This window comes from Amblyraja radiata, chromosome 11 (genome assembly GCF_010909765.2).
Source record: "Amblyraja radiata isolate CabotCenter1 chromosome 11, sAmbRad1.1.pri, whole genome shotgun sequence".
Classification (NCBI taxonomy): domain Eukaryota; kingdom Metazoa; phylum Chordata; class Chondrichthyes; order Rajiformes; family Rajidae; genus Amblyraja; species Amblyraja radiata.
This window is the reverse complement of record NC_045966.1, coordinates 31,922,591-31,994,679: the sequence shown is the minus strand read 5'-3', so window position 1 is coordinate 31,994,679 and position 72,089 is coordinate 31,922,591. Positions and strand designations below refer to the sequence as shown.

The following is a 72,089-nucleotide window of genomic DNA, read 5'->3' as shown; positions in this document are numbered from 1 at the left end:
CTTCTCATTACCGCCAGAGTTGCTGCCTGACCCACTGAGTTCCTCCAGCACTTTGTGCTTTGTACATACACATGTTCATACACACTAATTTTCTACCAGTTAAAAGTCATCCTCAGTGTGTTGTGCCACCTGTACAATGTAATTGTGGCTATGGGTTATATACCACTCTCACAGATCCTGCGTTTCTGTGAACTCAATGGAAATATATTTCAGTGGTGGCACATTGGGTGGGCGGCGTGACTGATGTCGCAGCGGCCTCTGCAGTCTGTCTGTGTATTTTTTATTTTTTTGTCCTGTTGAGGGTTTAGTTTGTAATGGGTTTTTAAATGTGTATGTGTGGGGGGTGGGGGGGTGGGGGAAACTTTTAAATCTCTTCCCTGCATGGAGACCCGACCTTTTCCCTGTCGGGTCTCCGTTGCCGTTGGGGCCTAGCGCCGTGGAGCGGCCTCGGACCGGAGCGACCTGGGGGCTCAAGTCACGGAGCCTGTGGAGCTGTGGAGCTGTGGACCTACCTCCGTGGAGCTGTGGAGCTGTGGAGCTGTGGAGCTGTGGAGCTGTGGAGCCTGTGGAGCTGTGGACCTACGGACCTACCTCCGTGGAGCTAGCCAGCTTCGGAGCGTGGAGAGCTGCGGGGGCGAGCTGCTGCGACCCGACTCCGGTGGGTGGTGACACCGGGAGCTCGCTGGTCCACGGTGGGAGACCGCTTTGCGGGGCACCGGCAACGGCGACTTCTCCCGCCCGAATTGCGGGGTTGAGAGTGACCTGGAGGGGGGCCTTACAACGCCCAGCGCGGCTGTAAATTGCCGCGGACTTGCTAGCGCCTGCCGGGGGCTTTGACCTCGACTTCGGGAGAGGAATGGAGAGCAGGGGAGAGACAAGTCTTTGCCTTCCCTCATAGTGAGGAGGAGACTCACTGTGATGGATGTTTATGTGAATTAAATTGTGTTGGTGTGTGTCTTGGTTCTTTTTTTGTATGGCTGCAGAAACCAAATTTTGTTTGAACCTCATGTGAGGTTCAAATGACAAATAAAAGGTATTGTATTGTATTGTACACATTAATGCTACCATTTCACATGTTTAGTGTATGCAGCTGAGGAAAATGTCTGCAGAGATCTCAATGCTTTACACATAGATCAACAGCAATAGGCCAGCCTCAGCAGAATTTTAACTAATTTTCATTGGACTACTAACAATGTTATAAGTTCTTATAAATGCATAACAATGGCTAATAATTTGTGGTTTAAGATGCATATTTCAAAATACCATTGAAGCTGAAAATATGAAATTAAGGCAATGTTAAAATTACTCAGAAAATTTGGTATATTACTCAAAAAATCTGGTCTAGGAATATTATCAGATCTCCATGGATGCTATCAGATCTGCTGAGTATTTCCATATTTTAAAATCATCGTCAATTGTGTGAATATGGGTAAATGCTATTATTCATTGAATAGTTCCTATGGAAATCAATTTGTTGCTATTTCATTTCTGGAAACAGTAAAAACAAAATTACAAAATCCACAATCTGACTTGTAACATCTAGGATTTGTCTCAAATTTTATCTCTTTATCACATTTTTCTTCTAAGCAGCAGCCAAAAATATGGAAGTACTTCAAACTGGATTTTCCTTTTAGGCATTTGAGTTATGTGCAAAACTATGCTGAAAAGGATATAGAGTAGGTCGGATGGGTTTGGAGGATTATGGGCCAAATGCAGGCAAGTGGGACTAGCCCAATATGGGCCAAATGGCCTGTTTTTATGCTGTACAGCTCTATGACCCTATGAAAGAAAAACTGCATTGCATCCAATCAAATTAATGAACATTTAAAAAATATATATATATTAAATATAATTTTAAACATTTATTTGCAGGAACAAAATACAAGGGAATGTTTTGTTCCTGCTTCTCCATGAACTTTCTTTAATTATTACTTTCCCCCAGTTTTCAAGTCAACCATTTTCAAGCATGAAACGAGCTTTATTTCCAAAATAAATTCTTAAGTATTTTCACTAATAATAAAAGATCCAAAACTAATAATCTATTAGAATATTTACCATTTTATTGAAACAGGTTTGAACCCATATTATTTTTAAGTTTTATGTCTCTAATGCTGATAGCACACTGGAAATACAAGATAATATTGTACTGTACAGAAATATGTATTGTACAGAAATGTCAGCATAATACTCTTTCAGATGATTGAAGAAACCTATATGTTTCATGCAAATGTGCGAATCCAACTCTACGGTTTCTAAAATGATCACAGTGAGTTGTCAGCAATATGTTCCAACAGTTTCTAGGAAATCTTTGTACTTTAAATATCAACAAAAGATTCTAAATGGTGAGCTTTAGAGATTTCTATCCAATGAATATACTTAGCATTAACCTTAAATTAACATGAACGTAGAATTGTAGCTTTATAGGTTACCATCTACATTATCATGCTGTGAAGTTTATTTCTCAATTGCTTATTGAACAACTGATACAAGACGCTGGCTAAAGCTGTCTCTAGTTCAAGTTGACCTTCACCTTTTCATTTTGTAATAGATTGCTCTACCCTGTTTACTGGTTGTTTTTTTCAAAGCAGAGCACAATACCAATATCTTATATTCAGCTATAATGACCATCATCGCAATACCCCATACCCACCGGCCCACTCTCTTCCCTGTGCGACAACCCACCCCCACCCTGCTGCACACCATTTCCCCCCATTATCACCACTCTCCCAGTCATCCAGCTCCTTTCCTTTCCTTCATACATCCATCACCCAACCCCGAGTCTCTCATTTCACGTGCATACGTTATTGGAGCAGAATTAAAGTATTCGGCCCATCAAGTCTACCCCGCCATTCTATCATGGCTGATCTACCTCTCAACCCCATCCTCCTGCCTGTTCCCCATATCTCCTGACACTCGTACTAATCAAGAATCTATCAATCTCCCCCTTAAAAATTTCCATTGACTTGACCTCCACAGCATTCAGTCACAATTTCCCTTTTATCTACCCATCTTTCCCCCTTGCACCCATATCCTTCCCTCTAGCTTTAAATTTCACTCCTCTTCTCACCTAATCTGACACCCTTTGTCTCCTTTTCCCCCTAGCCTTACTCCATGTACTCCACTCATATATGCTGATCAAAATCTCACCTGAATCCACCTATCATTTGCTGTTTTGTCCTGCCCCCACTTTTCTTTTCCAGCTTTCTTCCCCTACTACTACTAGCCTGAAGCCATAATCTGCCAAAGATCTGTCATTTTCCCCACAGATGTTGCCTGGCCCGCTGAGTTCCTCCAGCACCTAGTATTTTGCTCGAGATTCAACTTCTGTTCACTGTGTCCCCACCATTCACAATCTGCTGTAATATGACTGCAACTAAAAACTAGAACTTTAAATTTTATATTGACCTTACTACAATTAGTTAGAAAAGATGTAGGGTGCATTGTTTTTTATAGCTTTGCTCTTTGACACAGTTGCTATCATTTTAAACGCACTAATGTTGTTACCAAGTGTGTTACCACGAAGGTACCACGAAGGTGCAGGACCAAATAATTTGTTTCTGGTAATAATCTAGCTTCACTGTGACTTATTGATTGTCATAGCAACAACATGCCTACATTTTAATATTTCTATAAAGATGAAATTAACTCAGATTAACAGTAATCTGTAAAATTTGTGAGCATTCTGGTTCCAGAACTGCTTCATTGCACAGATGGCAAAAGTCACACATGCAAAAATGTAAGATGGATAGTGTCAGATTTGATTGAGGGAACAAATTCCATCCTAATGCCTTGGATGAAAACTAACCACAGTTGTGTCAAATATAACTGAGAAGTCTATACATCATCTGCTACAGGGACATCTGATCCACACTTTCATTGAATAGTTCAGAAAATAATCCTACATTTTCTAAAGATTGTTATTTTGAGATAAATAAAATTCCCATTTGTCCCCAGATTTGTATCTTTTACCTGAAACACTGATAGGTGTGTCTTCTGTTGACTGTAATCATCACTTGCTTCTTCCTGAATGCATGTAGGTTATTGTGAGTCCATTGTGATTGCTTGAGTGAAAGATACAATGTGAAAACAGGCCCTTTGGATCTCCGAGTCCACGCAGACCAGTGATCACCAGTTTATACTAGCTCTATGTTATCCCGCTTTCTCATCGACTCCCTGCGCACACTGGGGACTATTTACATAGGCCAATTAATCTACTACCCCACATGGCTTTGGGATGTGGGAGGAAACTGGAACATTCAAAATAAAAACCCATGAGGTCACAAGGAGAATGTGCAAACACCGCACAGACAGAGCACAAGATCAGGATCAAACCCGGGTTCCTGGCGCTGTGACATAGCAGCTCTACCAGCTACACCACTGTGCAGGCCTGTAGACCTTTGTAGACCTGTTTGATATTACAATCAGCAACAGAGACGTAACTTTGCATGAAGTGCGCTCTTAACTGTTTTTAGGAATACAAAAAAAAAAAGGCCATGAGATTAACTCCATATTGATATTTACAAACCTTTCAACCTCATTATAGACTGGGAAGAATCAACTGCAACTTTTTCCACAAATCAAGCTGCCCGAGAAATCTGTCTCCATTTTATGTTTGCTCCATAATGGTATGCAAGCCACGATACTAACCAGCAGGTCAACAACAGAACAATCTCAGTAAAGACTGATATCAGAGAAGACTGCATTATTGTCACAACCCTTTCTTTCAATCTTCTATGTTACAATGTAATAAGCTTCCGGCAGGAGTGGATCAATCTTCATGAATAAGGACAGGTTAGATACCAGGAAAGATGTTCCCGATGTTGGGGGAGTCCAGAATCAGGGGTCACAGTTTAAGAATAAGGGGTAGGCCATTTAGGACTGAGATGAGGAAACACTTTTTCACCCAGAGAGTTGTGAATCTGTGGAATTCTCTGCAGAAGGCAGTGGAGGCTAATTCACAGGATGTATTCAAGAGAGAGATATAGCTCTTAGGGCTAATGGAATCGAGGGATATGGGGAGAAAGCAGGGACAGGGTGCTGATTTTGGATGATCTGCCATGATCATATTGAATACCGGTAGTGGCTCGAAGGGCTGAATGGCCTACTCCTGCACCTATTTTCCATGTTTCTATGTTTCTAAGGAGAATCAGTTCAACATACCATAACTGCATGAACAAGGTCACCTGAATGTCAATAGTCAAGCTGTGGTACATAGAATATGTTTGTGTAGGCACATGCTCAGATACCAATCTCCCAGCTATTGTCCACATATTCGTTAACATGTATGGAGGATGATTCATGCACTCAACACCTGCAAGACAAAGGTCCTCTGCAACCTATCCTCATTGATATCAATGCCCTCAATAGAGCTCTTTTACAATAAAAGTTTAAACTGAGACCCTAAAAAATGTGGGCTATTCCCCACATTTCAAGAGCCACCTCTTGAAAAAAGCAGAGATAGATGATGAAATTCACATGGTCCTCAATGCATCAGCACAGCCTTTTGTCAACATACAGCTGGAGTACAACGGATTCTGAACATTACTGCTGGCAGCATAAATTAAGGATTCCCTCGATTAACGTTGTATTATGGTTATTGAAAGTAGGCATGCAGGTGCAGCAGTGAAGAAAGCGAATGGTATGTTAGCATTCATAGCAAAAGGATTTGAGTATAGGAGCAGGGAGGTTCTACTGCAGTTGTACAGGGTATTGGTGAGACCACACCTGGAGTATTGTGTACAGTTTTGGTCTCCAAATATGAGGAAAGACATTCTTACCATAGAGGGAGTACAGAGAAGGTTCACCAGACTGATTCCTGGGATGTCAGGACTTTCATATGAAGAAAGACTGGATAAACTCGGCTTGTACTCGCTAGAATTTAGAAGATTGAGGGGTGAGCTTATAGAAACTTACAAAATTCTTAAGGGGTTGGATAGGCTAGATGCAGGAAGATTATTCCCGATGTTGGGGAAGTCCAGAACAAGGGGTCACAGTTTAAGGATAAAGGGGAAATCCTTTAGGACCGAGATGAGAAAAACATTTTTCACACAGAGAGTAGTAAATCTCTGGAACTCTCTGCCACAGAAGGTAGTTGAGGCCAGTTCATTGGCTATATTTAAGAGGGAGTTAGATGTGGCCCTTGTGGCTAAAGGGACCAGGGGGTATGGAGAGAAGGCAGGTACAGGATACTGAGTTGGATGATCAGCCATGATCATATTGAATGGCGGTGCAGGCTCGAAGGGCCAAATGGCCTACTCCTGCACCTATTTTCTATGTTTCTATTATACATTACAAAAACCCCTTCTCAAGTGAACGCAGCAGATTACGTAATTAGCCCATAATAACTCACAAAAGAGTCTGTGATCCATCTTGACAGCAAAGCAGCATTTTCTACATTGCAACTTTCACCAAAGACATGTAATTTAACTTTATATTTTAATAAGATAATATTTTCCTTGCAGTTCTGCAATGTGGTCATAGATTTTATATTTTAATCCAATAAGTAGAAGAATCATAAACTAATGGGCATCAGTTTAAGGTGAAAGGGAAAATCTTTTAGACAAAACTGAGGAGGATCTTTTTCACGCAGAGCATGGTGGACATATGGGACAAGATGCCGGAGGAAGTGGTTGAGCAGCACACTAACATCATTTAAAAGCCATTTGGACAGGGACATAAATATGTACGGTTATGAGGGGTAGGTGGCAATCTAGTTTAGATAGGGCATCTTGATCTGCATAGGTTCAGAGGACATGTTTCTATGTAGTAAGACCCATGACTCTAAATTACACTGATTATGATTCAATTAATAATTAATTATGAAAAAGTAATCATTAAAAGATTCCTTCCAGCCATTTGACAAAATCTATTTTTATCAGTTTCTGGCTGATGGCAGCCAATGTGTAAAATGATTTTCCTTTTCATTTTCATTTGGTACATAATTGGAATCTAATATCTAGCACAGCTGGATGAAAGAAAAGGGTTTGGGGGTGGTGAAGCCATGGCTATTTTTGCCAGAGGATAGAATCCACACTGAATCTAATAAGGCCTATGGAGAAAACTTATGTAAACTGCATTAAATGTAATCCCAGCACATTTCATGAAAGCTAGGAAGAGTGCCAATGCGTGGTTAACCAAAGAACAGGATTTTCTTTTCACGGCTCTTCATAATTTTTCTGTTTTCATGAAAATCTGTGAAATTAAAACCCCAGAAATATTTGTCTCGGGACATTCAGTGCTGTGAAATCGAAAAAAACATCTAAATCTAAATCCAAACAAAATTGTGACAATTTAAAATCCTACATATGTGAAACTTCATACAGTACTGTACGTTGTGTGCTAAACAACTGACATGAATCATTATTAAAGCATAGTTGTCAGATAACCAATATTATTAGCATGAGGTGCCAGAAGAAATTAATCAACAATCATGATTAACAAAATCCATATGGACTTTTTTTCGTTTAGGCCGAATGTTCTGCTCAGTTTTCCACTGAGCATGTGATTGCGAAATTGGATTTTTCAGAAAGTTGGGAATGTAATTAATTATATTTTTGGAAAGTTCTTTTTGAGCTTAAAGTAAAAATAGAGAACATTTCGCAGCAAATGTTGTTTAGGTGGTTTGATGTTAAATATAAATACCATGACAATGTTATAATATTATTAATCTTGATTATGAATAAACAAATATCATGCAATGATCTGTAACATTACCATTTCTACAAATTTTCATAGAAAAATGCAGGTACTCAACACCATCCATGTAATATATATGTATTTAAATAACCAAAACATTTGATAAAATGCTATACAAGCAAAAATATTATATGAACATTAAATTGGTGGGGGAAGTGGTTAAAGCAGATGATGAGAGGTGGAGGAATGCAGTTGTTCACTGGCCTTGCTATACCTGCAATCTAGCACATCTGTGGTGAGATTATCTGAAATGACCAATTGTTCCAGATGGACTCTGCTTGTCAAAAGCATTGTGATCCTTCAACACTTGGACACTGTTGCATCATCTCTCATGTCCCATGATCACTACTAAAATATGCCAAGAGACATCACCACCTCCTCAGTCAACAATAGGCCATTGAGAGCTTTTTGGCCATCTCTGCTTTGTTCTGTACCTTTGATTTCCCTCTAACCTGACTCTCGGTCTGAACGGTCTAAACCCAAAAAGTCACCTATTCCCTTTCTCCAGAGTTGCTGCCTGGCCCGCTGAGTTACTGCAGTATTTTCTGTCTATCCACACATTTGAATACGTTTGAGTAGAGCCCTACCATAAACCACAGTACTTTTTTATAACTTCTGATATGCGCTTTAAAGAACATACTCATCAAATCAACCACCAAGAAGCTAGCAAGTAATTAAGGATTCTTTAAACAGCACAGATCAGGGATTCCTTCCTGCTGATAAATGCCATACCCCCCATAAAAACTGAAGACATGGGTAGTGGAGCATTGTACAAGGATTATTGTCGCACTGCTAATACCCCATATTGTCATTTCCATAAGTGGTGTATAAAGTACCACATTGTCCAAAATTCTAAATAAGCAAATTATACAGCATTCAAGTTCTATTATATAACCATCTAAATGCTGCTCCACCATCTATCCACCAAATGAGTCCTTGAAGGACGAACACATTGGAAGCAACATGGAAATAATGGCTCTGTAGTGATTTGTTTGTACCAGATGTTTCAATGCAGCATAAATTCCAAGCATGACAAAATTATCACAGCAGGACCATTTTGTTGAGGGCACAATTTTAGAAAAATTGCGACAGAAAGAAGGCAAAGAAAACTAAAGACTTCTTGGAATGTAGAATGTTTTTTTAGGCCACAAACCATTGTTGAAACAGATCCGATGAGCTCTTCTGGAAATGTATAAATTGCTTGAAAAGGAAGACAGGAGACTGTGATTAGGCAATTTTATTTACATGAAGGAAGGGACCAGGTACAGATTTTCTGTGCCTGGTTGCCCAGTTGTTGGTGTATAAGGAGTAAAGAAGGGGGCTGAGGATGCATCCTTGCGGAGCGCCAGTGTTGTGAATTCTCGTAGAGGATGATTTAGCCACAATCCTCACTGATTGTGGTCTGGTGTTCAGGAAATTGAAGATCCAGTTGCAGAGATGAGTGCTGACTCCAAGTTCCACAAGTCAGGGTTGCTTGGTAGACTGGATTTAATGCATTCCATAAAAACCCTCTCAAAGTATTTAATGATGGTGGATGTTAAGGCCACTGGGTGGTAGTCAGCAAGGTATGAGATTTTGATTTTCTTCAGAACCAGGATGATAGTGGTCTTTTTGAAGCAGTTGGGTTCATCAGAACCAGGAGGGTGCCTCAGAACGGCGTAGGGAGAGATTAAAGATGTCCGCGAATACTCCTGGTAGTTGGCCCATGCAGTTTCTAAGGACGCGGACAGGGTATCCATCCGGCCAGTTGCTTTGTGTGGGTTCGCCTTCAGGAAGGCCGATTTAACTTCTGCAACAATGAACCTGGGAAGACACACACGAGATTAAATTCATTATCCATCAAATAGAAAGCATTAAGTTCATCAGGTAGGGTCGCACTATCACCAGTGATGTTGCCTGACTTCCTTGCCGCATTCTGTGGGTGTCTGAATGATTATACAGGGGCTCAAGTTTGTCCTGGTATTTCATGCAAATGCATGTGCAACTTTGAACAGGAGGGTAGGGGATAGATAAAGAGTGAAGTAGCATTTATATAAATACCCTTCATGTACCTAAGTCCTTCATTGCCAACTTTGGAAGTGCACTCCCTGCTGATCATTTTTTTGCAGCTTATAGAAAGGATGCAATTTTATAAGACTTTGGTGAGGCAGCATTTTTAGTATTCCATCGAATTCTGGTTGCCCCATTACAGGAAGAATGTGGAGGATTTGGAAGGTGTTCAGAGGATTACTAAAGTGATGCCTAAATTAAGAGATATTGACTAAGGGGGAGGTTGGACAGAGCTGGATTTTTTCTCTGCAACTCCAGAGGTTGAGACAGGACCTGATAGATATATATAAAATGATGAGAGGTATATATAGGGTCAAGTCAGAACATTTTACACAAAATCAAATACCATAGGGCATAGGTTTAAGATGAGAGGGGCAAAGTTAAAAGGAGATTTTACACAGAGAGTGGTGAGTGCCAGGAACGTGCTACTGGATGCTGTGGTTGACGCAGATACAATAGTCATATTTAAGAGGCTTTTGGATAGTCACATGGATATGCAGGAAATTGAGAGATATGAATTATGTGCAGGCCGATAAGATTTTGCCTTGGCATTAGATGCGGTCTTGGCATCATGACACTCCGGGCCAAAGGACCTGTCCCTGTGCTGTATGATGTTCTATTTTCTACGATTGCTTGATTGCAGAGTGGGTGGTCATTGTCATCAGGCTTGTTCACGAAAGTACATGGGATGCAGCAGCGGTTCACAGAAGGACAGGAAACACGATAACAACCAAATGTAAAGGCGAGGGAAGATATGGGGATGAGTATATGTAAAATGGATTGGAAAAACTAATGGTTATGTGGTGTCAACAAGAGAGGGGGGCAATCAAATACAGATCAGAAAAGGGAAAATAAAAATAAGTGAGATTGGAAAGGCAGGTTGAATTGTGCAATACTGTTGGGAATTGTTGGGTCTTTAAATCCTCCTTGTAATGGATGGATTTCAGCCAAGTCCCTCCAAAACCTCATCCAACGGTTCACAGTAGGCAGTATTTGATGGTCATGTTCATGTATTGGTGTTTATTTGTTCATGTATTGGTATTTAATCATATCTATATAATTTAAAGTCTCATCTTGACCACTTCCTGTCTGTATATTGATTTTAGAAAAAACGCTACCCTGTATCGCTGTGATTTTTGGCCATCTTACTCACAATCATCCTCCACAGAGCCAGTCCTGAGGATTTTTCCCATCAATGAAAAATAATAAAGTTATGACAAAAATCCCTTGAGATCAGCTGATTGGCCCTCTTGCCTGTCAATCACCACGATGAAGGTAACGCCCCTTCTGGGGGGTGGGGGGGGGGTGGCAGGACTGTAAAACCCCTGATGCCTGGATGTGAGTCAGTCATTATGCAAGATCGCGAGGGGGAGGCCACGACTGTTATTCTAAGCTGTGAATCAACTGAACTGTGAATCTGCAATGTACTTGCAATATATGATTTGTTAGCCCTTAATGGCAATGCCATGAGTTGTTTGGCCTGCTGCCCTGCCTGTGCTTGAAAGTGTAATGCTTAATTGGAAATGAAATGAAATGAAATGAAATGACAATGCCATGAGTTGTTTAACCTGCTGCCCTGCCTATGCTTGAAACTTCGATGCTTTAGTAGGCCCGACTGTGTTTGGAAGGAATAAATGCTTTATTAGGTCTGACTGTGTTTGGAAGGAATAAATCTATATTACTAAAAGTCTGATCTTGACCACTTCCTGTTGTTCTGTATATTGATTTTAGAAAAAAAACGCTGCCACTTACGGCTGTGATTTTTTGCCATCTTACTCATAGTCCCCCTCCGCTGCACAGGACACGAGGATTTTTCCCATCGATGAAAAATAAAAGAGTTACTAGTGTTTAAAAAACATTGAGATTCTCTCTCCTGAAAGCCACACCCCTTCCTGAGGGACTATTAAACCCAGAAGTGTTGAGTGCCTCAAACAGTCTCTGCAAGATGGGGGAGGGAAAGGGTCACGTCTCTCAGTCTGAGCTGTGAATAACACTGAACACTGTGAGTGTGGTTTTACTGACCTTGAGTGCCCTTTATCTGGTTTGAAAATGAAAATGTGGTTAGTTTGAAAAAGCCCAGCAAGTGGTTGGTGGTGGTTGGTTTGCAATAAAGCCCAGCAAATGGTTGGTGGTGGTTAGTTTGCAATGGCAAATGATTAAAAGTCTAAACTTGACAACTTCCTGTTTGCATTGTATATAGATTTTAGATAAAACGCTCCCACTTACGGCTGTGATTTTTGGCCAATCTTACTCAGTCCCCCTCCGCTCATCAGGTGCAGAGGATTCTTCCCATTAATGAAAAATAAAAGAGTTACTAGTGTTTAAAAAATGTCAATCATGCCATGAAGGACAAGCCCCTTCTGGTTGGAGGGGGAGGGATTATAAAACTCAGAAGTGTGGGTGTGGCTCAGTCTCTGCAAGATGGGGTAATGTTTACTGAACTGTGAGTGTGGTGTTTATGTGGTGTTTTTCATGGTTTTATGGTGGTTTGAAATGGTATGAAATTGCATTTGAATGTAGTGTCCTTGCATCCTGCTTGAAATTGTATGGAACTGCACAGGTTTAGTGGCCTTGCACCCTGCTTGAAGTGGCATGAAACTGCACTTGAGTTTGTTGACCTTGCACCCTGCTTGAAGTGTTATGAAACTGCACTTGAATTTGTTGGCCTTGCACCCTGCTTGAAGTGGTATGAAACTGCACTTGAATTCGGTGGCCTTGTACCCTGCTTGAAGTGGTCGGAAACTCCACTTGAATTTGGTGGCCTTGCACCCTGCTTGAAGTGGTAGGAAACTATACTTGAATTTGGTGGCCTTGCACCCTGCTTGAAATGGTAGGAAACTGCATTTGAATTTGGTGGCCTTGCACCCTGCTTGAAATGGAATTTCAAGGTATAGCCATGAGTCAACTGCCAGCCCACCAGCCGTGAGTGAGCTGCCAGCACATCGGCTTGAGTGACTGAGCTGCCACCCCAAGAATCCATTTGGCCCACAATGTCCATACTAGCCCTCTGGAAACCAGTCTATTCAGCCCACAATACCCATACTAGCGCTCCAGAAAGCCCCCCCCCCCCCTCACTGGCCACCAATATTGGAATTGGTGGAGAGGTGGAATATTGCGTTGGGGGACCAGCCCTCCCGTGTGAACACTTAGTCTAGTGCTTTATTAGGTCTGACTGTGTTTGGAAGGAATAAATGCTTTATTAGGTCCGACTGTGTTTGGTCCAAAAGGCCCGCTCATTTCGTGACTTCCGCTTAGTGGACAGGTCATGCTGATTGCGTAATTTCCGGTGAGTGCAAAGGTCATGCTGATCGTGTAATTTCCAGTAAGTGCAGAAGTCATGCTGATTGCAGAAGTGCCGCTGACTGCAGAAGCCCCAAAGTGGAGAGGCCACGCTCAGCCGTGTGAGTAGATCCAAGAAAGTTTACTGTCATATATACGATGTGTGAGTCAATGTGTGTGAATGTGAGTGTGAGTGTAAGTAAGTAAGTAAGTAAGTTTATTGGCCAAGTATTCACATACAAGGATGCTCCACCCACAAGTAACAACATGACATACAGTGACATACGAATGATTCAGAAAACACTAAACATTAATAATAATAAAACATTAATGATAAAACACCATTGATCAAGCATGTGAACCAACAAAATACCAGATCAAATGGAGGCTACAGATGTTTGGTTGTTGAGTAGAGCAACTACTTGTGGATAAAAACTGATTTTATGTCTGGCTGTGGCAGCTTTGACAGTCCGGAGTCTCCTTCCAGAGGGAAGTGATTCAAAGAGTTTGTGGCCAGGGTGAGAGGGGTCAGAGATGATCTTGCCCGCTCGCTTCCTGGTCCTTGCAATGTACAGTTCATCAATGGAGGATAGGTTGCAGCCAATAATCTTCTCTGCTGATCGGACAATTCGCTGCAGCCTCCAGGTGTCGTGCTTGGTGGCTGAGCCAAACCAGACCATGATGGAGAAGGTGAGAACAGACTCTACGATGGCCATGTAGAATTGGATCATCATTGCCTGTGGCAGATTGTGCTTCCTCAGCTGCCGCAGGAAGTACATTCTCTGTTGTGCCTTTTTGACCGTGGAGTCGATGGCACTTAAGGTCCTTGGAGATGATGGTTCCCAGAAACTTAAAAGACTCCACAGATGTGACTGTGGTGTTGTTGATGGTGAGTGGGGTGAGGGGAGGGGGAGCTCTCCTAAAGTCCACAACCAATTCCACTGTCTTAAGAGCATTTAGCTCTAGGTTGATGCTACAGTACCAGGACGCCAGCTGTGACACTTCCTGTCTGTAGGCAGATCCCTCCCCATCCTGGATCAGTCCAATCAGGGTTGTGTCATCCGCAAACTTGAGAAGCTTGACAGAGGTGTCTGTGGAGGTGCAGTCATTGGTGTAGCGAGAGTAGAGGGGAGGAGAGAGTGCGCAGCCTTGTGGTGCTCCTATGCTGAGTGTTTGCGGGTCCAAGATGTGCTTCTCCAGCCTCACATGCTGCTTCCTGTCTGTCAGGAAGTTGGTGATCCACTGACAAAGGGGTTCAGGCACAGTCAACTCTGAAAGTTTGGAGTGTAGTAGCTCTGGCACAATGGTGTTGAATGCAGTGCTAAAATCAAGAAACAGGATCCTTGCCTAGGTCCCTTGGCGGTCTAGGTGCTGTAGGATGAAGTGCAGGCCCAGGTTGACTGCATCATCCACAGATCTGATCTATTGGCTCGATATGCAAACTGCAGAGGGTCCAGCAGGGAGTTTGTGATATTTTTCAGCTTGACCAGCACAAGCCTTTCAAGTGTCTTCATGACTACAGAGGTCAGTACGACAGGCAATCCTTGCCTTTTTGGGTACAGGGCCAATAGTGGAGACTTTGAAGCAGACAGGGACAGTACATGTTTGCAGGGACTGGTTAAAAATGTCTGCATAGACTGGTGCCAGCTGTTTTGCACAGAGCTTAAGAGTAGAGGGGGAAACATTGTCATGTCCTGGAGATTTCCAGCTCTTTTGTCCTCTGAAAAGCCTCTCCACCTCCTCTATTTTTATTGTTGATATTGGATGTTATGTTGTGCAGCACAGAGGGTGTGGATGATTGGGTGTGAAGTGGTGATTGGAAGGGGGTGGGTGTAGAAAGGCACAGTCTTTGCAGACTGAGGTCAGGCTGTGAGTGGGTGTGAAGTGTTGGTTCCCCGCTCCTGTAGGCCTCCTCTTTAGACCGTCGGAGCTGTCTGAGTTCTACAGTGAACCAGGGCTTGTTGTTGTTGAACCATGTCCGGGTCTTAGTTGGAATCCAACTGTCCTCGCAAAAGCTGACATATGATGATACAGTATACTCATCGAGGCTTGTGGTTGCTTCCCTGAACACATTCCGATCTGTGCAGTCAAAGCGGGATTGTAGGTTCTCAATGCCCTCGCTTGTCCACCTTTTCGTTATTCTGACCACAGGCTTAGCAGCTTTTAGTTTCTGCCTGTAGGTCGGAATAAGATGAACTATGCAATGATCAGAGAGACCCAGACCCGCCCGGAGTGCCGCTGATTGCAGAAGTCCCAAAGTGGAGAGGCCACGCTCAGCCGTGTGAGTAGATTCAAGAAAGTTTACTGTCATATATCTGATGTGTGAGTCAATGTGTGTGAATGTGAGTGTGAGTCTGTGTGTGAGTGAGTCTGTGTGTGTGTGTGCCTGAACTTTTTCTTTGATTCACATCTCCTCGAAAACCTGACGGGGTAATGGTGAATTTTTTACATATTCCGGTACAGATTTACCTCATGATTTCAAATATCCCCTCATCTCAAAAATTGATTCATTATTTCCCGAGTTTTTACTAAAATTGTTCACCAATCTGACATCTTTTGAAAATCAAACATGCTTAAGTGAGCTGGATGATGTCACAAAGCTTTTTCTCCTCGCGGCAAGCTGCGCAGGGTTTTCAATGCGCAGCCACAAGCTGCGAGTTACGTGGCCCAACCGCCAGCCTAGCTCATGCTCGGTGCCTGGTGGGGAGGCTTCTGCTCTACGACCTGGGTAGGTGCTGCCTCTACACCCTCCCCCTCCCTCTCTACCCCCTCCCCAGGGTAGAGAAAGAGAGAGAGAGAGTGGGGGGGAGGGGGATGGAGGGAGGGGAGGTGAGGGGGTGGAGAGGGGATGGAGAGGGGGGGAGGAGAGAGAGGGGGGGGATGGAGAGGGGGGAGGAGAGGGTAGAGGGGAGGGGAGCGGAGGGGAGGGGAGAGGGGGGCCTTCCTCTCTACCCTCCCTCTCTGCCCCCTCCCTCTCTAGGGAGTGGTGAATATTGGGACCTATGGGTGAGTGGTGGAGTATTGCGTTCGGGAAACAGCCCCTCCCCTGTGACACCGCCCCCAACCCCCCCCCCCCCGCCCCTCAATCTCTACCCCCTTCCCTCTCCCTCTCCACCCCCTCTCTAGCCGCGCCTGAGGGTTGGGGGTTAAACGTGAGTGGATAGGGCAGGGGATGGGGTAAAAGGAGCAAATGAATAATATTAATATAATACCGGGGGGGGGGGGATTTGTGTGTGTGTGGAGGGGGGAGGGGGATGGTTAGTGTGTGTGTGGTCCCGAAGGTCGCCCCCCCCAACCGCGCATTGAGGAGACGGGACCCGATGGGTCCCCCTTGGTCTAGTTTAATGATAAAATTAGAAAACTTTGATATCCTTCTTTTGTTTTACAAAAACAATGGAGCAATACAACAATGACATGAAAGTACCCTTCAGCTGGTGATATGACACTAAGAGAGACCATGATAATTGTGTAACTTATCAACAATCCAAAATCCCAGCCAACTATCAAGTTTTGTGATTCCCAAACTTGATAAACATGTGCATTACTTGGGAGGCAATTCATGGATAGACATCCTAATTTTATAAATAATCTTCTACAGTACCACATTAAAAGAGTGAATTTAATCTTTGTGGAAAATTATGTAATCAATCATTAACACTTTCACAGTGTTCTCTAAATATTTACATCGTTGTGAGCATGCTTGGAAGGCAATGTTACCATTGAAGGAACAATTGTGATTTACTATTAAAAAAAATTGTTTACAGTAGCAGAAATAATATGACAGTGAGTCGACCCATATAAATTTTGATGACATAAATGCAATGACTCAGACCTCTGAGCATGCCCTGTGGGTTTTATGGCCTGGGTTTTATGGCCTGGATTTTAACTTGTGTGAGCCAGTGGGTTTGGGAGTGGGACCAAGGTTAAATACCTTGACGCCATCTCCAAGCTGACGACATGTGCATTTAACCTAAACGTGTCAGATTGAGGTTGAGAGCAACACTTTGGAGACAAGCAGGTGCTTTGAAAGCAATGCTCGCCGAAGTTTCGACCTTAACCTCCGTGTGTGCAGGATTCCTGAACTTCCTCGTGCTGAGCTAGCTCCCCAAGAACACGTAAATATTTGGAGCATTTTCAAAAACGCTCAATAAATATGGTAATTGCCTCAAGGGAAAGCTCGCTTCAATGAATATTGGTTCGAAAACTTGTTTAGAAAACTTTGAAAAAATAAGAGCTTTTATTTACAAAGTTTAAGTTTAAATTCCATTTTCTCAGGTGACAACGTGAACCGCGTTTGAAAGCTCTCAGCGGCCGCATTAAAGTTGGAGTCTGTGTTCTGATACTTTGAGATATTGTAAGGCCAATTAAGAACATTAAGAAGCGTGCACGAAAACGTCAGCTTTGATAATACTGAAAGCAATTAGAATTAATGGGGTTTGGGCTATTCTGGACAAAGGTGTTGAGGGCCATCCAAGCTCGGGTAATCCTCAGGAATACCTTATTTCAAATGTTCCTCGCGATTGTTGTAGATGCAACCCACTTCATTAATGACCTTCTATCATAAGGTCAGAACTAACAATGGGCACTGATGATTGTACAACCTTATATTACATCAGAAAATGAAGCAGTCCAGGCCTTCATACAGCCAAAGTTAAATAATATTCAGATATAGGCTGATGTGCCCACCAGAAACAAGAAATTACCACCTCAATGAAAGAGAGATTAGTCATCAGCTTTGACATTCAAAGGGATTACCATTGCCAAGACCACACCACCAACATTTTAGAAAGATGAGAGAAGGGGGGGGGGGGGGGGGGGGGGGGGGGGGGGGGGGGGGGGGATGAAGAATTGTTCACCATTGACCAGAAACTCAAAAAAACACCACATATAGACTGGCTGCAAGGACAGGGTAGAGGTTGGGTATCCTGCAGCAAATAACCAATCTGGTGACTATTTACTTGTTTGGTTGAGTGCCGCTCCAACAATGCTCACAGGAAGCTCACCACCAGAAGTACAAAGCAGCCTTATTGATTGATATTCAACTCACACCTTAAACAATCATTCCCCTCCACCACCAGTGCACTATGCTTGCGATGTGCATTATCTACAAAATGTACTGCAGTTACTTGTCTAGGCTGCTCCAAAATGCATGGTCTCTTCAGACAAAGGAAACAGGCACCAGGAAACATCACAGCCTATAATACAAGTCACACACCACCACACTGACATGGAAATTATTGGATGAAATTCCTGATACTCCCTCCCATAAAGCACTGCAGGAGTAATTTTACAGGAAGAACCAATTCAATGTTCAGGAAGGACGCGAGCATAAGAGGAGTGACATTGCCAGGCAGTGGGGTGGTGGGGTGGGGGGGGGGCACTAGGATCCAGGGTCGGCCTGCAGATTGATTAGCGTCTGCGACCAGTTTGAGTCGGCCACGGGAGCCAGAGTGAACCACAGGAAGAGCGAGGCCATGCTCTTTGGCAACTGGCCCGACCGATCTTCCATCCCCTTCACCATCAAGCCTGACTACTTGAGGGTGCTGGGGATCTGGTTCGGGGGGCTGGAGGTGTGTGACAAGAATTAGCCAAGGTGGGGAAGAAACTGGAGCTGTGGAAGCTCCCTCTCTATAACGGGGAAAAATGTGGTCATCAGGTGTGAGGTCCTCTCGGGGCTGCTGTACTTGGTGCATGTGGCCTGTCACTCCCTCCTATGCCACAGGGATCACCCGGGCCTTCTTCCAGTTCATCTGAGGGTCGAGGATGGACCGGGTGCGACGGGCCACTATACACAAGACGGCAGACAATGGAGGTAAAAGCGTGCCCAACCTCGCCCTCACCCTAATGGTCACCTTCATGTGTGGCTGCATCAGGCGGAGCATAGAGCCAAGGTACATGGGCGCCAAGTGTCACTACCTGCCGAGGTTCTACCTGTCCCCGGTGTTGCGACGGATGGGCCTGCCGCAGATGCCACACAACGTGCCAGTCAGCTGGACATTGCCACCCTATCAGTCATTTGTGGAAAGATTCTTCTGGACTAACACCTTTGACCACAAGTCCATCGGGCAGTGGTCAGCACGGAACGTCCTGCAGGCACTGCAGGGAAATTACTCCATGGATCCTGTGGCGTGGTTCCCAGAGCAGACTGAACAGCTTGTCTGGTGAAATGCCTCATCGCCAGTATTCACCAACAAACACCAAGACCTGGCTTGACTGGCAGTGAGGAGAGCCCTCCCAGTCAGATCCTTCCTGCACCATCGGAAACTCACTACGCTGCCTTCGGGGCAGCTGCTGTGGAGAGGAGATGGTTACCCACCTCTTTGCAGAGTGTGGATTTGTAAAGAAAGTCTGGAGAGGTTTGCAAGGGACTCTGTCACGATTTATTCCGAACAGCTCCGTCACAGAGGACTCTGTGATTTACGGACTGTTCCCAGGAACACATTCAGAGACTGACATCGAGTGCTGCTGGAAGGTCATCAACTCGGTGAAAGACGCTCTTTGGTCTGCCCGAGCTTTGTTGACCTCCCAGCAAAGCGATATGTCCGTTGGGGAATGTTGCCGACTGGCTCGCTGCAGACTGCATGAGTACATGCTGAGGGACGCACTGAAGCTTGGTGCAGCCAAAGCCAAGGCTCGGTGGGGGAGCACCGCAGTCTACGGTCCTTCCACTGCTGGACATGGGGGGCAGGGTGTGGTGAAGACGCCCCTCAAAATAAGGGAAGGGATTCCATGCCAGTGGGCCACATGAGTGGCAAATTTGTGAAATTTGAGCAATGTATATAAACAGTATTGAATGTTTGTATAGCCTCTGAAAATGTCGGATTAATTTTTTGCATGGTTCATGTATTATATATATATATATATATATTACTGAATAAAGTCTATTTTGAATTTTTTTTTTTATGTTTCAAGAAGACATCTCACTACTAACTTATCAAGAACAGTTACGAATTGATAATGATCAGCACTGCGCCCATCCTATAAATTTTTTTTTTTAAATGTGTTTCTTACCTCCCCCCACTTCTCCACATTCTAGTGCAAACCGTTCTTACAAACAGTAAGACTTGGCACAGTCGCTCATTGCTCAGCATTCAGCATAAACTAAAAGAAACACTTTCAGCACCCTAAGTAAATGAGCAAATCCAGGAAGTGGTGCCCACACATAATGTTCACATGTGTCAAAATAGCAAAGACAAAGCTCTCCAACATTACATAAAGCACACATGTAATTACCAATCTTTACTCGCTTCCTAGAATGCCTTGTAGGTTCAGCCCCTGTGGCTTCAACAGCGAGGCATAGGCAGGCTGTTTGAATCCCTTCATTAACTGTTAAGTGCTTTGTTAATGTATTCCACATTTTAGAATTGCTAGACAAACTTTTGCAAATGCAACTGGTGGATTCAGCAACCAGAACACGGGGCAGTACGTGGAATACTAACAGATTGGAATGGAAGTACAGTGCTTGCACGCATATCATTGATGTCTGTGATAGCTATTTGATCATTAGATGACTATTTGTTCCTTAGATTTAAAAAAAATTTAAACCTCTAAGATCCATTCTGAACTTTCTGCAGATGAAACAGCTCTTCAGTTCGAAATCTGCCTACTGAGCCATTGCCAGGTTAGATCCCATTCATGTACATCAGCCCCACAGAAATTAATGGAGGAAATCAGATAGCAGCAAAATGGGTAAGCAGAGACTTCAGTGTAATGAAGTTGGTTAAAATAAATTCCATTACATACGTTGGGATTGAGCCCGGTATGAAAATAATAATACATTTTCAGACTCAGATGGGCTGCAAAGATTTGTATTTGTGGAGGGCCCTCTCAGTCTTTCTCTTGTGTCCTGTACTCTCATCTGGAAGGTGGAAAAGAGCTGATTTATTAGTGATCCTGCTGAACAGAGAGTATTGGTTAATGCAGGATATTACATATGATGAGTTCAAATGTCAATAGACATTGTGGATATGAGGATTTAAAATCAAATTTGAATGGGAGTACCTGTAAACAGAATCAGAGAATGGTTAAAGCATGGAACAAGACTATTTAGCCCCCATCAAGTCCATCACTTCTCTATAGAAATCCAATTAAACTCACTCCCCCAACCCTTCCTCAAAAGCACTGCAAATTATTTCCTCTCAGATAAGTACCCACCTCTCTTTGAGTGCTATAATTGAGTCTGCCACTATCCCTGCCCAATTACTGATTCTAACCAATCATGGTGTAATCAAAAGATAGGCACAAAAAGCTGGAGTAATTCAGTGGGACAGGCAGCCTCTCTGGAGAGAAGGAATGGGTGATGTTTTGGATCGAGACCCTTCTTCTGACTAGTTAGAGATAAGTGAAACAAGAGATATAGACATTGTTGTGGAGAGAAAAAGAACAATGAATTAAAGATATGCAAAAAAAGTAATGATGATAAAGGAAATAGGCCAATGTATGCTGTTGTTGGGTGAAAATTAGAAGTTAGTGTGACTTGGGTGGCGGAGGGAAAAAGAGAGAGGGAATGCCGAGCATCCTGAAGTGAGAGAAATCAATATTCATACCACTGGGCTATAAGCTGCCCAAGCAAAATATGATATGCTGTGGTCTCATCAATCCAATGGTGGCCTTAATCCATTTGCATTTCATTTTCTCCTAGCTGGTTGCTCTGTGCCCAACACCAAAATCCATCATGTCCAATTCCCAATGTTGAAGTTAAACTGTGTGTGAGGCTTTCATTAACACACTAGACCATGAAACCCAGAATACTATGTCGAGTGCATGAATTTCGGACAAACACCATATTGACAGATTTGATTCTCATGTTCTCCTGCTTCCCTGCCACCTCACACCCACCTCCAACTGATTGGTCAATGGTTCTTTATTCTCACACATGGATAGCACAATGAGCTTATTTTGCACATGCACAAATGTACAGTCACCATATTTTAGCGCCATTTACAAAATAAATAAAACAGTCCAAAGTACAGTCCACATGCTGTAAATATGGAGCACCCCTAATCCACGTAAAGCCCAGGCAGCAGCAGGCCCATGACCCAGCCATGACCCTCTCTTCTTGCCAACCTGCCCTGTATCCCAGGGGGCCCGCCTCCTGCAGCCCATGTTGAAGGCACTGGAGGCAGTACTTCCGTCCCCCTTCTCACATCTGGCTCCCCTCCTCTACTCCCCTCCAAGTATTTGGAATGCTATATGTGTAAGAAGGAACTGTAAATGCTGGTTTATACCAAAGATAGACACAAAAAGCTGGAGTGGGACAGGCAGCATCTCTGGAGAGAAGGAATGGGTGATGTTTTGGGTCGAGTCCCTTCGTCATGCTATAGTTCAATCCTGTTTTTTTCAATAGATATTACAAGAACTTGTTAGCTCATTTGTACATTGACATTCACATCCTTTTGGAAAGTTTGGATTTTGTTTTGGAAGGTAAACAATATCATTAATTTTGTTTTTATCTTTCACAGCTACTCATTAAAATTCCTATTTCATAGAAACATAGAAACAGAAAATAGGTGCAGGAATAGGCCATTCGGCCCTTCGAGCCACCACCACCATTCAATATGATCATGGCTGATCTTCCAAAATCAATATCACGTTCCTGCTTTCTCCCCATATCCTTTGATTCCGTTAGCCCAAAGAGCTAAATCTAACTCTCTCTTGAATAGATCACATGAAAACCAACAGCCATAAAGTGCTGCTTTGGCCAACATTTACCATTCAGCTAGTGTCATTGAAATAGGTGACAGGGTTATTCGTGAATTTACAGATCTGCGGGTTTTCTTGGTCTGCTATTTTTCACATGCAACCTTTTATTGCATTTGCACCTAGCCAAGAAAACTTGCAAGTCCAAAATATTATCTAAAATCCATGCTTTTACATACCATTTTATAATTCCCCTTGGGGGAAAATAAGTTGCCACAAAATCTTAGTTCTGTATTTATATTAGTTGTCTGTGGATTATTTTGACAAATTTCCTTCCATTCTGTGCAACTGACACTGGCAGAAAATCAAGCACCGTTAATAATAGCAAACTGTAACACCAACTCCGAGATTTGGATAGCAATTGAGGATTTATAGAGATAACGTTATGCCAACAGGATCTCTGGAGGGATATGTTCACAGAGGTAGCTTCTAATGAAACGGCTATGCCGGAGGAACAATGCAGAAAGAAAAACAGTTAAGCGCCGAGTTTCCGGGCACTTTTAGTTATGCAAATCACTGCCTTATCCTTAGGTCTCGTGATTTCATCAAAAAACACCATGAAGCTCTTAAATCAAAACGGCTATAATATAAATAACCTATATCTTTAACACGTCGAGTCCCCATTCGTATCATTAGAGGTATGCCAAGGATGTTATTTTAAAGCAGTAGTTGCTGTTAGTTTTTATTGTAAGTGCGTGCATCTTTCTATACTGGGTTTCCTAGGTTTCAGCAACTAAGTTACAGAGAAAGGTTGAACAAGTTAGATCTTTATTCTTTGGAGCGCAGAAGGTTAAGGGGGGACTTGATAGAGTTCTTTAAAATGATGAGAGGGATAGACAGAGTTGTCGTGGATAAGCTTTTCCCACTGAGAGTAGGGAAGATTCAAACAAGAGGACATGACTTGAGAATTAAGGGACAGAAGTTTAGGGGTAACATGAGGGGGAACTTCTTTACTCAGAGAGTGGTAGCTGTGTGGAATGAGCTTCCAGTGGAGGTGGTGGAGGCAGGTTCGATTTTATCATTTAAAAATAAATTGGATAGTTATATGGACAGGAAAGGAATGGAGAGTTATGGTCTGAGTGCAGGTAGATGGGACTAGGGGAGAATAAGTGTTCGGCACGGACTAGAAGGGCCGAGATGGCTTGTTTCCATGCTGTAATTGTTATATGGTTATTATATGGTTATACATTACATGCATTTCTTTGTTCGATGTGAAATTATAAAGCAAAATGTTTGTTTTATTGTACCCGGCCTGAATGAGGCCAAAGATTGAGGGGGGATCTTATAGAAACTTACAAAATTCTTAAGGGGTTGGACAGGCTAGATGCAGGAAGATTGTTCCCGATGTTGGGGAAGTCCAGAACAAGGGGTCACAGTTTAAGGATAAGGGGGAAATCTTTTAGGACCGAGATGAGGAAAACATTTTTCAAACAGAGAGTGGTGAATATGTGGAATTCTCTGCCACAGAAGGTAGTTGAGGCCAGTTCATTGGCTATATTTAAGAGGGAGTTAGATGTGGCCCTTGTGGCTAAAGGGATCAGGGGGTATGGAGAGAAGGCAGGTACAGGATACTGAGTTGGATGATCAGCCATGATCATATTGAATGGCGGTGCAGGCTCGAAGGGCCGAATGGCCTACTCCTGCACCTATTCTTTATGTTTCTAAATAGTCAATTTCCTTTCCATCGCCCTGCAATCGGACAGTAGTCATTGACCTGATTCGGGGAAGTGCAAAAACAAATTACAAAGCTATGAAAGCTTGTACTTTTTTAAGGGGAATTAACAAAAGACTTTCGAGCAAAAATCAAAAGTCTGAAGATAACGTTGGTAAATTGTTGCCAACAAAAGTAAATGTGGATTAAAAGTGATCAGGCGAGTGAGTTTGGCGGTGAAGGATCCTGAAGGCAAAGACGCAGGTGGGAGGCCGGCTCAATGTTTGCCTCGTGTGTAGGAAGGAACTGCAGACGCTGGTTTAAACCGAAGATAGACACAACATGCTGTAGTAACTCAGCGGGACAGGCAGCATTATCTCTTCGCCATTCCCCCGGCTTGAGAGAGTGAACCGTGCACAGGCCGCTCTCACTGGCTGTAGCACTGCGTCTGGAAGCTTGGCGTCACAAACACCCCATTATGATGTCCCGTTGCCCCGGAGCCGGGCGTGCTGCACCGCGCTGCCATTGGCCGCTGCCGAGGGTGTGTCCTCGGCTGTGGAATGGGGCTGGAGCGCAGACACACTCCAGTGAAGGAAGCGCCGCCGAGATTGGGCATCTCCACTCGTTCTGCTGGGACACTTGTCGCGTCTTTAAATAACTCCACAACCTCTCGTTAAAAAAAGCGCCCGCACAGCATCTTTGCAGATGCTGTGCGGACCTGAACTCTGCGCCTTGTTATAAACTTCCATTCATAGTGAAACCACTCTCTTTTTGTTGCTAGACTTCATAGGTCTATACATATAAATACGAGTTATAACCTTCAATGATTTTGCATCACAACCACAACTCCAAGAAATATGTTTTAATATTTCACATGATGGTTCGACTTATCCAGTATCTGAGTCGATGTAACTGGTTTGCCATTGGGCACATTGGCATGCCGCATAAATTAAAATAAATACAGAAAAGCAAGTTAGGAAATATTTAGTAAAACAAAACAAAATGCTAGAATATCAGTCTGAAAAAGGGTCCCGACTCGAAATGTCACCTACCCAGTTCTCTACAGACGCTGCCTGACCCGCTGAGTTACTCTAGCACTTGGTGCGTTTTTGTTGTACACCAGCATCTGCAATTCCTAGTGTCTTTTGGAGTAACTAAATACAGAAAAGTTGGGAAATATTTAATAAAACAGAACAAAATGTCTGAAGAAAACTCCCGACCAGAAACATCGACAGATGGCACAATAGGCTAAGTGTTCGGCTGGCAACCGGAAGGTAGCTGGTTCGAATCCCGCTTGGAGTGTATACTGTCGTTGTGTCCTTGGGCAAGACACTTCACCCACCTTTGCCTGTGTGTGTCCTTGGGCAAGACACTTCACCCACCTTTGCCTGTCTGTATGGAAGTAATTGTGTGAAGCACTTTGGGGTCAATGCAAGTTGACTAAAAATGTGCTATATAAATCAAGACATTATAAAGACATTATTATTAATTCTTGTTCACCAGAGATGCTGCCTGGCCCGCTGAATTAGCCCAAAACGTTGTGTTCTTTTTTGTTGTTGTAATCGAGTATCTCCAGTTCCTTGTGTCTCAATATTTACTAAGAGATATTTTCACTTGTTGATACATGGCCCTTGAAGTGAAAGTTTGATATTGATAATGATCGTTTTAATTCGCTCGATCGATAACATTTCTATGCCCATTTTAAATATTGTTTAGTTTAGGAAGTTAATTTGCTAGGTTGATCTCCGTCGGCCACAGATAGATCATGTAATGAACTTTACCTGCTATCAATGGCCTGTTTGAGTACTTATACATTTAATTGATTTACTAATGCCCATTTTAAGTAGTGGTAACAAAATATTGCAATACATCTGCTGATATATCTGCTCATTGTTTTTAAAGTTTTTGCATGAAGTTTTACAATTTATATCCAAAACCCGAAAAATATGTTGAAAACTATTTGCTGTACTTGTTCGTTGATTTAAATTTCACATCTTATAGAGTTTAAATTCACTTCACAGGAAGATCACTATCAAATACTCTTGAATCGTCAAACATGTGCCATAAAAAGCATCAACATCTGCATGTCACGTGGTGATTGCTGGCAGACAAAACATAATAACGTGATGGTCAGAAGCTACTGTTGATCAAAGGCCAAACTTTGCAGATCCCTGAAGAATGTTGTATACGGTCCAATCGTGTATCTGTCTAGATGCAACATTAAACTGAACATTTAATGAACAGCTACATGGTCCATGAATCGCAGCAAGTACACGTTGCGACTCTGTCCGCCCTGGTGTTAATCAAAGCATGTACTAAAAACATATATTTTTATATGTTCAAGAGGGCATGTGCCCAGACTAAAATGTATACAAATATTTCCTTCATCCCAGTCACATGGCTAACTGTGCAGATCTCTGAAGAATCCTTTCTGTCTGTTCTCTGAATGAAGCAGCTGTTGATGGATGAATGATGTAACCCTTGCCAGGAATTGCTCGTGTCTCTCGCGTCTCTATGGTTTCAGCCTGGCGGCATTTACTACAAAGTCCAGAACAAATGGGCTGGGACAGGATGTTGCCTTTTAGCACAGGCTTCGTTGCATAAAAGCCTGTCGTATTTTTCGCTACGTTGGGGTTTTTTTTTTCATCCGGACTAGCCCTGAGCTTATTGCAATAATGCTGAAATAGCTATATGCATGGCTTTGGGGGAATGCGATATAATACAATATGTATCAATAAAGGACCGTGTTCGCCATAAATTCAATCCCACTCTATATAAAATCGTCTCATTTTTTGCAGCATGGCACCTACAAGTGATTATTTACATGACTTGGTGAAGTGAGGGAGAGCGAGACACAATTGCCCGGGACGTGTATTTTAGGGAATGCGGATGAACTTGGCTGCATACTCGCGCTCCGTCACTCCGCCGGCATAGGCGCTGCTTCCAACTCCATAATCATTTCATCATCTGGCGCCACCGAACCCTGGGTTGAATCCCCGGGCAAGTTTACCCACCCTACGGTTGGATAGAACAGGCACTAAACGGGATACCGGGAAGATTTGCTGCTGGTGACACTTAAAAACAACTACATTATTGGAACGATAGGCAACTTTCGAAAAAAGTTTCAGAGAAATTCCTGAATTCTATTCTTCGGACTCTTGAGAAATAATAAGAGAACGGGACTGATTCGATAATCTTTAGCGCGGGCACAATGGACGACGGGTCTGCTTGCACTTCTGTGATTCCATTATTAAACTGGGACCGTGAAGCCATTGGAGCCGCTTTAATTGGCACAGTTTCCTGACGAGCCGTCAAACTCACATTGACTGGTACTCGGGTGTATAATGCCCGTGGGTTTCGAGCAGATGTAATTCTTCCTGTGGCTGGAAGCGAATTAGAATGATGCTTCGCCATCCTAGCACGTCCCCCTGCTGTACGGAGTGCGGAAAGTTGACTCGATCAGGTTCCGGCCAGAGGTCCCAGCGTGGAATAGCGTCGCTCTCGCCTCACGCCTCCCATCCTGATTTGTCAAAGTTGGGAATGCTTTCTGGCCGTCTGATTGGTTCGAACCAATGACAACACCTGCTTCTTGCCTTCATTCAAGTGACAGAAACGCCAGGGGCTAGGGTTCTGGTATATTTAATCACCCTCCTCTCTCCTTCTCTCTCGATTCCTATTCAGATACCGTCCGTAGCTCAGGCGACGAGCCGCTCTTGCGATCAGTCAGAAGCGCCTCTCTGCGCTCTGGCCCCAGATAGCGCAGCTATGTACAGGGTCATGCTCGAGAGTGTTCTGACAATCCTGCTGATTTTTACACGGCCCGAGCTTGTTCTTGGAACGGACGAGGCCGATTTACCGGAAAACCACCACGAACGGGATAAACTAACCAACCAGCAAAAAGCACGTCTCTCGTTGCAGAATACAGGTATGTGGTCCGAGACAGCTCCTGCTATTAGTGTGCGCTTTTCATGCACTCGTGCTTGGGATCATTAATCCATTTAATGAGGGGGTTATGTTATCCATCTTCACTAATGGAAGTCAATCGCGAGATTCTTGAATTTGGTCCGCATTAATGTGGTTAAATCCGGAGCCGATCCGGAATATTGTGGTTAAATCCGGAGCCTTCACTCTCTATGTTCTCCTGGTATCAGTATATGAAGCAAATTGTAAACGGGTCACATTCGACTGCATGCAGCGTGTAAATGGCAAAAGATCAAGAAAACGCTGTGCGAACAAGTACTTTCCGGATGTCGGTGACAGAAATGAAGTAGTTAACCCAACAGTTTGAGAAACCGGGGATAAATTATTTATACCCTCACCCATTCGAAGGTAGTGAAACACGGCCGCGGAGCGCAGCATGTTACAAATGCAAAGGACCATTGTCCAGTGGTCGGATTGTATTGTTTCACACTGGGAGGCTCCGTGTCGACAACCACGCACACCTCGTTAGCATATTAACCACTTAAGCCCCGAGGAGAGAAAGGTTGGGTGGTTGGTTGGTTGCACATTTACGTGCGGGGAACGGAGGGAAAGGCAGAATCCAGGATTTGTTTTAATAATTTGTCTGAAATTGACTAGATATTTGCAAGAAACACAAGCGCCTCCAAACCCGAGGCTTCAAAGGATTTAACAGGCGGTCGCTTCGTGTGAGTAACAATGGGAGCCAGGGAGCAGGGAAGCACAGGTGCGCGTTGCCGGCCGGCCAGCAGTGACTCCGGAGCTCCCACCACGTGGAGCAAGCGGCGGCGCAGTTGAATTGTTTCGATGGGATGTTGCTGAGATCCCAGGGCGGTTGCCCTTGATCAGTCAAACCCAGTGACTTGGTCAACTTTACGCTCGCTGCAAGGCGGGCGTAACATTCAGAAGCCTCGGGGAACAAATTGTTTGTCAGGGAAACAAAAGTCACATCTGACACTTTGTTATGCACCGATTTGTAGATTTGACACAGACGGAATTAAAACGGGGTTGAACTTGAATTTATATGGCGCCTTTCACGGATACCGTCCGGTATTCCAAACTTCCTGACACCATTAAAATAACTGAAGTATTGTTCAGAAATGGGCTGAAATGCTGGCCAACCAGCCTTTTAATCGGTAACCCTTTTCGCGTCTATTTCCAGCTGAAATCCAGCACTGTCTGGTGAACACTGGCGACGTTGGCTGTGGAGTTTTTGAATGTTTTGAAAACAACTCCTGCGAAATCCATGGACCACATGACATATGTTTGGCATTCCTGCACAACGCTGGGAAATTTGATGCGCAGGTAATAATTCCGGAGAAAGAGGATTCATTGAAGGATAACATATAATTTTATTGGCACCATGTATTAATGAACATTGAAACAAGTAATCTTCCTATAATCAATCAAAGTTACCCTTCAATGGCCTTCAAAAATAAAAAATAAACTAATGTGCTATTGTATTTGTGTATATTAAAGAGTCAGGAATTTATTCTACAAAACTATTACATGTTATTCTCTAAATCTGTGCAGGGAAAATCTTTCATTAAAGATACTCTGAAGTGCATGGCTCATGGACTAAGAGTAAAATTTAGCTGCATCAGCCGCAAGTGCTCTACTATCCAGGAGATGGTGTCTCAGCTGCAGCAAGAATGCTACCTTAAGCATGACCTCTGTTCCACTGCCAAGGAGAACATTAATGTGGTCGTGGAAATGATTCACATTCGACATTTGCTTTCAAAAGGGTAAGCAGTAAACGAGATTGTTTATGATTTGCTCCCCCTGCAACATGCAGGTTACTGAGCTTGGCTTGCATCACGTTTTACAACATTGTGTAAATATTTCTGACAAAACGCTGTTCTATTTATTTTACTCAAGGCCTGCATAGATAAGGTACAGGGCACTTGATGTGCTTGAAAAGGTCATGGAAAACAGATTCAGCTCATGGCCGGTCAGAGAGGTCATGTTATTTTCTTCTGTCAGGCCTTTGATAGTAGATCCAACTGTATTCTTTTTTTTAGACACATATTAAATAGTAAAAGAAAAGTGAGCTCGTTTGGCAGTTACATTTGCTACTAAAATAAAATCACCTACTATGGTTATGGTTAACACAAGGCATTAACTGGAAGAAATGATATTAGAATTGCTAGGTGTCATTAATAATACATATAAATTATCTTAATTCATGCTGATCCTAAAAATCCATAGTTTTTTAGTCTATTTTATTTAATTATATTTCACAATTGTGATATCAAACTTCTGACACAATTGTTTGCAACAACAAATAAATAAATTAAATTTGATTATTTTACAACTACTATATATGCAAGATCGTAGAAGGAAACCTGAATTTGAAACATTCAATCATTCACTCCCATTTTACCAAGATCATGGTTGAGCTTTCACCTCAGTGCCACTTTCCTTACTAATTCCTTATCCCGTGATCTCCTTAAAATCTAAAATTGTATTGATCTCTGTTATTAACATACTCAGTGACTGACCACTTTCAACCCTTTAAGATAGTGAATGCCAAGAGATTAACCCCCATCTGGGTGAGGAAATGCCTTCTCATTTCTGATCTGAATGGTCAACCCTGTAACCTCTCATTCTTTATTTCACCTTACATTTGCAATGTTTACCTCATGATTTTCAAAATTAAGGTCACCAGGCTATTGCTGTGTGTAAAACTGAAACTGACAAATTAGAATGATACAGATATGACCTGTGTTACACCAAGTTAGGTCCAGAAATATTGTATTATAACTAAAATCCCCACAGTACTCTTTGGCATAGAATTCCAAAAATTCACTACCCACCTTAAGCAAAGGAATTTCTTATCTCTTTCATGAACGGCCAACTCCTTATTTTGAGACTGACCCTTGGTTCCAGACAGCCCGGCCAGTAGAAACATCAACCCCACATCTATATTATAAAGCCCTGTAATAATCCATAATCCTAAATACAGGAAACCAGCAGTATTGAAAGGGGGTAAAAAAGAGTTACATAAAACAAGAGGGTAGTAATTAGGTAATTGCTGGGTAGAGACATACAGGATAGACATGATTAAATCTGGCACCATGTGACTTGCATGTATTGGACATTTCATCTGAATAAGACTGAGGAGCTATGTATTGAAAATTCAGGAGTGGTTATCGTTTGGCAATAATATAAAATTGGCAATAACAAGTTGGCTGCTTAATTTCCAGTACGCCTAAATTCCATGTCTTTGAATTTAATGGTAAGCAAAATATATTGTGATGTATAACAGTCTGTGCTTGAAACCAATCATTTCATATCATTATCCACAATTGAAAATTGCCCCTCTTAAATTTTAATGGCCTAAAGATTATAGCTTGACAAATACAAGAAGAACCAAATATAGGACCTTGGGAAAGAATACATTAGATTTGAAAATTGTTCAATAAGGATGAATTTCAGACAAAGAATTTAGGATGAAAAAACAATTAGTAGAAGCTCCAGCAATAGATATTCATGCGCTGCATGTGTGTCTTTTGAAGAGCTGCTGTTGAGAAAAGGAACGTAGCATGAAAGCCTCACTCACAATTCATGGATGTTGGTTTGGAAACAAAATAATTGTTGGATTTCTAACTGAGGTTAAAGGAGATAGTGAGATCAAAGAAGTTGGCTTGAAAATAAATAATGATAGCATCAATAAAATTAAGTGCAATAACTTGGGGTTTAGATTTCTGGGAGCTAAATATGGGTAACAGTTAATTATGAATTGAGAGAAAATAGCTGGTCCAAGGAAATAAAAATAGACAATGCTGGAAATACTCAGCTGAGTTTTTAAGAGAACCTCTCTGATAAACAGTCATTAACCTGATACATTAACTCTGCTTCTCTCTATACAAATGCTGTCTGGTTGGCTGAGTATTTCCAGCATTTTATGTTTGTTGTTTTGATGTATATTATCTGAGGGTCTTTCTTTTCGACAAGAATATTTTTTAAGAATATGATTTCGATTGATTCATTGAAGACATTGAAGGGATGGAAAAATGGTGGTGCACTCAACTTTTGTGTGTACTGAAGATGTGTGATCAAGTGGAGGCTATTGAAACTGGAGTGAAGTAATTGGTGAAAGGGAAAAAAAAGGCTGAATGGAGGAATGGTTTTGACAACAAATTAGAAGTATGGTACCATATGCTTAATTTATTCAACAAAACTAATCAAAAATGCTAATTTATAAAGAATGTCCCTTGAGCAGGCTACAGGTATTGGATTATAATTACTGGAGTGATATTAATGGGTCGACACTCATGAGCTTGTTAGAGCTCATTATTCAGCCAATTCATTCAAAAACACAGTTATTTCTTGACCCAGATTAGATAACTAAATTCTGCTTGTTCATATCCAAGGGTTGGAAAATGGTGGATTTACCAACTATAATGTAGTTATAGAGGCTGGATCCTAAATGTTGTTCAATCTGTTTCATTTGCCATTCTTAAAAGTAAAAACTATAAATAATAAACAAATGTTGTCACCTTAACTTCTGTATTTCCCAAATATATATATGTGTGTGTGTGTTTGAAAATTAAGCATATAAAGTGCTCATATGCCATTATATATTTTTTTATGATAGGTCATACCTGGAGTTTATAAAAGCTCTGTTTCATTGTCATGAAGACATTATGGAAGCTGTCAAGAAAAGTGTGAGATCTCGATTTGGTCAGAGTCTTGCATTCTTAAGGCAAATTTTGCAAGAGGATTCCTGCTCTTCCATCAAACAGACTGATCAAGTCACTCCAACAACTGCAGTTCCGGACAAAAAAAAGGGAGAAAACCGCAAGGGCCACAAGGGTAGTGCAGATATAAACTATCTTGAGCATGACAGGGAGAATGCTAGGAGCCCAAAAGGAGAAAAGGAAAAAAGTGGAAAAATTCACCCGAATGCCCATTCACGTAACCGAGGTGCCGGCCAGACATCACGGCGAATAACTGAGGAACATGCTCACGCTGGTGATCCCATTGAGTTATCAGACATCAGAAGGTGAACGCTCCTTAGAGATGAGGACTTTCCATGCACCCATTTCCTTATTACGGACATTCCAATGCACATATCCTAAAATGGTACGTGTTACATACAAGATATTCTGGGAACTGTAGTTCAACTCGGCAATCAGTTTCTTTACTTACACTTACAATAAAAGAACATGACAATTCCTAGAATGCAGTCCAGCATATATCCCTGTACTTGAAACTAAACATTATATCAATTGTCTCACTCAACAAATCACCTCAGCATACATGGGAGTTTCCTTTATAAAACAAAATCTTACAAACAATAAAACAAACACTTTACTTCAGGACAGAATCTTTATTATTAGATATTTCTTGGGTAATTTTGTAAAAGGTAAAGCTTTTGCGAAGGTCTACATGTTCATCTACTGATCACATTTATTCTATTTTGTAAATATTTAACATTACTATTTATTATAGTTTCTGTATCAACTATGTACCTGTTGGATAAGGTAAATTAAACTATTTCCTGTGTTGTACATATTCATACCACTAGTAAGTTTTCCTATGCAACATATTGTAATTTTATATCATTCTATAATTTTATTGGTAGTCATTAATTCATTATTTATTAAACACCTTATTCAAGCCTAACAAAAAACATTGATAGTTTTAAATAGAATATCATTAAATCCTGTTGTAATCTACTAATTATTTAGTCTGTCATTTCTGTCTTAGAAGTATGATTCTGGCAAATTCATAACAATCCTTAGTAAATTAGGTAAAATAAAATATATATTCTGCAGCATTAAGTGAACTATTTCTTACTGTCACAAGAGTTTTATTGTATGCTTAAATGCACACGTCAATTTATTTTAATGTGCATTGCAAAATCATCTAGAAATATTCTTCCCCAGATCACAAATTTATAGAGTTTGGCTTTTTTCTGTTTAATTGATATGGGCTGTTAATATTATTCACCACAATCTGTCAAGTTCTGCCAAATGGCTTTTTTTCTCTCCTACCATGAACGAGTATAGAACAATAACCAATTTTGAACAATTAGATCACGTGAGTGATTGCAACCCGTAACTACCATATCTACATATTATTTCACATATATGTAAGAATCACCCAATTGTGCCATTTTAGGATATTTTTGACAGTGGTTCCCATGGCAAAGACAGTGCAACTGATTAGCACAACAATAAAATAGTGCCCTTGTTTGGCTATTTATCCAATTTTCTTGATGCGCTGTTCAAAATGTAGATCATGATAGAATATTAATTGTAAAGCTCAAAACTCACATATATTACTGCTTTAAAGTCTGCTAGTAGTGACTAATTTAAAACCGTAATAAAACTTTTGTACTTTTCATACATTAAAATATGTAAACCCCAAAGTCGGCAAAACAGGAACAACTTTATCACTCTCATTTGATTAGAGTGTAGTCTGCTACCTCACAATATTGCTTCATTATTATATACACACCTGAACACCTAAATCATACCTTATAATCTCACTGTAAAATGAATACGCTATTGTCCTCTATTACAGTATTAGCTCTTTCATTTGAAGATGTGAGAAATGCTTTATTAATTTTAGTCTTTGACAAATATTTTTGCTTAATTTGGAATGTTTCCTGCATGCCTCTTTACAATTGTCCTTTTAGTTTACTGCTGTTTAGTGAAAAATATCTTTGTGAACAATACATTGTAAAGAGAAAACAATAAATGTAAAATTGCAATTGAAAGTACTTATGCACTCAGCAAGTAATAAATATAAACATCACATATAATGAAAAAGATTACGATAATTATTTCTTCTGATTTGTAATATAGCTTACCGCACAATTAATTTCATAGAACAATACCATCAGATTCTAATAGAATGCTCTTAATTTAATTGAACAGAAGCTATAAACAAGCAAATATTAGATTTAAATGAAACATTACAACATTTTACATTTCTAGATGTCTCTGAACATTATTAAAGACGTGGAATTCATTTTAATCGGCAATGATTCTATTGATATAAAATGCTAACTTTAGCATTTTTATAAAATGCTAACTTTAACTTTTAAATCACTTTTAGATACATGTGATCTCACTGAAATTTTAAAGTTGTATAGTCATTTTCTTCAATTCTGTTTAATTTTCTTTGCAGAAAATATTAATATCACAATAAAACAATTCATCAAATGTCTGGAGTAGATTTAAAAGTTTAAATCCTGGCTAACAAATAAACTCACATAGCCATAAGGATTACAATTTTGATACATTTGTAATACCAACTTGGAAAAGGTAATTTGTAATAGATAGATATTTGGAAGCACATGATAAAATAGGCCGATCAGCATGGTTTTGTTAAGGGAAGATCTTAACAAATCTGTTGGACTATTTTGAGGAGTAAGAGCAGGATGGACAAAGGAGAGTCAGTGGATGGTGTTTACTTGGATTTTGAGGCGGCCTTTAATAAGGTGATACACTTGAGGCTATTAAACAAGATAGAAACCAATGGTATTAGAGGCAAGCTACTAACAGGGATAGAAGATTGGCTAACTGCAGAAGGCAAAGCGTGGCAATAAAATGAGCCATTTCTCGTTGACTGCCGGTGACTGGTGGTGATCCGTAAGGGTTGGTGTCAGTTCTGCTACTTTTCAAGTTATATGTTAATGATCTGGATGAGAGGATTGATGGTTTTATGACCAAGTTTGTGGATGATATCAGCTGGTGAGACAACATTTGGAATATTGTGAGCAATTTTGAGTCCCATGTCTGAGGAATGATGTGCTAGTTTTGGAGAGGATCTAGAGGAGGTTTATGAGAATGATCCCAGGGATGATTAGGTTAACATATGAAGTGTGTTTGAAGGCTCTGGGCCTGTACTCGCTGGAGTTTAAAAGGATGAGGGGGGGATCTCTGAAACCTACTGAATAATGAAAGCCTAAATAGGGTGGATGTGGAATGGATATTTCCAGGAATGGAAGATTCTAGAACCAGAAGACATCCTTCAGAATGGAGATGAGGAGGAATTTCTTTAGCTAGAGGATGATGCATATGTGGAATTAATCACCACAAAATGCTGTGGAGGCCAAGTCATTAGGTATTTTTAAAGCAGAGATTGATAGATGTATGATTAGTAAGGGTGTTCAAGGTTATGGGGAGAAGGTAGGAGAATGGAGTTGTGGGAAAAAATAGATCAGCCATAGATGGCCGAATTGACTTGAGCTGAATGGCCCAATCCTACTCGTGTGTCGTATAGTCCTCTGGTCTTATGGTTACTGTCATATCTGCTCACGGAAAAGTAATTTGATTTACTGCTGGATAAACTTCTCAGGGTTATTCAATTAAATTAAAATAAATTAACCTCGACCTAGTTCATTGCAAGTGTGTGCAAATAATTGTCAAAAAAGAACATTCTCCATCTCAATAATAAACAAGGGAACTGCTTGTTAAATAATGAGCACACAGGAATGTATAATTTGGCTGTAACCTGTCATGGTGAAATGGTTGCCAAATAAAAATGAGATTGGAACTGTAAAGGAGTTAAGTCTGACACTGTAACTTTACTGAGTCTTTAATAAAGGCACATGTCAAACACGTCCCAGTACTGACTGCATCTAGTCTTCAGGCGTACTGGAACCAGGGGAGGAACAAGGGGAAGATATCACAGTTATACTGAGATGACTGGGTGTGGTTAGTGGTATTGAGGTAGCTACATTATAGGTTGCATGCATAAACCATCTACATCCTTTCCCTTAGAAATCTAAAATTGAAGTTATAACAGTGGCAGTGTGATTATACAACACATGCAAATTTAAACTAAATCACCGTAGCGGACAGGAGGTTTGACAACCCGACCGTGTGCGTATAGCACCATCACCCTCCCCACCAGATAGAAGAGGAGGCGGAGCAGTAGCAGCCGGGAAGGAGAAAGTCGGCGGAGACCCAACCGGGAATGCGGGAGGTGGCCCAACCGGCACAGGTGATCCAGGAGGAGGAGACGGGGGAGAAGGAGAACGAGCAGGGGAGGAGATCATCTGCCCGAAAACAGGAAGCGCAGAGGGAGGAGAACGCGGCAAGCGAACTGACCGGGGCATGCAGGGAGCCGTGGGGTAATTAGTAATGACAGGCTTGAAATGCAACGGAGGAGCGTAGGGATCCGCAGGAGGAGGCTGAGGCTCGTTAACGGCCAACAGGTGCTGGCGGCTCCGGCGGTAGACAGTTCCATCAAAGTCCACCAGGTAAGATCTCGGGGAAGTGTCCACACCAACAACGGTTGCGAGTCGGGAGAATCCGGTGGCTGTCTGCATGCGGACGACCTGGCCAGGCAGTAGTGGTGAGAGCGGGCGGCAGGACTTGTCGTGAGAGCGGCGCTGTACCTCATGCTTGTGAGCAATCCGTTGCTGAACGGCGGCAGTCTGGAGGACCTTGGGCACCAGGGATTGTTGGGTGATCGGCATCGGTGGGCGAAGCACGCGGGACATCAGACGCTGGGCAGGGGATCGCATGGAAGGGTCCCGTGAGATGTTGCAAAGGTTTAGTAGACCCAGGTAAAAGTCACCATTGGAGAGACGAGACTGCTCGAGCAAATTCTTGGCACTGCGGACAGCTCGCTCGGCCAGGCCGTTGCTCTGCGGGTATTCGGGGCTGCTGGTATAGTGAGTGAAGTTCCACTTCACAGAGAAAGCCTGGAATTCTGCACTGACGAACTGACAGCCGTTGTCGGTCTGCATGCGGACCGGGGACCCAAAGGTAGCAAAGTGTCTGCGCAGCTTACAAAAACCATTTCAGAGGTGATAGAAGGGAGAAGGTCCACTTCGAACCAGTTGGAGTATGAATCAACCAACACCAGGTAGTGCTTGCCTCGCCATTCGAATATGTCAGCAGCCAGCGAGGTCCAGGACATGGCAGGCGCAGGCTGCTGCAGAAGTGGCTGGCGCTGCTGATGTGGGGCAAGAGTGTTGCAATCAGGACAGGAGGCTACTCGGGCTTTAATGTACTTGGCCATGCCGGGACAATAGTATTGTTCTTGGGCATGTGAGACGGTGGCATCGGCTCCGGGATGCCCCATGTGGGCAGCATTGTAGTACAAGTCGTATAGGGAGGCAGGGACGACCACCTTGTGACCCTTGATGATGATGCCGTCCCGGAGCACAAGCTCGTCGCGGACCAGAAAGAAAGGGTGGGCACCCGCAGGCAGTGAGGTGCGTCTGCTGGGCCACCCCCGCTGGATGACAGCTGCGAGCTGTTGCAGGTCGGGGTCGTTGGCGGTGTGCTCAACCAGGCACTGCAGCTGCTTAGAGGGAACAAAGTTGACATTGAGTACCTGCAGATCCTCCTGCTTGTAGGGGTGCCTGTCACAGGAGGACGGGGGGCCCGGGACAGCGCGTCGGCCACATGCATCTCGGTGCCCCTCTTGTACACGATCAGAAAGTCGAACCGCTGGAGCTGTAACATCATGCGCTGGAGTCTGGCTGGAGCGATATGGATAGGCTTATTGAGGATGGTCACCAAGGGTTGATGATCCGTCTCGACGGTGAACCTGGTACCGAAAAGGAAGTCCTTGAACTTGGAGCAGGCGAATACAACCGCAAGAAGCTCCTTCTCGATTTGTGCATAGCGCTGCTCAGTGTCTGTCATGGTACGCGAGGCATAAGAAATGGGCTGCAGCGAGCTGTCATCATGGAGTTGCAGGCAGGCAGCACCGAGTCCGAAGCGGAAAGCATCACACGTAACTACAATTGGACGTTGCAGATCGAAAGACTTGAGAGTCGGTGTGCTAATCAGCTTTATTTTGAGAAGGTCGAAAGCCTGCTGGTGTTGGGGAAACCAGGACCAGGCAATGTCTTTTTTCGTCAGTTGCCTCAGGGGTGCGCTCAACTCGCTGAGGTCGGGGATGAACTTTCCCAAATAGTTGACCATGCCCAGGAAACGCTGTAGGCTGGTCACGTCGGTCGGGGCAGGCAGCTCAGAGATAGCGTTGGTCTTCTGCGGATCAGGTTTCAGCCCGTGGGCTGTGAAGATGTGGCCAACATAGGGTACTTCAGCTACACGGAACTTGCACTTTGACGGGTTAAGTTTTAAGTTGATCTGGCGAGCGCGGTCTAGAATCCGTCGGAGGTTGTGGTCGTGCTCAGCAGCATCTTTCCCATAAACCAGGATGTCATCCATGATAATGGCACAAGGCAGGCCGGCAAACAGTTGCTCCATGGAGCGTTGAAACACTTCGCTAGCAGAGTTGATGCCGAATGGCATCCGCAAAAATTTGAATCTTCCGAAGGGGGTGCCAAAAGTCTGAGGAGTGTTTGTCTAGAGGTATTGCCAGAATGAGCTCCTGGCATCAAGGACAGAGAACACCGTGGCCTGACCGACCTGGGCAGCAACATCTTCTACAGTCCTCATGGGGTAATGAGGACGTCTTATTGCCAGATTTAAGTCTTTGGGGTTGATGCACACCCGTATCTCGCTCTTACCCTTCTTCATGGTGGCAACCATGGTGGAGAGCCACTCGGTGGGTTCGCTGACAGCTTCAAGCACTCCCATGTCAACCATGTTCTTCAGCATGGCTTCGACCTTGCCCTTCATGGCAAATGACACCCTGTGTGGAGCACGGACCACTGGTACAACCGACGGGTCAGTTGCGACCTTGTATACAAGGGGCAGCTTACCCAGTTCATCATCGAATAGGTCAGGGTACTCGGAGAGTGGATTCAGCATCACCCGCACTTCGTGGACAGTGCGGTCAAAGGACACCAGCCCGAGATCCTGACACGCCTGATTGCTCAACAGAGTCACACAGTCACAGTCAAGAATGAAAAACGACAGGTCACGCGAAGATTTCTTCAGCACACAGTGGAAGGTGGCCCTCCCCACAGGTTTTAGCTCCTCTCCCCCATAAGCACGCAATATGGAGTGATCAGCAGTTAACAGCTCATTATTCCTTATCTTCCTGAACAGGAATGTTGACATAACATTCACCTTCGCCCCCGTGTCCAGCTTAGCAGTGAAGGATTTGTTGTTGACAGTGACAAGCACAGAAGGATCGGGGAGGCGAGATTGATTATGAAGGAGAGAATAAACACTGGCATCTCCCATGGAAATACTGGGCTCAGAGTCGAGGGAAGTGTCGACAGAAGATTGGGAACTGAATTCGTTATCAACTTGTTGAAGGTTGTTTAAAACTTGTCTGGGAGCTGGAGGAACGTTTCCACGGGAGCGACAGGCAGCTGAGAAATGGTTCATCTTCTTACAGAAATTACAAGCTTTACCAAATGCTGGGCACTACGACTGCATAGAGTGGACATAATTGCAGTTGGGGCACTTCTTGACAAGCGGGACCCGAGCGGCACAAGTCAGCCGCGGTGCAGGGCGAACGTTGTCTTGCTTGCGACGGGGCATAGCAACACCAGTCAGATTAATAGCCCGATTGTCAGATCCCCTCTGCCCATGTAGCGGGGCAACCACCTCAGCTATTCGGCATGCATGCATAGTCTCAATCAGGGTGAGATCCGGTCTTCGCAGCAGCTCTGCTCGTAGCTTCTGATCTAGCATGCCGGTGACCAAAATATCTCTGGTGAGCTGATCACGCATGTTCTCGAAACGGCACCGCTGAGCAAGGTAGCGCAGGTCAGCGATAAAACATTCAACAGGTTCATCAGGCTGCTGTTTCCTTGTAAAGAATCTAGCCCGCTCCAATATATGGTTGGAGGGCAAGTCACAAATCTCCGCAAACTTGCGTAAGAGACATACCGGGTCGTTGGCAGATTCCGCCGGCTCGACGACCTGGTCGTTGTCATCCAGGACCGCTGGATTGTAAGTGAAAGCCTGAGCACGCTTCATAGCATCGGGACCGACAAGGTTCAGCAGGAGTGAGGCTTTGACCGCATCAGGGTTGTTTCGGTGCATGATGTTGATGAAGTGGTTGTAGTCCATCACGAAAGTAGCCCATCGCTCCGCAATGTCAGCATCAAAGACAAGGGGAGAGGGCTTGCGGCACGAGAATGCCATGGTAAATAGGGAATTAAACACTAGTAAAACTAGGAGCAAATAAAACCCGATAAACAGGAGGCGCGCGTTTAACTTACTGACACCATGTAAAGGAGTTAAGTCTGACACACTGTAACTTTACTGAGTCTTTAATAAAGGTGCATGTCAAACACGTCCCAGTACTGACTGCATCTAGTCTTCAGGCGTACTGGAACCAAGGGAGGAACAAGGGGAAGATATCACAGTTATACTGAGATGACTGGGCGTGGTTAGTGGTATTGAGGTAGCTACATTATAGGTTGCATGCATAAACCATCTACAGGAACATAATGATGTAAGAAAGTACAGAAGATGAATACATTGTGTTAGTATCGTTATCCACAGAAAGAATGGTAGAAAAGGAACTCCAGTCTATTGGAATATAATGAGACAAAAAAACAGAAACAAGATCAGTCATTCAACTGCTTGAGCCTGTTTTGCCATTGAATAAGATCATGGCTGACCCAGTCTTGGCCGAAACACAGCAGGTCAAGTTAAAGGCAGGGCTGCTACCACTATGTTATGGCAAAAAAAAACCTAAGCTAACACCTACAAGAAACTTGCAAAAACTTCAATAGTTTATGTGCATCAAAGGAAAGGCGTGAATTGATTGGGAAGGTGATGCCTAAGGCAGATGTCACAGATGAATTTAAATTTTCTTTTCTCAGAATCGGTAGGCAACAGAGTCCTTTTCCAATAATATGATTTTTTTTTACAGGAAGAGCAGGGAACACAATATCCTCTATGAATGAATCATTATTTATTTAGTAGAAAAATACTGCAGCAAAGAAAATCTTCTCCATCTGCACCATAACTGTTTGAAAAATATCCTCCTTAGCAAATCTGTTAGTTAATCCACAGCTGTTAATACGGAAAATGTCACATTAACAACCTTATTTGAATTAACTTTGGACATTCATGCAAGTTTTATGAACAGAGAATTCTGTTTACTTTCTATTCTGGTAATCATTATCTCTGAGCCAAAAATGTGAATAGACAAAACGAATAAAGAGTTAAAATGTTGGAAAAACTCAGGTTGAAAAACATTTGTAAAGATTTTAATCTGTAGTTTACCAAGTCAAAAAGTAATAGAATGCAACACCAACCCAGATTCAATCCTGATTTCCAATGCTGTCTGTGTGGAGTTTAAACATTGTTCTTATGACTATGTAGGTGTCCTTTGGGAGTGAAGATCGACACAAAATTTTGGAGTAACTCAGCAGGAGGGACAGGCAGCATCTCTGGAGAAAAGGAATGTGTGATGTTTCGGGTCGGGATCCTGCTCCAGTTTCCACCCACATCCAAAGACTTGCCAGATTTTAGGTTAATCACCCACTGTAAATTGCTCCTAAGGTGAGGAGAGTGGCAGAATCTGCAGCTAGTTAATGCAAAAACATGGAGAATATAATAGTATTAGTGTAATTGGGTGCTTGATGATGGTAACAGACTCGATTGGCCACAGAGCCTGTTTTCATGCTGAATAACGTTATGATTCTATGGTGCAGACTGCAAGGAAGGGAAAATAGAATGGTCTGCACAGGAAGAGCGTGGGGAGGAGGTGTTAAATAAATAGTCAGAAGAGTCAGTCTATTTATGATAAATGTACAGAGACTAGTGGATGCCTGGAATGTGCTGTCAGAGGTGGTGTTGGAGGCAGATATGATGATGGTGTTAAGCAGGCCTTTAGACAGGCACATGGATATGCAGGGAATGGAGGGATATACATTATATGCAGGCAGATTAAATAACTTTATTTTGGCATCATGTTCAGCACAGAAAGTGTGGGCCATATTGTGCTGTACTATTCCATGTAATAGACAATTTAGTTTTAAAAGCAATTGTTACCACTGAAGACTGACAAACAGGGTTTTTAGGCAACCTGGATGAAGCAGTACATACACTGCAAACCCCCCATATCTCATAAAAGATGTAGAATAATTAAAAGTAAGTAAAATGTCAATCTACAGGTGGAACATAAATTGCTGCAGTAACTCAGCGGGTCAGGAAGCATCTCTGAAAAACATGGATAGGTGATATTTTGTGTCGGGACCCCTCTTCAGACCCGATCATCACCTATCCGTGTTCTCTAGTGATGTTGCCTGACCCATTGAGTTACTCCATCACTTCTGTGTCCTTTTGTGTAAATCAGCATCTGCAGTTTCTTCTTTCTGCAATCTATGGATCGGACAGGTTTACAGGTTTAGAGGGACATGGGCCAAACACAGGTAGGCGGGACTAGTGTAGATGGGACATGTTGGCCCAGGCACAGAAATCGCTCTCAAAACATGGAGGGGACCGGGGGACACAATTTCTTGCCGGCTGCGCATGTGCACACTCACTCACTCACTCACTCACACACACACACACACACACACTCACACACACACACACACACACACACACATACGCAGCTTCGGAGGCTTCAGCCATTGGACGGTAATTAGTGACGGGTGCCGGCAGTCGCCGAAAAAATCGCGTAAGGCCCACAGCCAGCGCGGAGAAGCAGCGCTAAATGCAGCTCAACTCTGCCCCTCGCCTGATTAACCTACAGCCCTGCCTGGACTGAAGGGACACCAGTTGGGAGCCGTGGAGCTAGCTCTGCTTCTCCGCGCTGGCTGTAAACCTGGGCTGTCTTGGACAGGCAGAGTTGAGCTGGGTTTAGTGATGCTTCTCTGCGCTGGCTGAGGGCACCGCTCCCATCTGACTCCCGACGTCTCTGGCCACCCCCGGGCGTGGGGGGGACGGGGGCACTCGGGTGGGGACGGGGATGGTCCAGTGGCGGTCCGGCAGCGATTGCAGCGCTGGAGACCCGGGATTGATTCTGGCCGCGGATGAGGTGCAGGTCAGCGTCCAGGCTGCCGAGAGTTTTTCACTTGACCTGGGCATGCAAATCAAATTCCGCTCTGATCTTTGCCCCACGGACGTCTCCCTCCTCCAATCTCCTCAGTCCCACCCCCCTACATCCACCTCTTACAAAAAATGGGGGGGGGTTCTTCCCCCACCTCTCAAAACGGGGGGGGGGGACGTGTCTCCCCTGACCCCCCTGGGATTTCCACTCCTGTGTTGGCCGGTGTGGGCAAGTTGGGCAAAAGAGCCTGTTTCCACTCTGTAAGACTCTATGACTCTATGACACCTGATTCCCCAAATAGTGCGTGACTCTTTGTGATTCTCACAAACAAATAACATCAAAAATCCATTCACATGGTTTCTCAGAAAATCTTCCATTATCTGAAGAAGGGTCTCGACCTGAAACGTCACCCACTCTCCAGAGATGCTGCCTGTCCTGCTGAGTTACCCCAGCATTTTGTGTCAATTTCCAATATCTTATGTGGTCAATTTGCCTCAAAGCAAATTCTCAGAAGGAAATAACACAAAGATGTGTATGAGGAACTATATATTTTTTTAAAGAATCCTGCAAGAACAGGTTAGAAACATAGCAAATAGGTGCAGGAGTAGGCCATTCGGCCCTTCGAGCCTGCACCGTCATTCAATATGATCATGGCTGATCATCCAACTCAGTATCCTGTACCTGCCTTCTCTCCATACCCCCTGATCCCTTTAGCCACGAGGGCCACATCTAATTCCCTCTTAAATATAGCCAATGAACTGGCCTCAACTACCTTCTGTGGCAGAGAATTCCAGAGATTCACCACTCTCTGTGTGAAAAATGTTTTCCTCATCTCGGTCCTAAAAGATTTCCCCCTTATCCTTAAAGTTGAACTAAAGTACTTCAAAACAGGAATTGTAATAGAAAACAAAAGAGCTCAAGTGGCTAATTCTAGATTTGAATAGAAACAAATGTACATGTCATGCCAAGGTTGGATAATGGCATGTCGTCAGGGTGAATCTTTTCACCTTGTGACAGCACAACAATCTGTATTAAAGTGGCTTCAGGTGAAAGGATTCAAATCAGCAAAGCTCTGGAGGTCCAATTGACATTTATTTTTCAAGCACAAAAGGTTCATACACTCGTAATGACATATCACAGTGCCTTGGTCAGTGCAGGTCACCCACTGAATCTAGAGGTTGAATGGCTGAGTGGTTGCCCTTGAGGTACAGCCTCCAATGGTGGAGCAAATCAATCTGTAGAGATGTGAAATCCAGAACTGGAGAACAGATTACATCCCAGAGCCTACAGGGAAGTAAGGGAGAGAGGGAGCAGCCAGACCGTTAATTTGAAAGCATGAATAAGGATGTAACATCAATGTATTGTTTAGCTGGGAGCCATTACAGGTCAATGATCAAGAAAGAATGAATTTTGTGTGAATTAGGGGTCACACTGCAGAGTTTCAGATGACCTCAAGTTCATGGTGAGCGGAATAAAGGACATCAACCAATCGGATAAAACTTCATACTTTGACCCTCTATTAAATTTCATAAAAATCTCAAATGTAATACATTTCTGACTCAATTGACCCACACTGTTTTTTCAAACTAATGCACAAATAAAACCTTAACAATGCCATTGCACACAAATGATCAGGCATTACTTTATCTCCAATGCCATATATTGAGTACTATGCAACAACAAACATCAGGCTATAACTGGCAGGTGAAGCGACCATAATGGAAATGGAAATATCTTCTGCAAGCCAATAGCTCACTTGATTTCACTTGACTCATACCCAAATGGTGAAAAGTTCATGTCACAGGGTTGACTGTACTCAAAACCATTTGCTTCAATAAAAGTTCTGTGCAAGAATGTTACCTTTTCATGTTTCCCAAAATGTAGCATTCCTCTAACTGATAGCACACCCTAGGATAAAGGATGCCTCACCCTGAGCAGCATACGGATGAAGTGCCTAGGATTGGGAATTCAAAGGGTGAGGGAAGAGTCCACGCATTGTGCATGCTTCAGTTCCTTTGTATAACTTACTGGGACTGGGCCACATGGCACTGAATGAAGGTAGAATGTCCACTCTGGGTGTAGTCAGCGCTCATGGAGCAGTTTGTGTTCGACTTCAGAGCTGACGTTTTTGGCTGAACATTCCATTCAAACTCATTTGAATACCGCCAACTGTAAAATCTTCCAGGGACCAACGTGATTAAGCAGCACTTGTGAGCAGAATTTAGTTTTCAGGTCTGGATTGTAAAATAGGCCTTGATTCATTTAAAAGTTGAAGTCTGGTGATATTTTGTTAGTACTGGTGAAAATAGATTAATCACACAAAATAAGCATTGTTATAATCAGTGCCTAGTTCTCAATCTATACACAATCTGATTTTATGTTTCTGAAAATGCCATTTAAAATCATGCAATTCTACTAACATGTTCCAGTGGAATCCAGTTTTTATTATTTAGGTTTACTTCTGTATAATTACTTTTAAAATGTGCATATCAATTAAAAACATTTTGTTTCAAGGAATATCCTCCAAGACCTACAAACAGCCAACATTTACAGAAATGTATAATGTTAATTAATTCATCTAGTGTTGTGGCCGATATTCTGGGCAGGATTAAGTGCTAGTGCCATGATTTTTATGTTAGCACAAAAGATTGCAGAAATTTGATTCGCATGATTGTAATTTTTTTAAATGAACCTGAATAAATGGCCATATTCATCTTTTGAAATGAATATGGATAAACTGCATGTAATAAAATCTATCAAAGTAGTTTAGCTGAGTGAATGAGAAGCATTTTGTAGGTCGTACACTTAAATGTTTAAAATGGTGGAAGGAGTAATGGTCTGCAAATCACCTTGGCTGAATCACCAGACTTCCACTTCCACTTTTAAATGAATCAAGGCCTATTTTACAATCCAGACCTGAAAACTAAATTCTGCTCACAAGTGCTGCTTAATCACGTTGGTCCCTGGAAGATTTTACAGTTGGCGGTATTCAAATGAGTTTGAATGGAATGTTCAGCCAAAAACGTCAGCTCTGAAGTCGAACACAAACTGCTCCATGAGCGCTGACTGCACCCAGAGTGGACATTCTACCTTCATTCAGTGCCATGTGGCCCAGTCCCAGTAAGTTATACAAAGGAACTGAAGCATGCACAATGCGTGGACTCTTCCCTCACCCTTTGAATTCCCAATCCTAGGCACTTCATCCGTATGCTGCTCAGGGTGAGGCATCCTTTATCCTAGGGTGTGCTATCAGTTAGAGGAATGCTACATTTTGGGAAACATGAAAAGGTAACATTCTTGCACAGAACTTTTATTGAAGCAAATGGTTTTGAGTACAGTCAACCCTGTGACATGAACTTTTCACCATTTGGGTATGAGTCAAGTGAAATCACGTGAGTTATTGGCTTGCAGAAGATATTTCCATTTCCATTATGGTCGCTCACCTGCCAGTTATATCCTGATGTTTGTTGTTGCATAGTCCTGAATAATGTTGAGCTTCTTAAATATTGTAAGAGCAGTACAAGCGAGCAGTCTTTCATCACACTCCTGAAGTATGCCTTATAGCCGATGAAAAGACTTGGGCTAAGACATTTGTCTGGTTGAATTTCTGTTCAGTGAATGTTGACGCAGGGCAATTTGGCTATGGTAACGTTATTGACTATCCTGTGTAGTTAATTATAGTCTTTCTTATTATAGTTTGTTATAGAAGATGATCATTGCTCAGCAGATTAGTGGAACAATTGTTGCCTTCCCTGATCAGCACATATCTGAATGTTGTCTAGGTCTTGCTGCATGCAGACATAAACTGATGAGTTGTAATAGAACTTTTGCAAGGTATGACCATAGAATCATGCAATCATAGAGACATAGAAACATACTGCACAGAAAAGGCCCTTTTGGCCACCTCATCAGTGATGTCTATTGATGCTAATCCTATTTGCCTACTTTAGACCCAAAGTGCTCTATGCCAGGAGTTGGCAACCCGGTTCTGCCTAGGGGCTGGGTCCCGGGTCTGTGAACGGTTGGAGGGCCACATCTATCGCCATAGTTAATAAACTTTGACATATTTATATATTTAAGAAATATTATGTCTACTGAACATTGGAGTTAGTTTGAGACACTGGTATTGAAACAACCCTCAAGAATCTTAAGGTAGACAAAAATGCAGGAGACATTTTTTCGGCGGGTGAGGCAGCATCTATGGAGCGAAGGAATAGGTGACGTTTCGGGTTGAGACCCTTCTTCAGACTGATGTGGGAGTGGGGGGGAGGGGGCGGGAAGAAGAAAGGAAGAGGCGGAGAGCTGGGAAGGGGAGGGGAAGGAGGGAGAAAGCAAGGACTACCTGAAATTGGAGAAGTCAATGTTCATACCGCTGAGGTGTAATCTACCCATGTGAAATATGAGGCACAGCTCCTCCAAATTGCGGTGGGACTCACTCTGGGCATGGAGGAGGTCCAGGACAGAAAGGTCGGATCCAGAATGGGAGAGGGAGTTGAAGTGCTGAGCCACCGAGAGATCAGGTTGGTTAATGTGAACCAAAGATTATAGAGCAGAGCAAGATAGACCACTCCTCCGAAATCCAATGGGCTGACATGTAGTACATAACGGAAGGTCACGGCCGCCATTTGTTTATGCCAAACGCGACATCTTTGGTAGCGGGGACGGACTCCACAGTTATACAATCTGCTCTTACATCAGGTCGCAGGGAAAAGCAAAGATACTAGAGGCTCCTCTAGTATCTTTGGGGAAGAGGATGTTTCCTCCACTCCTGAGTTGATCCAGGACTGATTCTCGGTCGCCCCTATACCAGATGAAGGCGGCCGGCGGGAGAGCCTCAAGCATCTGCCCGCGGTCGGCGCTCCCGAGGCAGCGGGCAATGCTCCTCTAGTATCTTTGGTGTAATCCGTTCCAAAGATTGATCCGCTCTATCGTCTTTGGTGTAATCAGTGTTGTAGGGAACAGTGTTTTATAGAGCATCGATCACTTCACATATTTAGTTAATATTATTGTAAATTTTATTAATATTATTGTAAATTGCTGCTCAATAAAATGGCGTCATGTCATACCCATGTCATACTACGCTTTTTTCGCAGAGTGGCGCATCTTGCTCTGCTCTATAATCTTTGATGTGAACTGTGTGGAGGTGTGGGGCGAAGCGATCACCAAGCCTGTGCTTGGTCTCACCGATGTAGAGCAGTTGACACCTAGAGCAGCGGATGCAATAGATGAGGTTGGAAGAGGTGCAGGTGAACCTGGAAAGACTGCTTAGGTCCTTGGATGGAGTCAAGGGGGAGGGGGGGTAACTCGACAAGAGTAGCATTTCCTGCAGTGCAAGGGAAAGTACCCGGGGAGGGGTGGTTTGGGTGGGAAGGGATGAATTGACCAGGGAGTTACGGAGGGAACGGTCTCTGCGGAAAGCCAAAAGGAGAGGAGATGGGAAGATGTGGCCAGTGGTGGGATCCCGTTGGAGGTGACAAAAATGTCGGAGGACTATCTGTTGTGTGTAACGGCTGGTAGGGTGTAAGGTGAGGACAAGGGGGACTTTGCCCTTGTTACGAGTGGGGGGATGGGGAGTGAGAGCAGAGCTGCAGGATATAGAAGAGACCCTGGTGAGAGCCTCATCTATAGTCGAAGAGGACTATAGACTCCCTAAAGAATTAGGACATCCTCCTGGGTGCAGATGCGGCAAAGATGGAGGAATTGGGAGTAGGGGATAGAGTCCTTACAGGAAGCAGAGTGGGAAGAAGTGTAGTCCAGATAGCCATGGGAGGCAGTGGGTTTGTAGTAGATGTTGGTCAGTAGTCTGTTACCTGCGATGGAGATAGTGAGGTCTAGAAACAGTAGGGATATGTCGGAAATGGTCCAGGTGAATTTGAGTGCCAGATGGAAATTAGTGGTGAAATGGATGAAGTCAGTGAGTTTTGCAGGGGTGCAGGAGGTAGCACCAATGCAGTCGTCAATGTAGCGGAGATAGAGTTCGGGGATAGGGCTGTTAATTTGGGCGAAATTGGAGAGGCCAGGACACTAAAATTGAGTCAAGTCTTCTGGGCTGCTAGGCCATTAGTCAATTTAAATGTGCCTTCTGCAGAAATAGGACAAGCTGCAGAATGGTGCCAGTTTGTCTAGAGCTGCAGGAAGAAAATGGAACATCTGCAGATCCTGACAATTAGGTGCAAATTGCATGGAATGGATTGGATGAATGCAAACCAGACATATACATTGTAAATAATGTTGCAAAGCTTTACTTTGCTAGATGTTGATTGGATTAAGTATTGAGCCTTGTCTGGGTTTCTTGAATATCAAGGCACATGTTGCAATGTTTGCTTCTTTTCAGAAGCTCCGTTTGAATACATTGTATTAGTCACTGTATTATTGGGTTGGGGAAATGCCAATCATGTACTCGGTTAATCGATATCGGTTATTGTACTGTAAAGAGGCCACCCCCATGTGGATCGACCCCTCAAGGTTCAGGGACCTATAAAAGGCCGCTCCCATGAGGTCCTGTGTTGATCTGGGAGAACGCTTGGGACTGCATGACCTTCTGCTTGAACGAGGCTAAAGAGGGCTTTGCCAGGCATATACGAGGTTCGAACCCGCGGTGGTTAGGTATAGTAGTGGGAACTTGTCAAATAAAGATTAGTTGCGCAAGTGCTTGACACTGATTTTTGACTGAAACTAGATTGGGGGAAGCTTAGAACGAGGGCCAAGGTATGCCTTCGAACAAGGCCATTTGCAGGGCCATGGTATGCCTTCGAACAAGGATTGTTCAGCGTACCCTACAAAGAGGCAGGCATAGCTGCGACCCATGTGCGTGCCCATAACTATGCCTTGGATTTGGAGGAAATGGGAGGAGACATAGGAAGAGTTGTTGAGGGTAAGGACCAGCTCCGCTAGGCGCAGGAGAGTATCGGTAGACGGAGATTGGTTGGTTCTGCAGTCGATGAAGAAACGGAGGGCTTTAAGACCCTCCTGATGGGGGATGGAGGTGTAGAGTGACTGGACATCCATGGTGAAGATGAGGGAATGAGGGCCTGGAAAATGGAAGTCATGGAGGAGACAACGAATCTTAAGATCAACTTCGCATTTATTGTGCAAAAACAACGATTTAATTTAACACAACCATTTAACACAATTTAACATAAGCATCAACTACAGTGGAATCAACATTGCAAAAACAACGATTTAATAACAACCAACACAATTCAACATTAACATCCAGTACAGTGGAATCAACATTCCCCACTGACAACGGCCCGATGTTCAGACCCTCTCGTCGGGATGATCGAAACTCTGGCGTCGAGACGGATTGCAACACAACAAGAAAAGTTTCCCCCTATTCCCCGCACCCTCTCCCACATAAAACATACGCAAAAACACCAAAACATACCCTTAACACACACTGAAAACAACAAAAACAGAGAAGAGCCACGACAGGCTGCTTGCAAGACTCATTACGGACTCATCCCTGTCCGTCTGTTTGTTTTTCTTATAGCAGTCAGTGTGACACCTGGCGTCTTTTTTCTGCTGTTTTGCCATGCTCCCTGTTCTACGTCCACCTTTTCCCCTGATCATGGGATTACAGTTTCAACTGCTGGCCGGATGCTTGCGAAAAAAAATAGTGACATAAAGAGTTGGAAAACAAGGGAAATAGAGATAAATATAAGTAATATATCATCATGAGAATGTATTACATTAGCCCTTACCCCGTTGACAAAGACTCTCAAACCTGTGCATTAAATATTCTACTCAACAAGACTTTTTCTAACAAAGCAACCTTTATCTCAGCTCAGGCATTGAGAATTCACTGATATCTGTTAACATGGCAACCACAATTTTCTATCTAAGTGACATAAACACCTTTGCTAGAACTTTGAACAATACAATCATTCAGCTTTACCAACAATGACAAAAGAGTCATACAGAATGAAACAGGATTTTTGAACACACTTTGATAAGTAACGCTTTTCATAACACACATTTCCACAGCATAACTTCTATATTAATAAATATGAAAAATAAATAAATTGTAATTTTATTCTTAACACAACTGTAGATAAAGTTCCTCTACTTCTACAAGTTAACTTTAAAGGCTATGCCTGACTCCAGCAGAGTGGCGCCACCTTGCTGCAATCTTTGTACCACCTTATTGCAGTTTCTCAGAATGGCCATACTACAATAGATATTATTATTTGTCAACATTTAGCACAAATCCCTCTAAATCTTTCCTATCCTTGTCCAAATATTGATTAAATGTTATTATTGTACCTGCCTCAATCACAACCTGCCTGTATCTCCTCTGGTAGCTTGTTTCATAGACCCCGACCTCCCCCACTCCTCAGACCACTTGCCCAGCTGATCAAGATCCAGTTGTAATTCTTCACTGTCTATAATGCCACCCATTTTAGTGTCATCTGCAAACTTACCAAATATGTTATGTACATTCTCATCCGGATCATTGATATAAATGACAAACAGCACTGATCCTTGAGATGCACCACTAGTCACAGGCCTCTAGTCGTAAACACAATCTTCCACCATTATCTTCTGCTTCGTACCACAGCATTAGCCCCCCAGTGTTTTAGTGTGAAGTTTGAATCTTCTTTTGTAACACATGCAAGAAAATAAAAGTGGATTATATGCAACAAGCAAAGTTTATCTATTTATTATCCATCTCAAAACTATTTATTTATCTTCTCACCTTTTGACATCTCCTCCTCTCTCTTCAGGCCCCACCTTGATTATCATCGAAATACGCAGCGTGTCAGGTAGTATCCGAGGAACAGAGAAAGAGAGAGAAAAACTACGTCAACATCTCAGGTCGATGACTCTGTTAGATCTTAACTGCTTGTGCGTGTCTTTAGATTCATATTAGAATCATTGGCACCTACTTTAAACTCGCAAAGTTGGATTAGGCCAAACTAATTTCCAGATCTAATGTTTACATTCTTAAGCATAATGCTTTGCAATGCCAATTAGTATGCACATGGCAACTAGTTTAGTTATAATGATATTGGTTATTCCAGCGAAGACGAAATTAGAAAATAATATTTATAAAAAAGATAATTAGGAAATCATTGTAAAGGTTTGTGAAGCACGCAAGGTACTTCATTATAAATACAGTATTAAATAAATGTGAACATGTTTTAAATCTATTTAAGAACTTTATACAATTATTAGATGCTGCATTTTTCGAGTATTTTGAGCATTTTATTAAAAATTACAAGGATTGTAATTATATTTTCAAAATGGTGGTTAAATATTTATCTAACTCAATTTCTGATAAAGTAGAGAACAAAAATGAAAGTGGTCTGAGATGACAGAGGACTGAATAATAATACTAATTATAATAAAACTACATAATAATACAATCATTATTAATAACCAATATTATATAGGCAGGACTACACATTGTTCAATTTGTTCTCATAGTTTCTGTCAATGATGAGATAGGAGTTGTTTAATAGTCTATCTGAAGGAAAATATGTTAGAGAGGGGTGATTTTGCTCATGTTTTGACAGAATTAACACATCATTCTTTTATATGGCTAAAGCAAACAATGACAATAACAGGCCAGGTTTAGTGGTGTTGGTTGCTGGTGTGCTGGCTGGCTAAATTAATGTTTCAAACTCCTTCAATAGAATGCAGTGTGGTTGAAAGACTGCACCCCACCACATAAACAGTTTGACAAGTCTTTCATGCCTTTTTTGTTCAGTAAATAGGCACATCTTCTGTATTCCATACAAATGAGGTTCAGTGCAGACAAAATTTACAGTGGAGGCAGAAACCCAGAAGCTCAATAATCAGATTTTTGATCTTAGACTGATTTTTGAAAATGTACCTTGCTGACCTAATGCTAGAAAATACACAATTTACGAGGTTCTATGAGAGGATCCTTCTATGTTAGGATCATCTTTTATATCAGCTCCGGCCAATGAAGCAAGGCATCAGCTTTCTACCATGCATGACCCTCAAGCAGAGATGTTCTAAAGTGTAGGCCTTACAAGCGGAAATAGAAACAAAGATCTTCCTGCCGTGGATGGGGGCGATCCTGGAGGATCTATTTCAGATAGAAAATTGTGGGTGGAAAAGGGGGTAATCAGTGGTGAAGCCAGAACTGAGGATGGAAATGCAGAAGCAGAGAGATTGGCAAGGATGGAGCAGATTAGACTAGACTCAAAGAGGATGTGTATAATGATTGGGAGGGACAAGGGTGTTGAGGGAGCCCGAAGGAATGATCATTGGGAATAAAGCTGGGTTAAGGTAAAGATCATAAAGGTGCTGGGAGGGTGAGGGGATCATGAGGAATCCAATGTGCAATAAGGTTGGGGTCTAGGGCAAACACACAGGATGATGCGTAAAGAAGAAGCCTGATATGGGCAGACCTGATGATTCAGATATCTCAGGTAGGGTTAACCAACCCAGAAGCAGGCGTCAACTTTCCGCTGGTTGTGATCTTTGATGTTCAAAGCCTGTGGCAATCGAGGGGTTCATGTTCTCATTTAAAATTTGCATGAGACATAATCTGACCATTGTGTGCCAATAAGCATGAAAGACCCAAAACAAAATTCTGGATGCATACTGCAGGTACACAATATATTCAATGCACATGATATAACAATGAAGATCTTGATAACATTCACTCAAGTGCCACAAAAGACTGCTGTACCACACTATCTAAACTCCATGCCGTTATCTCAAAGCTAGCTATTTTCTGCAAAAATGCAGCTACATCAATTGGTCAATAGGTGGAAACACTGAGTTAAAGATAAAGACAGGAAGCAATGCAACAGCACAAAAGCAACATTGTAAAGAAGCAAGAAAATTTTAATTGGATTTGATGAAATGTCATCAATCAATTTCAGTCTCCATGGGTGCTACTTGAACTGCTGGGTATTTCAAGCATTACCATTGTAACTATACAATAAATACTTTTCATTTCACACTATAGATCAGACTAAGGGAGCATTTAATTAGGCTTAAGGCAAAACCAATTGGTCTGAAAATTATATCAGATATATAAACCAGAATTATGTTTATAGTGCATATCGGTTTTAAACACAGCAGTTCTACTTCATTATATGTAGGAAGGAACTGCAGATGACAGTTTACACCGAAGATAGACACAAAATAGAGCAGTAGCTTTACTCAACAGCCAAAAGTCTGTAGCCTCTTTTTACTCTAGTACTTATTTTCACATGTTTAAATTATATAGTTTTATTTTTAATTGTCTGCTGTATATCGTGTTTTTACCATGTGTGAGCAAAGCACCAAGTCAAACTCCTTGTATGTATACATACTTGGCCAATAAATTTATTCTGATTCTGATTCTGATTCTGAAAATGTTGGAGTATCTCAGTGGAACAGGCAGCATCTCTGGATAGAAGGAATGGGTGACGTTTTGGGTCGAGACCCTTCTTCAGACTTCATTATAGCCATTAAAATAATTACGGACATAAAATGCTCAAACCGTGAATATTAACTCAACAAAACTGGACTCGCCCAGCCTCGCAGCTTCTACGGTAACTCGGACTTTCTCCCCCTCGCCGATTCCTCCGACATCGCCGCCGGACCCGAACTACCCGGCATCGCCACCGGACCGGGGCTCCCCCAACATGGCCGCCGCAACGCACCCGATTCATCTCGCAGCCGACCCGCCGACCTTCCGCCCACCGGGACCACCCACGCATCGCCCGCGGACCCTGATTCAACCACCGCTGGACTCCGACCATCGGGTCCAGTGACCCGCGCCACTCGACTCCGACCATCGGGTCCGTTGACCCGCGCCACTGGACTCCGACCATCGGGTCCGGTGACCCGCGCCACTCCACCCCCCTCCAGCAACCCACAGCCGTCGCCTTACCTGGAGCCTGGACTCTGCACTGGGCCTGCAGCCTCCACGCTGCTTACTCCCACTCTCCTGGACTTAACTCCACTGGGTCCTAGCGCCCGCCTGCCCAGCCTTGCTAACCTCAGTGGCTGCTCCACTGACCCTCCCCCATCCCCCCCCAACCATGTCACCCCCGCTCTTCCCCACCCACATTACAGCCCTCTCTCCCCCCCACCCCCTGACCACCCACCACTCCTCCAACACCCACAACCCCCCCCCCCCCCCCACACATCGCCCCGTCCCCAGTCTACCCACCTGCCTTCCTCTGGCCCCAACTCCCACCCCTGCCGGGTGTTCACCATCCCCCCCGACCTCCCCCTCTCCCCCACCCAACGGTCTGTCCTCAGCAGAGGTCTTACCTTTGTCCCCCTCCGTCCCCATCTCAATGAGTTCCGCGCCCACCATGACTTGGAGTGCTTCTACCGTCGTCTCCACCTCACAGCACACTTCCATGGGAAGGAGTCCTCGCCCCCCAATGATGACCCCTTTTCCCATCTCCAACGCACCCCCTCCTCGTGGAACCCCCCTCATAAAGTCCCGGCTCTGGAACTCTTTATTCAGAACTGCCGCCGCGACGTCAACCGCCTCAACTTCTCCACTCCCCTGTCTCACTCTAATCTTTCCCCCTCTGAACGCACTGCCATTGAATCACTCCGCAAAAACCCAGATTGGGTCATCAAACCAGCCGACAAGGGAGGTGCCGTGGTAGTCTGGCGCGTCGATCTCTACAAAGCTGAGGCCACGCGCCAACTCTCGGACACCTCCTCCTACTTACCCTTGGACCATGACCCCACTGACGAGCACCAGGCCACCATTTCTAGCACCATCACCGACTTCATCAATTCCCACGCCCTGCCCGACCAAGCTTCCAACCTCATCGTTCCCCAGCCCCGCACGGCCCGTTTTTACCTTCTCCCCAAAATCCACAAACCCGGCTCTCCCGGCAGATCCATTGTCTCTGCGTGTTCGTGCCCCACCGAACTCATCTCCACATACCTTGACTCCATCCTATCCCCCTTGGTCAAATCCCTCCCCACCTATGTTCTAGACACCTCAGACACTCTCCGCCGCCTCCACGCATTCCACTCTCTGGGCCCTCACCCCCTCATCTTCACCATGGATGTCCGGTCACTCTACACCTCCATCCCCCACCAGGATGGCCTCGGAGCCCTCCGGTTCTTCCTCGACCAGAGGAGCAACCTATACCCAGCCACTGACACTCTCCTCCGCATAGCGGAGTTGGTCCTCACCCTCAACAACTTTACATTTGACTCCTCCCATTTCCTCCAAACACAAGGCGTAGCTATGGGCACACGCATGGGCCCCAGCTACGCCTGCCTCTTTGTCGGGTACGTTGAACAATCCTTGTTCGAGACGTACCAGGGCCCCATCCCCGACCTCTATCTCCGTTACATTGACGACTGCTTTGGGGCTACCTCCTGCACCTACACACAACTGACTGACTTCATCCACTTCACCACCAACTTCCATCCGGCACTCCAATACACCTGGACGATTTCCGACACTTCCCTACCATTCCTTGACCTCACCATCTCCATCGCAGGGGACAGACTCCTGACCAACATACATTACAAACCCACTGACTCACATGGCTATCTGGACTACACGTCTTCCCACCCTGCCCCCTGTAAAGACTCCATCCCCTACACCCAATTCCTCCGCCTACGCCGCATCTGTTCCCAGGATGAGACATTCCATACCAGGGCATCGGAAATGTCCTCGTTCTTCAGGGAACGGGGATTCCCCTCCGCCACCATAGATGAGGCTCACACCAGGGTCTCATCCATACCCCGTAACACTGCTCTCTCTCCCCATCCCCGCACTCGCAACAAGGGCAGAGTCCCTCTGGTCCTCACCTTTCACCCCACCAGCCGGCAAATACAACACATAATCCTCCGCCATTTCCGCCACCTTCAACGTGACCCCACCACTCGCCACATCTTCCCATCTCCCCCCATGTCTGCCTTCCGCAAAGACCGCTCCCTCCGCAACTCCCTCGTCAATTCTTCCCTTCCCTCCCGCACCACCCCCTCCCCAGGCACTTTCCGTTGCAACCGCAAGAAATGCAACACCTGTCCCTTCACCTCCCCCCTCGACTCCATTCAAGGACCCAAGCAGTCGTTCCAGGTGCGACAAAGGTTCACCTGTATCTCCTCCAACCTCATCTACTGCATCCGCTGCTCTAGATGTCAGCTGATTTACATCGGGGAGACCAAGCGTAGGTTGGGCGATCGTTTCGCCGAACACCTCCGCTCAGTCCGCAATAACCTACCTGAACTCCCGGTGGCTCAGCACTTCAACTCCCCCTCCCATTCCCAATCCGACCTCTCTGTCCTGGGTCTCCTCCATTGCCAGAGTGAGCAACAGCGGAAATTGGAGGAACAGTCCGTGAGTGAGATAGTCCATAGTCCGTGAGTGAGATAGTCCAGAGTCCGTGAGTGAGAGAGACCAGAGTCCGTGAGTGAGAGAGACCAGAGTCCGTGAGTGAGAGAGTCCAGAAGCCATGAGTGAGTGAGCCCAGCTCCCCAGCCACCAAGCCCAAGAGCCGCCCAGCACGAGAGTCCCCCACACAACCTCCTCACCACCACACAACCCCTCTCCCCACACAACACCTACCCCACACACAACCCCTCCCCCCACAAACCCTCCCCTCCCCCTCGACCCCTCCCCCTCACAACCATTCCCTTCACAACCCCCGCCCCCCCACAACGCCTCCCCCCACAACCCCTCCCCCAGCAATCCCCCCTACAACCCCTTCCCCCCACAACCCCTCCCCACCCCAACCCCATCCCACCCCCCACCCCCACTCACCCTCTCCCCTGACACCACCCCCTTCCCCTCTCCTACACTTCCCCGCCCACACACACACACCCTTCCCTCTCACCCCACACCCTCCATGCCACACACCCCTCTGTCCATCCCCTCCTCATCCCCCTCCCCTCCCCCCCTCCCCTCCCCTCCTCTCCTCCCACACATGAAGTGGAGGGGGAGGGAGTGCTGGGGGATGAGGGGAAATGAGCCGCGCCTACACAGTTAGGGGCTATGGGTGAGTGGTGGAATATTGCGTTGGGGGAATGGTTTGCGTTGGAGGACCAGGCCTCCCGTGTGACAGGGACCCAACGGGTCCCACTTAGTCTAGTGAAGATTAAAGGCTGGAAACACTGCAGCAAATGACTCATCTCCTCATGTTCTACCATCTGCAAGCCACAAATCAGGAATGTGATTAAATACTCTTCACAAATCTAGCTAACGCTGGTTAATTTATACATGTATCAGTGGTCCTTATTCATCACAGAATCAAATCCTGGAACAACTTCCCCAACAGTAATAGAAACATAGAAAATAGGTGCAGGTAGTAGGCCATTCGCCCCTTCGAGCCAGTACCACCATTCAGTATGATCATGCCTGTCATCCAAAATCAGTACCCCGTTCCTGTTTTCTCTCTTGATTCCGTTAGCCCGTAGAGGTATATCTAACTCTCTTTTGAATCGGCCTCCAATGCCTTCTGTGGCAGAGAATTCCACAGATTCACGACTTGCTAGGTGAAAACTTTTTCCTCATCTCAGTCCTAAATGGCCTACCCCTTATTCTTAAACTATGACCCCTGGTTCTGAACTCCCCCAACATCGGGAACATTTTTCCTGCATCTAGCCTGTCGAATCCCTTAAGAATTTTATTTGGTTCTACTGTATAAAATCTCCTCTCATCCTTCGAAATTCTGGTGAATATAAGCCCAGTCAATCCATTATTTCATCATCTGTCAGTCCCACCATCCCGAGAATTAACCTGGTGAATCTACACTGCATTCCCTCAATAGCAAATTGATTCACCAGGGTCCTGTACAACTGCAGTAGGACCTCCTTGCTCCTATACTCAAATCCTCTCAACATGCCATTTGCTTTCTTCACTGCCTGCTGCACCTGCATGCTTACTATATTGTGGATGCATCTTACTTTATTGTGGATGCATCTATAAGGATATAGTCATAGAGTGATACAGTGTGGAAACAGGCCCTTCAGCCCAATTTGCCCAGACCTGCCAAGAATGTCCCAGCTACACTAGTCCCACTTGCCTGCACTTGGTCCATATCCCTCCAAACCTGTCCTATCCATGTACCTGTCTAACTGTTTTTTAAACGATGGGATAGTCCCAGCCTCAACTACTTCTTCTGGAGCTTGTTCCATACACCCACCACCCTTTCTGTGAAAAAGTTACCCCTCGGATTCCTATTACATCTTTTCCCCTTCACCTTGAACCTATGTCCTCTGGTCCTCGATTCCCCTACTCTGAGCAAGATACTCTGTGCATCTACCCAATCTATTCCACTCATGATTTTGTACACCTCTATAAGATCACCTCTCATCCTCCTGCGCTCCAAGGAATAGAGATCCAACCCACTCATCCTCTCCGTTTAGCTCACACCCTCTAGTCCTGAGTACATCTTCGTAAATCTTTTCTGAACCCTTTCAAGCTTGGCAATATCTTTCCAATAACATGGTGTCCAGAGATGAACACAATATTCTAAATGCGGTCTCATCAACATCTTATACAACTGCAACATGACCTTCCAACCTCTTTATTCAATACTCTGGCTGATGAAGGGCAAAGTGGCAAAAGTCTTTTTGACCACCTTATCCACCTGTGACTTGACCTTCAAGGAACCATGCACTTGTACTCCTAGATCCCTGTGCTCTACAACACTACCCAGAGGCCTACCATTTACTGTGTAGGTCCTGCCCTTGTTCGATGTCCTAAAATGCAACACCTCTCACCTCTCTGTATTAAATTCCATCAACCATTCCTCTGCCCACCTGACCAATCGATCCAGATCCTGCTGCAATCTTTCGCAACCAGAGATACAGCACGGAAACAGGCCATTCGGCCCATCAAGTCCACGCCGACCAGCGATCCCCGTACACTAACACTATCCTACACTCTAGTGACAATTTGCAACTTTTACCGCAACCAAATAACTTACAAATCTGTATTTGGAGTATTGGAATAATCCGGAGCACCCGGAGAAAACCCACGGCATCACGGGGAGAATGTGCAAACACCGTACAGACAGCACCCGTAGTCAGGATTGGACCGGGGTCCCTGGCGCTGTAAGGCAGCAACTCTACTGTTGTGCCACCGTGCCGCCCATTTATTTGAATAATATCAATGATATGCGATAGAAATCCAAGTCTTTTTCATTACCAGTAGTTCAGTGATAGAAATAGACACCCTCCTCCCGATAAGACTCAACCGTTGATTTATGTTGTTTCAGGATATTTTACTTGTTTTTATGCTCCGTTATAATTTGTAAATTCAAGAAAAGCATAGTCTAAAAATTACATCATAATTACAGAGTAATGCAAATCTGACGCGTTAAAGTACAGACATATGACGTGACATCTCAGCATGCAACTCATCAGCTTCATGCATAGCTGCATTGCTCAGTGACGTTCATTGGCCCCTCAGTCAGCAATTGCCTAACATGCCTCTAGAGATCTGTATCAATCTCTGTGTTCTCATCTGCATTTTAAAGGCACATTAAATGGTTAACGGGCAGCACCGCACAAAGCCCAAGGCATTATGCATTACAGAAAGGCCTTATATACATAAAATCGTGCAAAGCCTTTTAGCTGTAGGTTGTCAATAACAACAGTCGAGAGGTAGCATGAGGAATGGGAGGGAAGGGCATTGAGTTGTGTTGGCATTTCAGAAATCATGACCATTGGATGAATAATCAAGCTCGCATTTACATTGTGCAAGGGCATATTTCACATGTGCTAAGGCAGACAACTTTTCTAATTCCAGAAGTGGCGGCGCTGTGAAATGGCTGCGGCTCGCCTGCAGTCTGTCTGTTTTTACTTTTTTTGTGCTGTTTTTTTTTTTGTCTTGTTCAGTTAAACTTTTGGTTATTAGGTTGTGTTATGTGTGGGGGGGAGGGGCTGAAACAGGGCTTTCTGTCTCTCCCTTCGGGGGAATGCGACTTTCTTGTCGTATCCCCCTTCTCTTCCCCCGTCTGAGCTGAGGCCCAATGGCGGAGCTGGCGGCCTCCAACCTGCGACCGACCTCGAGGCTCCGGAGGTAGAGCCAGCCAGGACTTACCAACGCGAGGCTGGCCGTCTTCGAGCTGCGGCCATGTTCGGGCAGCGGCACGACTACGCGCTCCGGTGAGGGCGGACGGCGTGGGGCTAAGACACTCCTGTGTGGGCGGCCCGGCTCCCAGCTGGAAGGCGGCCCGATGCAGGGCTGGAAGGCGCTCCCGTGGGGGCGGCCTGGTGCGGGGCTGAGACACTCCCGTGGGGGCGGCCCGGCTCCCGGCTGGAAGGCGGCCCGGTTCGGGGCTGGAAGGCGCTCCCGTGTGGGCGGCCCGGTGCGGGGCGGAGACGGTGCTCCGGTGGCTGAGGCGGCGTTCTGGCGGCGGTGACCTGAATCCGGGGCTCGGCCGCGGGCCAGTGGACGACATAGTCGGGAGCTCGCAGGTCACAGGCTGGTGCCTGTTTTCCGGAGCTCCCGTGGCAACAGCTGCGTCCGCTGGACTGGAAGGCGGCAGCTTCGACCACCCCCGGGCCGCGGAGCTTGAACCGCGGGACTGACTTACCATCGCCCAGTGGGGTATCGCCTCAGCGCAGAGGGAGAAGAGGAGGGAAGAGACAGTAACCCTAAGACTTTTGCCTCCATCACAGTGAGGAGGTGCTTGGTGAACTCACTATGGTGGATGTTGATTTGTGTTTATTGTGTGTTGTTTATTATTACATGTATGGCTGCAGGCAACAACATTTCGTTCAGACCGAAAGGTCTGAATGACAAATAAAGGATTCAATTCAATTCAATTCAATTCTATGTCACTTGCAACAAGAGATCATAACTTTCATTCTGCAGGAATGCCCAATAGATGAAATCAGATGCTTAAACCAAAATTCTAAAAAATACACACTGGTTCCCTACTTAGTATTAACCCACAGTGTGCTGATTCATTGTAGCGCTTCTAGTCGTCTAGTCCCATTCCCCCACACAGAGACATCAGCCCGTGCAGTGTCCTGCTGTGCCTGGAAGCTGAGTGTCAGGTACCTACTCTCCACTGCTGCTTCCCCAGCAATGAGTCCATGGCTCAGAGTGGAGAACTGTTGTTGGGTGGGTAGGGGTGTGTAGTGAAGCTTGTGGCAGCGTCCTGGCTCACACACTGAGTATGGGCATTGTCAGGGACCAGCTGCTTGGATTGACATACCTGCCCTCTCATCCCCTGTTGTTGGGTGTGATGGAGCCACCTGATTCCCCATCTCCTTGTTTCTCAATGATAGTAAGATCAACAGTGGTTCCTGCTATTGAAGTTATGAGCCTAGCGAAATCTCCGGGCTTAGGAAAGCTGTGCAACCAAAGTGGAGACACCAGTTTCCTATACGTCCAAGAGGAGGTGATGAATCTGACCATTGGATCCAGGCAGCCTGTCAGCACATAGAGCAGTGGCTGCACTCACCATGGGTGCAGGTGTAGTCAGGGTGCACCCTGAGCATCGGCCGCGGCACAGAGTGGCAGCGAGACCCAACCCGGACTGTCCAACACCCCCAGGCCCTCATAGACAGTCTCTCCTCAGCATGCTGTAGTCAGATTCATTCCTGGGTTCATGCCAGCTTCCTGGCACAGTAGAACACTGCAGCAGTAAGGCCATGGCTTTACAGCGAGCTTCCAACACCTAGATTCCTGGCACAGTATCAGGGAAGAGCAAAGAGAGCAGAGAGCATCCTAGCAGAGTAGTTAGGTCATTAATGCATCTCCCGCTTCAGAATGCTAAAATTACCATTCTAGTGCTGATTCCAGGAGCACTATCCTTACACTCTGCATTACACTCTGCATTGCCAACCATGGTACAGATATAATTGCATTAATTTCCATTTAACCTGATCCATGTTCAGATATGCTAATCCACGCTACATTTATGTACGTTATTTAAGAATATCCGAAGCCTTGAGAATAACTGCAATTAAATTAACATTTAAAGGTATTATTGTGATTCACAATACTAAAGGTACCTTAAGTTGAAAGGTTTGTTTTACCTAGGTACAAGAGGGTTACTGTGAGGCTTAGTAATAGCAATAACCCATAACAACTATGCATACAAAACAACACCACCAATCTTTAGCGCTCAGCTGTAATCACTTAGCTATGGGGAAGGAGCATCTATCGATCACAATAGCTCCCCCAGCTCCTTCATTTGAGCATGCATGAAAGTTACTTAAAAGCAATAGCACATATGTTCAAAGGATTGTGTACATGAACAATGGACAAAAGACAATAGACAATAGGTGCAGGAGTAGGCCATTTGGCCCTTTGAGCCAGCACCGTCATACAATGTGATCATGGCTGATCATCCCCAATCAGTATCCCATTCCTGCCTTCTTCCCATATCCCCTAACTCTGCTATTTTTAAAAGCCCTATCTTGAAAGCACCCAGAGAACCTGCCTCCACCGCCCTCTGAGGCAGAGAATTCCACAGACTCACCACTCTCTGTGAGAAAAAGTGTTTCCTCTTCTCCGTTCTAAATGGCTTACTCCTTATTCTTAAACTGTGGCCCCTGGTTCTGGACTCCCCCAACATTGGGAACATTTTTCCTGCCTCTAGCGTGTCCAAGCCCTTAACAATCTTATATGTTTCAATGAGATCTCCTCTCATCCTTCTAAACTCCAGAGTGTACAAGCCCAGCCGCTCCATTCTCTCAGCATATGACAGTCCCGCCATCCCGGGAATTAACCTTGTAAACCTTCGCTGCACTACCTCAATAGCAAGAATGTCCTTCATCAAATTAGGGGACCAAAACTGCACACAATACTCCAGGTGTGGTCTCACTAGGGCTCTGAACAACTGCAGAAGGACCTCTTTGCTCCTATATTCGATTCCTCTTGTTATAAAGGCCAACATGCCATTCACTTTCTTCACTGCCTGCTGTACCTGCATGCTTACTTTCATAGACTGATGTACAAGGACCCCCAGATCCCGTTGTACTTCCACTTTTCCCAACATGACACCATTTAGATAGTAATCTGCCTTCCTGTTTTTGCTACCAAAGTGGATAACCTCACATTTATCCGCATTAAACATCCTATGTGGGACCTTATCAAATGCTTTCTGAAAGTCCAGGTACAATCTAGGTCACAACCACATCAAATAATGGCAAGCATATAACCTTAATCCATAGGGCACTTCCCTGAGGTGAGGAGAGAATTGGCAATGAATGACAATAATTTCAATAACTTAATTGTATAAAATTGCCTCCACTGCAGTAAGATTCAAGGTGCTTCAGATTGTCAGCATATATAAATAAATTGTTCTTACTGAAGCAAAAACATTCCTTTTAACCTACATGGAATATTTATTTGCAGTCAAGCTTTGTACAAAACTGGGCTCTGCTGCCACATTTACTAAGAAAACACTTCAAAAACATTAGGTTCCAACATTAATCATTAAATAAATATTTGGCAAACTGTTCACGTTTATTTGGCAAACACCAAAACATGAGGTACATACTGAAATGTGTCAGTACCTTGTGAAATAGCAGTGGTTTCCCTTGCATGGAATATCACTGTGATTGAAAATGAGTCAAATCTATCTCCTTGCTCTCTCCCCAAGTGTCAAGGACAATTATCTTCAAATACCTATATCAAATATTCCCCAGATTAAAAATATCAATAAATGTTAAAATAAATGGAAAATATTTAATCACACGGCAGGAGGGACAAAGAGCATCTTTTCAGAAGATTAACATGAACATGTATGCAAAGATAAAGGGACATGGAGCATACATGGAATAGTTTATATATTGCATAACATCTTATTTCCAATGTTGTTCAATGTAATTTAATGTTATTTAATTGGGGGTACGGAGGTACAGCTGGTACGGAGGTACAGCAGTCTTGTAACACCAGTGAGCAGGGTTCAATCCTGACCTTGGGTGCTGTCTGTGAGGAGTTTGCACACTCTTTCTGTGACAACATGGTACTGGTTTCCTCCCAGATCCCAAAGATGTGTGGTTTGGCAGCTTAATTTGGACAGTGTACACTGTCAGTGTGCTAGTGAATGGTACAATCTGGGGGATGTTAATGACAATGTGGGGAAAATAAAAATTGAAGTAATTTAACATTAGCACAAATGAGTGGTTGATGGTCAGCATAGACTTGGTGGGCCAGTTGGCATGGTTCCCTGTTATATTATTTTATAACTCTATGACAGAGAATAAGTAACCACACTGCACTCTGCTTTCTAAAAAAACTGTCTGCAGGGTTGTTCATGGAAGCTAGAAAGAAATCCAGACAGAATTTGTTTTGTAATTTGTAATTGTAGTTTCCTGTTCAGAGTTGTATCAAACGTCTTGATAGTTTGAGTAGGACGTCGACATTAACAGCAGCAAGGATTCCTCTCAGGGAAGCTATCTTTATAAATTGTTCAATACCTTGAAGAAATGCTGGTGTCATGAAGAATCATTCTACTGCATAATGGAGTTACAATTTGAACTATTTTCAACCGACAGATCACAGAACAGATCACTAGGGTAGACAACACCAATCCACTATATATGTGTGCGCACGGTGATTCACAGAAAGCAGACAAGGATGCACAGAGCTCCCAAAATTTAGTTTAGTTTAGTTTAGTTTAGAGATACAGTGCTGAAATCGGCCCTTCGGCCCACCGAGTCCGCACCGACCAGCGATCCCCACACATTAATACTATCCTAGACGCAATAGGGACAATTTTGCAAATTGTCGATCACTTCAATCGGATCTTCCAAAACAACTTCTCTATCCCTGAGAAGGCAATGCAAAATTTCCAACTGGCATGGAAAATTATTTCTTGTAAATTATTGATTGGCCAAAGTGTTTAAATATTTTCCTTCAAAAGATAGGCAAATTGATCTACCCAGTCATCAGTATTAGGCAATGTATGGGAAATCTGAAATTTGCTTCTCAGGAAAATCCTTACCTGATAATCAAAAACTGCAGATTGTTTAAAATAGAGAATATTACATATACTGTAAATGTTGAATATGGTCAGTTGGTCAAGCAGCATCTATGTTAAAAGAAACAGCGTTAACATTTCAGATCAAATATTCTTCCTCAGAAATACAAAATTGAAATCTAGAAATCTTTCCCACTTGCGATAAAGAATCTTTCACCTGAAACATTAACTCTCTATATCTTTCCACAGAGGCCAGCAAACAAGCATTTTCTCTTTCAATTTCATTATTCATGTATTTAGACTCAACGGAATCACACAAAAGTAAAAATAAAAATAGGAAATTCTGATAAAACCAAACATCTCAGATTATGTTCAGAAACATTGCAGAGTGTTTCGTGTTTCACTTACTGAAGATTCTTCAAACTATTGCAGATGTTCTCTTTATATATGCTGCTTATTGGTTATTTGTTACATTTTCATTGGTATTTGCCATAATTCCATACTTTATAAGAATGCTGACGGCATTGGAATCTGTTGGTTCTTCAGAAGTTCTTTCGATTTGATGACTACCATGGTCTTCTGGAAGCTGATGTTTTCAAAATCAGCATTTACATGTATTTATTTTCTTACTATTGTTATCAAGATGTTTTTAATCCGTCTTGGACAGTCATTCTCTTGAATGCAAACTCTGTCATTTGCTGTTTACATTTACATAATGCCAATTTATGGGAAATAGTTTTGTAAATAAAATATATGACATTTCCATTCAGTGAAAATTTTATTTTACATCCAAAAGTATTTCTGCTTTTTTGTCAATTTGCTGCATGCCAAATAAAATGGGCACTTCTAGTGACTAAATCAACAGTCATGCGTATTAATTACTAACATTTCCATGTAATTGCGGTGTTGATATCATGACAATTCAGTCTTATTTCTTCTTCCTTCTCTCTCTCTCACTCTTTCTCTCTCTCTCTCTCTATATATATATATATATATATATATATACACTTCCTTATCTATGTATCGCCTACTCCCCTAACATCAGTCTGAAGAAGGGTCTCGACCCGAAACGTCACCCATTCCTCTCCAGAGATGCTGCCTGTCCCGCTGAGTTATTCCAGCATTTTGTGTCTATCTTATGAACTACACTGTGCACTTGTGCAAAAAGGGGCCATTCAGCACGAATATCATCCCACTCCTCTTAGATTATCCTCATCAACAGGACGGCATTAGAACTGTAGAATGCTGTTAGGACAGCAGACTTCCTGTGGTTCCTGAAAGTCTTAAAATCACAACCCTTTTTCAAAGTTTGATGCCAGTGTTACCCTAAGCCAGAACAAATGTGAATTCTATTCCCTGCATATCCAATTGGTGTGTGAGCCCAGGCATCAAATGAAGCAGTTCAATACCTGGTAAGTTAGTAACAATAATGATGCCTTCAGTCTGTGGTAACTCATTGTCCTGGCTGCAGATAAGCATTGCATCAACAAAAAATGAGGGTCTTCTAAAGTCACCGCTGGTGATGCCAATGCACAAACCACCATTACTGTATATGTGTAGCTTGCATACAAAGTAACTGATGCTGCTTTGCTTTGACAAAGCAGATCAATAACATATGGGACTGCCCCACTGTCGAAGCAGTCCTGAAACATTACTGCCCCACTGTCGAAGCAGTCCTGAAACATTCAGCAGTGTGGATGTTAACATTTGTGGTGATCTGCTGAATAACACATAATGTCACCACCATTGGGTGACAATCCTGCCACTGTGGGTTGTGTGTGGGTGATGGGCAGATGGAACAAGGTGGGGAAGGGAAAGAAGTTGGGTGACAGGGGGCTGAATGGATTGGGAAAAAAAGGTGGGTGAGAGAACGTGAGTGGATCAGAGTGGAGAGAAAGAAGTTATGACAAATTTGAAAATTCAATATTGATACCAATGAGTTGTAGACTACCCAGGCAGAATATAAGGTAATGTTCTTCTGGTTGGCACTTGACCTCACCCTGGCAGCAGAGAAAGTCGAGGACAGACAGGTTGTTGTGGCATTGAGAAGGAAAGTTAAAATGACATGCAACTGGGAGCTCAGGATGATGTTTCGACAGAGTGGAGATGCACAGCAAAGTAGTCGCTGAGCCTAGGTTTGGTCTCACCGATGTAGAGGAGGCCAGTTGCACACAAGTAAAAACAAATGGTGAACATGAAAATATCACACCATCTGCAATGTAATTAAAGTATACCATTCAACAGCACATCATGATGCCTATTCCCTCTTATAAAATCTACATCCCTGTGCAAATTAATTGAATCATGGGCTGATTTTTGCTATTTTTTATATCATGAGGTTTATATGTCCACCATTTGTTCTTATATTTTTATGGAACCCCATAATCCCCAATAAAAGTTCTTCTTGTTATTTTTCATTCTCTTCAGAGCCTGTCCCACTTACGTGATTTTTTCGGCGAATTGCGTTTTGACACCTTTAAACGTATTACCAAAATAACATTTGCTGCAGTTATGTCCTTTGGCCATCTCTTGTCAGTTAGTGTAATGTTTAACCTGTCAGATGGGTATAGTCGGTTTTAACAGCTATTATCATATATCCTTGCAACCTGTATATTTTGTTATGGATAAATTATGTGGGAAGCCAGAGTGTTTCTGTACCAATAGCAATAACGACCCAAGCTATGGCCATGTCATGGTAATTTTCGGTCCTTCACAGAAAATATGCTTGCATCAATCTGTAGTGTGCATGGGTAAGTATATATATTACCATGGTCCAGGATTTTTTTTTTAGTGCTAGCATCCGGAAGTGGCGGCGCTGCCCTAGCAGCTGCGGCTCGCCTGCAGTCCGTTTGTCTTTTCTTTTTTTGTTTTATTTTTGTCCTGTTGTTACAGTTTATTTCGGTTTATTTTAGTTGTGTATGTGTATGTGTGGGAGGGGGGGGGGGGGGGGAGAAACTTGGCTTAATCTCTTCCTTCTGGGGGATGCGACTTTTTCTTGTCGTATTCCCCGTCTCTGTCTCCGTCTGCGCTGAGGCCTAATCGCGGAGCTGGCAGCCTCCAACTCGGTCCGACCTCGAGACTCCGGAGGCAGAGCCAGCCAGGACTTACCAATGTGAGGCTGGCCGACTTCGGGGCTGTGGCGGCGATGCGGCGGCGGCGACCCGACTTCGGAGACTCAGACGCGGGCCCAGTGAACGACATCGTCGGGAGCTCGCAGGTCCCAGGTTGGTGACCTGTTTTCCGGAGCTCCCGCAACAACAGCTTCATCCGCTGGACTAGAGGGTGGCAGCTTCGGCATCTTCGACCTCCCCGGGCCGCGGAGTTTGCACCGGACCGTTCGCGGAGCTCGGATTCAGCCGCGGGACTTACTTAACATCACCCGGCGGGGTCACAACATCGGAAGCCTGGATCGTCTCAATGCAGAGGGAGAACAAGGAGGGAAGAGACAAGGACTTTTAAGATTTTTGCCTTCCATCACAGTGAGGAGAGCCTGGTAGACTCACTGTGGTGGATGTTAAATCTGTGTTTATTGTGTGTTTTGGTATTTTATTCTATATTATGACTGCAAGGCACGACATTTCGTTCAGACTGAAAAGTCTGAATGACAATAAAGGATACTTGATACTTGATTTATTGACACAGGTTGATCATACACTGAATAATCCAACCACATTTTTGTTTGGAAGTGGAAACTACCAGAAATTGCATTAATTGCAATGTGTAAAAGGAGTTGAGATATTGTATTATAATTTTGCTGCATGTCATTGTGGTATATATCATGTCTTGATCGGTGAATATGTTCAGTTTGTGAGTTATTTGAAGCAGAAATAATATGTGAATGTAGACAAAAGTGCTGGAGAAACTCAGCGGATGCGGCAGCATCTATGGAGCGAAGGAAATAGGCAACGTTTCGGGCCGAAACCCTTCTTCAGACTGATGGGTTTCGGCCTGAAACGTTGCCTATTTCCTTCGCTCCATAGATACAGCTGCACCCGCTGAGTTTCTCCAGCACTTATGTCTATCTTCGATTTTCCAGCATCTGCAGTTCCTTCTTGAACATAATATGTGAATGCTTCATTGAGCATAATTCCGACTGGTAACTACGCACTTTGTCCGAGCACATTATCGCACACGTCATGCAAACCATCTTAAATGACCGCCTAAACTGTCATTTGCCAACCTAAAAAGCTGTCAAAGTTGCCCGGCTGGCAACAGAGAAAATAAGTTAAGTGAGAGCCCTGGTATGTCTGAGAAGTTTGTATGTTCTCCCCATGACTGCGTGGGTTTTCTCCGGGTGCTCCAGTTTCCTCCAACACTCCAAAGATGTACATGTTTGTAGGCTAATTGGCTTGGTAAAGTTGTAAATTGTTCCTAGTGTGTGTAGGATAGTGTTAGCGTGCGGGGATCGCTGGTCGGCGCAGACTCAGTGGGCCGAAGGTCCTGTTTCTGCGCTGTATCTCTGAACTTAAAAAGCATGTTCTTTTTTCAAACAAACTCCAATAAATTAATCAAACATGATTTACCTTCCACAAAAGTTGGTTTTCTTCCCAATGACAAATCTTACACTAATTGACCAGTAGTTTCCTGTTATGAAGTGAATTACGACACAGGGAGTTGTCAGCTCATAGCTTCAACAATTCTCTCTGTAATACTTGCCAGGTCTTCTTCTTGCGTATGGTGTGCACAGCCTAAAGTTGTAGGTCAACTTGTTCTATTTGATCTTGTTTGTGCACATCGGGTTGATTGCATTAGTCGAAACAGGGTGGATCACGTGAAGGTTGCAATCTCCCACCCCACTTGCCTAGTAATAATAATTTTCTTTCCCATGCACTTTCCAAATCCTAATTTACAGCTATTTCTGGGATATTATATATATCCTCTACAGTGAACACTGATTCAAATATCTGTTTAATTCATTTGCCATCTCCTTATTTTTCATTATTACTGCTGTGTAAAATTCAGTTGTCAATTGTTATTTACCACGCTATTATTTTATAGAGATGCATTATCTAGTAAAAACATAAGTGATTGTTGCTCTAATACAGTCATCCAAACGT

General features: G+C 43.8%; 1 protein-coding gene across 1 annotated transcript; it reads left to right on the top strand.

The window, feature by feature from the left end:
* The first annotated feature begins 26,828 nt into the window (after window positions 1–26,828).
* Window positions 26,829–35,112, top strand: stc2 (stanniocalcin 2). Its single transcript, XM_033029642.1, has 4 exons — window positions 26,829–28,298; window positions 29,493–29,635; window positions 29,864–30,075; window positions 32,931–35,112. The coding sequence occupies exons 1-4, from the start codon at window positions 28,139–28,141 to the stop codon at window positions 33,340–33,342; spliced, it is 927 nt and encodes a 308-aa protein (XP_032885533.1). The 5' UTR covers window positions 26,829–28,138; the 3' UTR covers window positions 33,343–35,112.
* Window positions 35,113–72,089: the final 36,977 nt, after the last annotated feature.

Excerpts from the sequence above, each read along its gene's own strand:
- stc2 (XM_033029642.1), top strand. The coding sequence starts at position 28,139 with ATGTACAGGGTCATGCTCGAGAGTGTTCTGACAATCCTGCTGATTTTT. Across the intron at positions 28,299-29,492 it reads TCTCTCGTTGCAGAATACAG|CTGAAATCCAGCACTGTCTG; the intron begins GTATGTGGTCCG and ends GTCTATTTCCAG. Across the intron at positions 29,636-29,863 it reads CTGGGAAATTTGATGCGCAG|GGAAAATCTTTCATTAAAGA; the intron begins GTAATAATTCCG and ends AAATCTGTGCAG.